This window comes from Theobroma cacao, chromosome 2 (genome assembly GCF_053813885.1).
Source record: "Theobroma cacao isolate CCN51 chromosome 2, ASM5381388v1, whole genome shotgun sequence".
Taxonomy (NCBI): Eukaryota; Viridiplantae; Streptophyta; class Magnoliopsida; order Malvales; family Malvaceae; genus Theobroma; species Theobroma cacao.
Window position 1 is genome coordinate 19,141,225 of NC_142640.1, and position 72,089 is coordinate 19,213,313.

At 32.5% G+C, this 72,089-nt stretch overlaps 1 long non-coding RNA gene across 1 annotated transcript; it reads left to right on the forward strand.

The window, feature by feature from the left end:
- Positions 1-5,123: 5,123 nt before the first annotated feature.
- On the forward strand, positions 5,124-10,696 carry LOC148764137 (uncharacterized). Its single transcript, XR_016024715.1, has 4 exons — positions 5,124-5,204; positions 6,070-6,193; positions 9,377-9,456; positions 10,322-10,696. It is a non-coding gene; the product is annotated as an uncharacterized LOC148764137 (long non-coding RNA).
- The last annotated feature ends 61,393 nt before the right edge of the window (positions 10,697-72,089 follow it).

The following is a 72,089-nucleotide window of genomic DNA, read 5'->3' on the forward strand; positions in this document are numbered from 1 at the left end:
AAGGCATAAAAAAATCAGCCCATAACCCATTCTTCTTCTTCAACATTCGGCCAAGCAAGAAACAAGAGAGAGAAAGGAGAAAATAAAACCCTAGCCAAGAAATTTAAAGGGAAAATAAGTGAAAATTCAAAAATAAAGTGAAAAAAGGTAACATTTCTTAAATTTGTCTTGTGCTTTACCTTTCCCATGCATTTTTCATCATTTTTCATGGTTGAATCATGTGATTTGAGGATGATTTGAATTCTGAAAAATGGGTTAGGAGAGAGAAAGTTATTAGATTAATTTGATTTTGAGCTATGTTAGTGTTTAGTGTTAGTTTAGCATGTTTATGAGCAAAACAACAAGAAAAATATTTATCTTCTCCATGAACTTCTTAAGGCCGAATCTAGCCAATGGTATGTGAGGATGAGGTTGACTTTATTTTAAGAGAATTGGGTGGAAAAATGATGAATTATGAGGTTGAAAATTAAATGGGAATTTTCGGTGCAATAAATTAAAATTTTTACCCACTAGGGGTAAAAGCATAATTTATAGTCCGGACTGATAAATTGGACCAAATTCACAGTCATTGAGGTATTGTGGATATAATTGGATAATTGAAATTGAAATGGATGGAATTGGAGTCGAATTGGGGATTTTAGGACTTTACACCGTGTATAGGCGAGTTAGGTCAGACACTGCAATTAAGCGATTGTTTAAACATTTCAAATCCTATCTAGTGCATACGCATGGATAAGAGCCTGAAATAATTTATGATAAATTGACACAATTTATTGAATTTTGTGTCATAGATTATGGATAGGTGGTGAGTCAATTGTTTCGGGTAAGAGACTACACCCGAGGGCGGAAGATAGGAGTATTTCTACTCCTAACACTGTGAGTAAACTTATTATCGTCTTGATTATCTAGAGTAGTTTTATACAACTGTGTGATTTTATGGAAAATGAGTTTAAATGGTAAATTGCTATGTTTTAAGAAAAATTGTAATTTCATAAAATGATTTTATAAATTTTCTGGAAAATCGAATATTGGTTTTGAAAATAGAGTAATTGGAGACTGCTAGTTTGTGTTGCAAATTTATGGTTTTGAATTGAATGGCTTATGATAATAAATGAGCATGAATGGCTAAACTGATTTTGGTGTTAAAATTATTTATACTGTGTATTCAGCCTTGAGAGGCTAGGTTGCAATAAATTGCCATGTCATGCTAGAATGAATTTTATTAATTGGTGGATTATATATTAATTATTTACTGCAGAGGGGGTTCCGTGGACCAGCCTATTAGAGGGGCATGGAAAACTCCATTATATTATTACCTCGAACGGAGAGGCGCGTAGTGTATCTCCTAGGGTAAAGCTTAGGGTTCACTTCACGCTAAACCACCACGTGAAGGGGAACTCAGCCAATGCCAAGGAACGGCTGTATTTTCTCAAACTAAAAATATATTTTAAGTGTATACAAAATTTTAACAGCCTTGGCGGACTCGGTTGGATGCCCTGCGCAAGGTATCACCGAGTATGAGTTTTGGCACGAGCCAAAGTTTTAAGAAATTCATAAGCCAAGTTGATTACTCGATTTATATGGATTGATTTTATTTGGTTGAAATGAACTGAAAGGTAATGAAATTACAGTATGATGACTTATTTTAATTGTCTCCATTTACTCGGCTTTAGATACTTTTGATGGTATCTGTTTACTCACTGGGATTATAAAATCTCACCCCTTCTTCCTATATATTTTTCAGGCTCAGGACAGTTTGTAGATAGTTGAGTAGGACGAGAACTAAGCTCGGAACTGCATTATAGAAAGTAAGAGTTCACAGTCTTACATCCTCTTGGTCAATTGGAGCCCACGTGTCATTGCAGATCAAAACTTATATTTTGGTTATCTGTATTTCTATTCATACAATTTTTACTTTACTTTCATGTGCGAAAAATTATTTACGAATATTTCTACAAAAATTTATTTTATGAGAAAATAGAATATTTTATTTATTATTTTTGAATAGTACTAGTTGTCAACAATTTGCTTTCAAATGAACGTTTTAGATACTTAATTGTTTTTAAATCATTAAATATATATTTTTTGCTTACCTACTACATTTTTAGCAAGTTTTGAGATTTTTGACAAAAAATTACGAAAATACCCCTGTGAGCCAGAAAATAATATTTTATTGTTCTTATTTGAAAATGACTTATGATTTTTTTGAAATGCGAGATTTAATAACTGTTGCTCACCGGGGAGATGCGAAAGTTGATGCTAAGCCTTGCGGGGTTTAATTCGGCATTCGGGGTGAAGAATGTCTGTCGAGGTCTCGCGGCGGTTGTCACGGGCCCAATGGGGAGTTCCGGGTCGTGACAATTTTTCCACCCAATTCTCTTAAAATAAAGTCAACCTCATCCTCACATACCATTGGCTAGATTCGGCCTAGGGAAATTCATGGAGAAGATAAAATATTTTTCTTGTTGTTTTACTCATAAACATGCTAAACTAACACTAAACACTAACATATCTCAAAATCAAATTTATCTAACAACTTTCTCTCTCTAAACCCATATGACCAGAATTGAAATCATCCTCAAATCACATGATTTAAACATGAAAAATGATGAGAAATGCATGGGAAAGGTAAAGCACAAGATAAATTTAAGAAATGTTACCTTTTTTTTCACTTGATTTTTGAATTTCCACCTATTTTCCCTTTAAATTTCTTGGCTAGGGTTTTATTTTCTCCTTTCTCTCTCTTGTTTATTGCTTGGCTGAATGTTGAAGAAGAAGAATGGGTGGGCTGATTTTTTTTATGCCTTTTTATTGTTTAATGAAATAATATTATTTTATTCATATTTTAAATATTTTATTAATTCATTTTTTTTCTAGCCATCCACTTGTCCTACTTTTTCCACCATGCATTCCCTTTGACTTCTCCAAGTCTTAAGTGAAATTTCCAGATTTTTTCAAAGTGTTGGTGGAGTAAATTTTTCAAAATTACACTTTTGCCCCCGAACTTTTCAAAAATTACATTTTTGCCCCAAAAATTGAAAATTTGCCATAATGCATAATTTTCACTCCTCGTACTCATTTCACACTCCAAATAATTAAATTTGATCAAAATCCTTTCAAAAATTAAATTTTTGATTTTTCGTGACAAAATTATCATTTTACCCTTTTACTCCAAATTATACCGAAATTAAAATTTTTCACTTCTAAACCTCAAATCTTACTCCAATAAGTCAAATGGGGCCAAAAATCTTTTCTCAAAATTTCCATTTTGTCCCCAGGTGGCAAATGACCATTTTGCCCCTAACCGGTCAATTTTTCGAATTGACTCCAAATCAGACCTCAAACTCTGAATTACCATATTAAACCATTCTAGGACTTTAAAATTCTTAATTTCATTGTGAATTCTCTATTTGATCTAGTTCGAGGCTTAAATCAACTTTGTTGTACGTCTAGGTATAATACCGACTTTTGTAAATTTTTTTCGGGACTCTCTTAGCATGCAAACATGCTATCCATCACATGTATGTCATGACAATTATTTTTATAGAGTCAGGCTTGTCATCTTCTCCCCCACTTGAATCAACCATATGATCTTTCTTCTTTACTGATTTCGACATCCGGCTAAATATTAATATTTTAAAAATTTTATCTTGTCTCCTTGGTACCTGAAATACCTTATTATGCCTCACTTGACTTTCGAATAGCCTTTTATCTCACAAATTCTGTCAAACCCTGCTTTGTAAAATAATTATAATGTCATTCACATACTCGATAGAATGTTTGTATATTTAGGAAGTTCGAGAAATCGTTAAAAGACGATATTGCCCCTAATGGTATCATTAAGTCGATTAAGCCTCGAACTAGTTCAAATAGGAATTTTAAGGTGAAATTAAGAGTTTCACAGTTCAAGGATGACTCAAAATGGTAATTAGGAGTTCGAGGATCAATTCGGAGTCAAATTGAAATTTTCACTATCTAGGGGCAAAATTGTAATTTTTCCACTCGCAGACAAAATTTGAGATTTTGAGAGAATTTAGATCACATTTGACAAATTGGAGAATGGTATGAGTATAAGGGATGAAAAATATGTCTATGGGCAATTTTTCATTTTTTGGGGTAAAAATGTAATTTTTCACTTTACGGGGGCAAAAGTGTAATTTTTAAAAATTTACTTCACCAAAACTTTGGAAAAGTCTAGAAATTTCATGGAGGACATGGATAAGTGAAGAGGATTGAGTGGTAGAAAAAGAAAGTAAAAAAAAATGGCTAGAAAAAAATAAAATAATAAAATATTCAAAAGGTAAATAAAATAATAATATTTTATTAAGCCTATTAAAAGGCTTGAAAGTTCCAGAATTCTTCATTGGGATGGTCAGCCAAAACCAGCAGGAGAGAGAGAGAAATAAGAACAAACCCTAGAGTGAGAAAATTCAAAGAAAAAGTGTGATTTTTCAAGGAATCAAGTGTTTAAAGGTATGATTTTTCAAGCTTAGCTTAAGATTTATCATTTCCATGCATTTCTTATCATTTTTCATGGTTGAATCATGTGATTTGAGGATGAATTCAATTCTGGAAAAATGGGTTAGGAGAGAGAAACTTGTTAGATTAATTTGATTTTAAGTTATGTTAGTGTTTTAAGTTAGTTTAGCATATTTAGGAATAAAACAATAAGAAAAGAATTTATTTTCCTCCATTACCATTATTGGCTGAATTTTCTAGGGGAATATTAGCTGATGATCTTGATGTTTATTTGAGGAATTATGATGAATAATGATGAATTATGAGTCTAGAAAAATAATGGAAATTTTTGGAGCAAAAATATGAATTTTTACCCATTAGGGGTATTTTCGTAATTTGCTATCAGGACTGATAATTTGCACCACACCGAGGGACATTAAGTCAATTTGGGTGCAATTGAGGTATAGAAACTGAAAAAAATTAATTTGAGATTAAATTGGACGCGTTAGTAATTTAATCGAGTAATAGGCCGAATTAGGTCAGCACCGCATTTAAGCGGTAGTCGGATAAGTTGCATGTCATATCATGCATATATACCGAGCCTGAATTGATTTTATAATGGTCAAGCATTGATGTGGTGAATTATGTATTGTACATTGTGGATAGGTGGTGAGCAAATTACACTGGTAAAAGTACCAAAATTGTGCTTGAAGACTGGGATTAGGAGTACATCGACTCCTAGAACTGTGAGTGGACAATTTATCGTCTTAAATATCTAGAGTTATTATACTTGTTTGATGATTTTATTGAGTGGTGAGTTTAAATTATAAAATATTATGTGTTCCAATTAAAATGTTTTTTAATAAAAAAGAGATTTATACTGATTTTGAAATCAAATATTGTTTTGGGAAAATTGAGTATATGGAGATTGTGTTGAAATTTATGATTTTATATGTTATTGAAATTGGGGCTTATGACACTATGGTAGCATAATGGCTAAATTTTTGGGGTTGGCATGAAATATATGAATAGTTTTGGATTGGTCTCGGTAGACTGGATTACATTTTATTCGCCATATTATGCTACTGGAATTTTTATGGGTCTGGTGGTATATTAAACGGTCACTGCAGTGGTGGGGGTTTTCGTGGGCTGCCTATGAGAGGGGCACGATAACTCAATTATATACTTACCTCCGGGGGGAGATGTTGGGTGAAGTATCTCCTGAGGTATGATTTGAGTGCACCTCATGTTCGGGCCACCACGTGAGAGTGAGACTCAGCCAACGCCAAGGAACGGCTGTGTGTCAGATGTGAAAACATGTTTATGGGTATGGGTCATTGAACAGCCTTGGCGGTCTCAATGGGATACCTTGACGAAGGTACCCGTGAGAAGGATTCTGGCAGGGGCCAAGTTTAAGAAATTCATAAGTCGGGGAAATTTTGATGAAAAGAAATTATTTGGTATAGATTGAAACGAATTTTGTGTTATGAACATTATTGAGATATAACGTTTTTATATTGTCTCCATCTACTCGGCTTTAGATGCTTTTGATGGTAATTGTTTACTCACTGGGATTATTTAATCTCACCCCTCTTCCTATCCATTTTTCAGGCTCAGGACAGTTTGTTGATAGTTGATTAAGACGAGAATTAATCTCGGAGTTGCATCATAGGAAGTAAGGGTTCATAGCCCTACATCTTCTTGGTCAGTTGGGGGCCCACGTGTCACTGAAAAAGTAATTTTATTCTTCAGTTATTTGATTTAAAGTATGTATGAATATATTTAGCTTTTACACCATGTTTTTGACGAGTTTTGGTATTTTCGAAGAAAAATGACGAAAATGCCCCTGTGAGCCAGAAAGTAATATTTTATTGTTTTGATTTGGAAATGACTTATGATTTTTTTTTGAAATGTGAAATTTAATAACTGTCACTCACTGGGGAGATGCAGAAGCTGATGCTAAGCCTTGCGGGGTTTCGATCGGCATTCGGGGTAATGAGTGCCTATCGGGACGTCGCGGCCGTTGTCATGGGCTCGATGGGAGTTCCGGGTCGTGACAATTAGATTGGTATCAGAGCATGGTTTAAAGATCAAAGATTTTGATTTTAAAGCTTTGGATTTCAAAGTTTTTGATTTTAAAGTTGTTTTAAGAAATCCACACTGACACTGCGTGTCCCCGCGTTAAGTTAAGTCAAATAGAATGCATGAGTCTGCATATAGAGACCTGTTTGTTTGCAAGGTGTATAAGAGATTAAGTGATTTTCGTTTGATTTCATATAGGTTTTGAAGTGTGTTGGATTACACTTAACATGTCTAGGGGGGACAGTGATTCTGATATTTCACAGAGTGTTAGTGAAGGACCAACAGATTTTACTGCTGAAAGTCGATGGTGTCCTGAACTTAATAATCTAGAAGGAGATCCATTTAGAGTACCTACTAATTGGGCTCCATCAGATTTGGGAACGAAAGTTAAAATAAGGGAAAGTCCTAGTGACAGTGAGACAAATGAGAGTGTTGATAGTAATGACATAAATGAAGGCATGAGAAACTTTCTCTTAAAAGGAATTGAGAAATATGCCAAAGGGAGGAAGAAAATGAGGATTTTTGGAGATACTTATAGAGGGAGATATAAAGTGTAAAGTATGTTTTTCCCAAGTTTTAATTTATTTGAGAAATTGTCATGGTAAAGATATGTGAATATTGGTAATGAAATATGCCCTAAGGGATGACGGTGGCATATCACATAGATAATATGGATATGTTGGGGTCAGTATCCCGATCATGCATATGTGATAGAAAATTTACTTTGCTAATTGTGGTATAGACTCAAAAAAGAGCCAAGCCGTTGAGAATGACTAAGGTAGTAACTCCAAAAGTGAAAGATTTGTTTTAATTAAGTAGATTCCAACGGCTACATTGAAATAAATTACCTTGTGGAGTATTAAGATCAATAATGTATTGATCAAAGTCAAATCTTAAGAAATAAAGAGGATGAGAGATTAATGAGAAGGAACATCAATGTTAAGTAACGAATTTGTGAATAAAGAATTACGACGGTGGCATAGAAAATGAGTACTATAAAGGATTACTAAGAGAATTTATAATTCTTGTGTTAACTCAGTTAAATGAAAAGTGATTAAATGAAGCAACTCTTGTGGTAAACAGCAGAATGGTGGAGTTGATGTAGAGTCTTGTTTATAGTCAGTGACTGCAGCACCGATTATAGACAGGAGGCTACATAGACTCTTTATCTTGGGAAACCACTTAGTATAATCCTAAATGACATAAAGACTTATGATCGAAAGGATTATTGCTGATCAAACTTCTAAAAGGTAACAATAGATATAAGTGAAGTATTCAAGTTGAGTTGGAAATAAATACGAGGAGAAACTCAAGATTCCATATAAAGGAGATAACAGGAGAAGTTGAGCATCGAATAAAAGATAATACCATGCCTTTTCTTTGAGTTGACAAGTGAAATTTTGAGGACAAAATTTTATTTTAAGGGGGGTAGTGTTGTCAAACCCTGCTTTGTAAAATAATTATAATGTCATTCACATACTCGATAGAATGTTTGTATATTTAGGAAGTTCGAGAAATCGTTAAAAGACGATATTGCCCCTAATGGTATCATTAAGTCGATTAAGCCTCGAACTAGTTCAAATAGGAATTTTAAGGTGAAATTAAGAGTTTCACAGTTCAAGGATGACTCAAAATGGTAATTAGGAGTTCGAGGATCAATTCGGAGTCAAATTGAAATTTTCACTATCTAGGGGCAAAATTGTAATTTTTCCACTCGCAGACAAAATTTGAGATTTTGAGAGAATTTAGATCACATTTGACAAATTGGAGAATGGTATGAGTATAAGGGATGAAAAATATGTCTATGGGCAATTTTTCATTTTTTGGGGTAAAAATGTAATTTTTCACTTTACGGGGGCAAAAGTGTAATTTTTAAAAATTTACTTCACCAAAACTTTGGAAAAGTCTAGAAATTTCATGGAGGACATGGATAAGTGAAGAGGATTGAGTGGTAGAAAAAGAAAGTAAAAAAAAATGGCTAGAAAAAAATAAAATAATAAAATATTCAAAAGGTAAATAAAATAATAATATTTTATTAAGCCTATTAAAAGGCTTGAAAGTTCCAGAATTCTTCATTGGGATGGTCAGCCAAAACCAGCAGGAGAGAGAGAGAAATAAGAACAAACCCTAGAGTGAGAAAATTCAAAGAAAAAGTGTGATTTTTCAAGGAATCAAGTGTTTAAAGGTATGATTTTTCAAGCTTAGCTTAAGATTTATCATTTCCATGCATTTCTTATCATTTTTCATGGTTGAATCATGTGATTTGAGGATGAATTCAATTCTGGAAAAATGGGTTAGGAGAGAGAAACTTGTTAGATTAATTTGATTTTAAGTTATGTTAGTGTTTTAAGTTAGTTTAGCATATTTAGGAATAAAACAATAAGAAAAGAATTTATTTTCCTCCATTACCATTATTGGCTGAATTTTCTAGGGGAATATTAGCTGATGATCTTGATGTTTATTTGAGGAATTATGATGAATAATGATGAATTATGAGTCTAGAAAAATAATGGAAATTTTTGGAGCAAAAATATGAATTTTTACCCATTAGGGGTATTTTCGTAATTTGCTATCAGGACTGATAATTTGCACCACACCGAGGGACATTAAGTCAATTTGGGTGCAATTGAGGTATAGAAACTGAAAAAAATTAATTTGAGATTAAATTGGACGCGTTAGTAATTTAATCGAGTAATAGGCCGAATTAGGTCAGCACCGCATTTAAGCGGTAGTCGGATAAGTTGCATGTCATATCATGCATATATACCGAGCCTGAATTGATTTTATAATGGTCAAGCATTGATGTGGTGAATTATGTATTGTACATTGTGGATAGGTGGTGAGCAAATTACACTGGTAAAAGTACCAAAATTGTGCTTGAAGACTGGGATTAGGAGTACATCGACTCCTAGAACTGTGAGTGGACAATTTATCGTCTTAAATATCTAGAGTTATTATACTTGTTTGATGATTTTATTGAGTGGTGAGTTTAAATTATAAAATATTATGTGTTCCAATTAAAATGTTTTTTAATAAAAAAGAGATTTATACTGATTTTGAAATCAAATATTGTTTTGGGAAAATTGAGTATATGGAGATTGTGTTGAAATTTATGATTTTATATGTTATTGAAATTGGGGCTTATGACACTATGGTAGCATAATGGCTAAATTTTTGGGGTTGGCATGAAATATATGAATAGTTTTGGATTGGTCTCGGTAGACTGGATTACATTTTATTCGCCATATTATGCTACTGGAATTTTTATGGGTCTGGTGGTATATTAAACGGTCACTGCAGTGGTGGGGGTTTTCGTGGGCTGCCTATGAGAGGGGCACGATAACTCAATTATATACTTACCTCCGGGGGGAGATGTTGGGTGAAGTATCTCCTGAGGTATGATTTGAGTGCACCTCATGTTCGGGCCACCACGTGAGAGTGAGACTCAGCCAACGCCAAGGAACGGCTGTGTGTCAGATGTGAAAACATGTTTATGGGTATGGGTCATTGAACAGCCTTGGCGGTCTCAATGGGATACCTTGACGAAGGTACCCGTGAGAAGGATTCTGGCAGGGGCCAAGTTTAAGAAATTCATAAGTCGGGGAAATTTTGATGAAAAGAAATTATTTGGTATAGATTGAAACGAATTTTGTGTTATGAACATTATTGAGATATAACGTTTTTATATTGTCTCCATCTACTCGGCTTTAGATGCTTTTGATGGTAATTGTTTACTCACTGGGATTATTTAATCTCACCCCTCTTCCTATCCATTTTTCAGGCTCAGGACAGTTTGTTGATAGTTGATTAAGACGAGAATTAATCTCGGAGTTGCATCATAGGAAGTAAGGGTTCATAGCCCTACATCTTCTTGGTCAGTTGGGGGCCCACGTGTCACTGAAAAAGTAATTTTATTCTTCAGTTATTTGATTTAAAGTATGTATGAATATATTTAGCTTTTACACCATGTTTTTGACGAGTTTTGGTATTTTCGAAGAAAAATGACGAAAATGCCCCTGTGAGCCAGAAAGTAATATTTTATTGTTTTGATTTGGAAATGACTTATGATTTTTTTTTGAAATGTGAAATTTAATAACTGTCACTCACTGGGGAGATGCAGAAGCTGATGCTAAGCCTTGCGGGGTTTCGATCGGCATTCGGGGTAATGAGTGCCTATCGGGACGTCGCGGCCGTTGTCATGGGCTCGATGGGAGTTCCGGGTCGTGACAAATTCTCCTCCGATAAAATTATTATTATTTTATTGTTATTTTCTCACTTGCGAAATATTTTATCCTAAACTACTCTTTTCGTCTCTTATCACTTTTAAACATTTTAATTGACCGCAATTTGCATTCGCTCAACTTTATTTATCACCATATCAAAGTATGGGGTATTTCAATCTCCCCCACTTAAATAGAATTCGTCCTCGAATTCCCGTCGATGTTGCGTTATCAATCTCCTTCTATGATCCTACTCCTTGTTCCTTCTATAGGGATATTCAATTTATTTCCCTCGTTCACCTTCAGTTCAATTAAATGCTTTATTTATGGCAATTATCATCCTTTGGAACTGAATCAGTAATACTTTTCACAACCATGATCTCTTATATCGAGACACTAAGCATGCCTTTATCACCATTATTAAATTTGAACCATAACTTCACCTTAATTATACTGATTTCGATCACATATCATACTTACTTATGTATACTTAATCATCGTTTTATTAATTCGCTCTGTACCAAATTTCTCAACCTTGATTCATCCATCTTATACTGGTCCATACCCTTCCTTTATTAGAGTTCCATTAAGAACTTAAACAATCCAAGGTTTACCTTCAAAGTCATTCATAACTTTAATCGTTCATTACATGTTCGTTAACACTTTAGCTCACTGACCTCTCTGGATACTATTTCAAAATCTCCGAATTACTGATAACCATTCTTCACTTTAGTTAGTAAAATTATCAATTTCATATATACATAGATACATGCATTTTCAAATCTCAACATCTCTCTTTATATATAGGAATCCATGTGTTCACATGCCTTGGACTACATTCCCCCTTTATTCATCCATGTCCTAATCCTAGTTTCAATATAATAATTCTTATAGTGCATGTCAACATTCTTATTATACTTGTATATAACTTCATATCATTCATATCATTTCCAACCATATGTTTAAGTTTCCTTATACTATATATCATTCATCACAATGTCATCTCCATTGAATTATGATCTATTATGCGTGTATGCTTTATAATCCTATTGATGCCTTAAAGATTTATCTCAACTTGATCATTGCATCTCATGCAATACCACAATTCCTAAGAGTCATCCTTTTGTCCTTAATCATCTTTCATGCCTCTATATTACCTTGTATCTTTCTTGCATTACGATATTGATTTGTCACTTAAGACTCGAACCCATTTGAATCATGTATGCCTTAAGCATTTTCGAATTCCAATTTCCATAATATATTAGGAAAGTTTCATTATCTGACTTCATTTTCAAGATCAACTTCTATCATCCTTGTTCCACTCCTTCATATGAACATAACATCATTCTTCCTTAACCAATCTATAAATTGTACTTGAAATTGTAAAACTTAAAACTAGATTCTCCTCAAGTATTTTTCAATATTAATACTAATATCACTCTCAGCTTACAGCTTCCTTTTTTTTATAATTACATAACTTAGTGCTTGCTTTAACGAGATCCAGAGCAAAACTTCTCTTAAGTATTTCCTTGGGAATATCTATCTTAAACTTATGTCTCACAGCATGTGATTCCTTAACTTGTGATTTAGCCGTTAGGCTTCTCAGCAAGTTTTAAAAATTTTACGTTTCATACTTGCTGTGTATGATTATAATCTCTTCTCAAAGATGTTTATGTATTCCTAAAACACTTACTCTTAAAGATATATAAATACGTACTCATCCATTCAATCCCTAACTCATCTTCATAGGTTTCTAGGGTGTCACACAATTAGCCTCATGTTGTTCCTAACTCTTGTCATTTTACTGTATCAAAACAGATATTACAAATTCTCGTAATGATATTCTATATAAATTGATTTTCTATACCAGTCTCGTAATTCTTCCTTCACACTTTCATTACTTGGTATCTCATCTCAATATAGTCATCTCAAGAATCTTTCAATTTTTCTTTTAATTATATGCCCATATACAAGGCAATAAAGAAGTTTTTCAATTCATTTGGGTAAACATTCTCCAGAATATTTAAGACTCCCAGATAACAAAACACAATGACCAACAACCAAAATTCAATTTGTAAGCTCATTATCGTGTCACTCCCATCTTACTCATGCATCATAGGCGTGAGGTATTCGGAGCAGTATAATGTTGAACAGTCAATGCTGAAGTACTGTAGCTATTAGAAATTTTCCCATCAAAGCTATTTGTCTGCATTCAAAGTCACCACATCAATCATTCTCAACCAGTGGATTCCCTTTTAGATATATATCATGAGTTCCATAAGTATAGATACCTTCTATTTTCTTGTCCTACACACTAAGCCAGATTAATACTTTCATCTGATGTCATCTTTTAACTTTTATCAACATTCATAAAATTCCACCTCAAAACATCCTTTTCATACAGTATAATAAATTCATGGTACATATACCACTTCACACATAAATTGCTTACTATCTACAACTTTTCTCAAATTTATTGTCATCCCTATCCAATTATCTTCTTTATCTTATACTCCAGTAATCTTATTGACTTTCGATATAATTAACTACGAAAATAGCTCAGTTTCCTCCTTACTTTATTCTCACAATCCTTACTGAATCAAAATTTTATATTCCCCATATTCCATAATTTAACTTCATTGGGTTATATTTGTGCCCAACTATTACCTCATAGTGTCATAACATCACTGAATAATCCCCTTCATGCTTAAATTACAATCATTAACTTAATCACATTATCCATTCCAAATGTCATTTATAACCTTATTGCTTCCTTCAATAACCTTCCTCAATAATTATATTACCAATTTATCTCTATCATACTAAAGATTCCCATATACCTTCAGTTACTTAAACAACCATTTTATAATACATTCTAGTCTTATACTTTAAAAGCCAAACTATTTTTACTTCTTTGTATAGATAATTATTATCTCTTTTACACAACATCTACTTAGAGTTAAGGTAGTGTAAAATCCTATGAAACTATTACATGTCCTTGGGATCATCATCTTAATCTGATCTTATCGAAAGATTCTACTCCAAGTCCTCCTAAAGATCCTCTTCCGGGTTTTCCTCCTCTTGAGATTTTTTCCTTTGCTCCTCAATCCAGGCTTGTTGTATTCTCCTATATTCTTCATCACTCATCGATGCAACATTTCTTCCACAACCGGGAGGAAAATGTCGTACACCTGACACTTTTCTAAGGGGTTTACTTGCCACTGTTACTTTCTCCTTATCCTTTTCTGGTAGTCCCCTTACATTTCTCCCACAGCCTGGTGGAAAGAGTCGGACTACTGTCACGCTCTTCTTAGAACGAATATATCCCCTTGCAATTTCTTCCCTCGTCCATTCTCTAGGGTGCTCTCCAGGTTGTTCCGAAAGGAAATCTTGTTCAATTTTCGATGTATTGGAGCTACTCTCACTTTCAAAATTCTCGCTACTCTCGAAGCTCCCCTTATTATGAACCCATTCTGATAAGTTCTTAGGAATTCTATTATCAGGAATTCGGGATGGACCACCTTCCGAATCACCTGTATCAAGGTGCCATTTGCTTCTAGCCGTAGAATCTAGAGATCTCTCGCTATCACTATGAGAGGTATTGAGACTACCACCTCTTCTAGACATGGTGTGTATGTCACCAGTGCACCTCAAAACCTATATGCAATCAAATAGTAATTGTTTAATTATTTATGCATCTCAAAAGTAGGTAGATTTCTATATGAAGATGCATACATTCTATTCAATCTAACCTAACTTAACTTATCTTAACTTATCTTAACTTAACTGGACTTGGGGCCACGCAATGTCAGTGTAGATTCCTTAAAACAACTTTAAAACCAAAAATTTTTAAATCCAAAGCTTTAAAATCAAAATATCTGATCTTTAAATCATGCTCTGATACCAATAAAATTGTCACGACCCGGAACTCCCCATCGGGTCCGTGACAACCGCCGCGAGGCCTCGACAGACATTCTTTATCCCGAATGTCGATTGAAACCTCGCAAGGCTTAGCATCAACTTCCGCATCTCCTCGGTGAGCAACAGTTATTAAATCTCGCATTTCAAAAAAATCATAAGTCCTTTTTAAATAAGAACAATAAAATATTATTTTCTGGCTCATAGGGGTATTTTCATAATTTTTCGTCAAAAATCTCAAAACTTGCTAAAAATGTAGTAGGTAAGCAGAAAATATATATTTAATGACTTAAAAACAATTAAGTATCTAAAACGTTCATTTGAAAGCAAATTGTTGACAACTAGTACTATTCAAAAATAATAAATAAAATATTCTATTTTCTCATAAAATAAATTTTTATAGAAATATTCGTAAATAATTTTTCGCACATGAAAGTAAAGTAAAAATTGTATGAATAGAAATACAGAAAACCAAAATATAAGTTTTGATCTGCAATGACACGTGGGCTCCAATTGGCCAAGAGGATGTAAGACTGTGAACTCTTACTTTCTATAATGCAGTTCCGAGCTTAGTTCTCGTCTTACTTGACTATCTACAAACTGTCCTGAGCTTGAAAAATGTATAGGAAGAAGGGGTGAGATTTTATAATCTCAGTGAGTAAACAGATACCATCTAAAGCATCTAAAGCCGAGTAAATGGAGACAATTAAAATAAGTCATCATACTGTAATTTCATTACCTTTCAGTTCATTTCAACCAAATAAAATCAATCCATATAAATCGAGTAATCAACTTGGCTTATGAATTTCTTAAAACTTTGGCTCGTGCCAAAACTCATACTCGGTGATACCTTGCGCAGGGCATCCAACCGAGTTCGCCAAGGCTGTTAAAATTTCGTATACACTTAAAATATATTTTTAGTTTGAGAAAATATAGTCGTTCCTTGACGTTGGCTGAGTTCCCCTTCACGTGGTGGTTTGGCGTGAAGTGAACCCTAAGCTATACCCCATGAGATACCCTACGCGCCTCTCCGTTCGAGGTAATAATATAATGGAGTTTACCGTGCCCCTCTAATAGGCTGGTCCACGGAACCCCTTCTGCAGTAAATAATTAATATATAATCCACCAATCAATAAAATTCATTCTAGCATGACATGGCAATTTATCGCAACCTAGCCTCTCAAGGCTGAATACACAATATAAATAATTCTAACACCAAAATCAATTTAGCCATTCATGCTCATTTATTGTCATAAGCCATTCAATTCAAAACCATAAATTTACAACACAAACTAGCAGTCTCCAATTACTCTATTTTCAAAACCAATATTCGATTTTCTAAAAAATTTATAAAATCATTTTATAAAATTACAATTTCTCTTAAAACATAGCAATTTACCATTTAAACCCATTTTCCATAAAATCACACAGTTGTATAAAACTACTCTAGATAATTAAGACGATAATAAGTTTACTCACAGTATTAGGAGTAGAAATACTCCTATCTTCCGCCCTCGGGTGCAGTCTCTTACCCGAAACAATTGACTCACCACCTATCCATAATCTATGACACAAAATTCAATCAATTGTGTCAATTTATCATAAATTATTTCAGGCTCTTATCCATGCGTATGCACTAGATAGGATTTGAAATGTTTAAACAATTGCTTAATTACGGTGTCCGACCTAACTCGCCTATACACGGTGTAAAGTCCTAAAATCCTCAATTCGACTCCAATTCCATCCATTTCAATTTCAATTATCCAATTATACCCACAATACCTCAATGACTGTGAATTTGGTCCAATTTATCAGTTCGGACTATAAATTACGTTTTTACCCCTAGTGGGTAAAAATTTCAATTTATTGCACCGAAAATTCCCATTTAATTTCCAACCTCATAATTCATCATTTTTCCACCCAATTCTCTTAAAATAAAGTCAACCTCATCCTCACATACCATTGGCTAGATTCGGCCTAGGGAAATTCATGGAGAAGATAAATATTTTTCTTGTTGTTTTACTCATAAACATGCTAAACTAACACTAAACACTAACATATCTCAAAATCAAATTTATCTAACAACTTTCTCTCTCTAAATCCATATGACCAGAATTGAAATCATCGTCAAATCACATGATTTAACCATGAAAAATGATGAGAAATGCATGGGAAAGGTAAAGCACAAGACAAATTTAAGAAATGTTACCTTTTTTTTCACTTGATTTTTGAATTTCCACCTATTTTCCCTTTAAATTTCTTGGCTAGGGTTTTATTTTCTCCTTTCTCTCTCTTGTTTCTTGCTTGGCTGAATGTTGAAGAAGAAGAATGGGTGGGCTGATTTTTTTATGCCTTTTTATTGTTTAATGAAATAATATTATTTTATTCATATTTTAAATATTTTATTAATTCATTTTTTTTCTAGCCATCCACTTGTGCTACTTTTTCCACCATGCATTCCCTTTGACTTCTCCAAGTCTTAAGTGAAATTTCTAGATTTTTCCAAAGTGTTGGTGGAGTAAATTTTTCAAAATTATACTTTTGCCCCCGAACTTTTCAAAAATTACATTTTTGCCCCAAAAATTGAAAATTTGCCATAATGCATAATTTTCACTCCTCGTACTCATTTCACACTCCAAATAATTAAATTTGATCAAAATCCTTTCAAAAATTAAATTTTTGATTTTTCGTGATAAAATTATCATTTTACCCTTTTACTCCAAATTATACCGAAATTAAAATTTTTCACTTCTAAACCTCAAATCTTACTCCAATAAGTCAAATGGGGCCAAAAATCTTTTCTCAAAATTTCCATTTTGTCCCCAAGTGACAAATGACCATTTTGCCCTTAATCGGTCAATTTTTCGGATTGACTCCAAATCAAACCTCAAACTCTGAATTACCATATTAAACCATTCTGGGACTTTAAAATTCTTAATTTCATTGTGAATTCTCTATTTGATCTAGTTCGAGGCTTAAATCAACTTTGTTGTACGTCTAGGTATAATACCGACTTTTGTAAATTTTTTTCGGGACTCTCTTAGCATGCAAACATGCTATCCATCACATGTATGTCATGACAATTATTTTTATAGAGTCAGGCTTGTCATCTTCTCCCCCACTTGAATCAACCATATGATCTTTCTTCTTTACTGATTTCGACATCCGGCTAAATATTAATATTTTAAAAATTTTATCTTGTCTCCTTGGTACCTGAAATACCTTATTATGCCTCACTTGACTTTCGAATAGCCTTTTATCTCAAAAATTCTCCTCCGATAAAATTATTATTATTTTATTGTTATTTTCTCACTTGCGAAATATTTTATCCTAAACTACTCTTTTCGTCTCTTATCACTTTTAAACATTTTAATTGACCGCAATTTGCATTCGCTCAACTTTATTTATCACCATATCAAAGTATGGGGTATTTCAATAAATCAGCCCATTATCTCTCCAAATATTCAGCCAAGCAAGGAAGAGAGGGAAAGAAAGGAAGAACAAACCCTAGATGAAGAATTTCAAGAGAAAAGTGTGGGAAATTCAAGGAAACAAGTGACAAAAGGTAAAATTTCTTGATTTTGACTTGTGATCCACCTTTTCCATGCATTTCTTCTTATTTTCGATGGTTAAATTACATGTTTTCATGATGAATTCATGGCTGGTCAAAATGGGTAAGGAGAGAGAAAGATATTGGATTGAATTGATTTTAAGATATGTTAGTGTTTTTAGTTAGTTTAGCATATTTAGAAGCAAAACAACAAGAAAAGAATCCATTTTCCCCATGAATCTTCATGGCCAAATCTTCCTTGATATGTGTGGAAGATGGATTATTATTATTTCAAGAGAAATGGCTTAGAAAATGATGAATAATGGTGAGAAAATTAAGTAGGAAAAATCACGGTGTTAGCACACTATAATGGCCAAATTTTTCCATGAAGAAATGGGAAGGTTTTGATGCTGAAATTGGTGTTATTTGAATAATGTTTGGTGAATTGAGGTATTAGAAATGAAATGGAGCAATTTGGAGCGAAATCGGACACAATTGTCATTAATCGGGTAATTGATCGAATTAGGTCAGCACCGCATTTAAGCGGTAGTCGGATAAGTAGCATATCATATCATGCATATACATCGAGCCTGAATTGATTTTATAATGGTCAAGCATTGATGTGGTGAATTATGTATTATACATTGTGGATAGGTGGTGAGTAATTACACTGGTAAAAGTACAGAGATTGTGCTTGAAGACTGGGATTAGGAGTACATCGACTACTTAAACTGTGAGTAAACTTATTATCGTCTTAATTATCTAGAGTAGTTTTATTCAATTGTGTGATTTTATAGAAAATGAGTTTAAATGGTAAATTGCTATGTTTTAGGAGAAATTGAGATTTTATAAAATGATTTTATAAATTTTATGAAAAATTGAATATTGGTTTTGAAAATAGAGTAATTGGAGACTGCCCGCTTGTGTTATAAATTGTGTTTTAAATTATATGGCTTATAGCATTATGTGAGCATGAATGGAAAAGTTGTTATTTGTATCAAAATTATGTATATAATATGTATTCAGCCTTGAGAGAGGCTAGATTGCGATAAATTGCCATGTCATGCAGTTAAAGATTTTATAAATCAAGTGGTAGATAAAATAATCCATAATCCCTGCAGTGGAGGTTCTGTGGACTAGCCTAAGAGAGGGGGCACAGAATCAGATATACCTTACCTCGATCGGAGAGCCGTGCGGAGGGTTTCTCTGGAGGTAAAGATTTGAGTGCACTTCACGTGGACCACCGCGTGAGAGTGAGACTCAGCCAACGCCAAGGCATGGTTAGAATTTCGGATGTAAAGATATTTAATAGCCTTGGTGGTCTCGGTCAGATGCCTAGGCCAAGGCATCCCCGGGAATGATTTTGGCAAGATCCAAGTTTTGTGAGATATATAAGCCATGTTGATTAATTGAGTAAACTGAATATTCATTTTATGAAACATATATTGGAAAAGAATATTTTAATTCGTCTCCATTTACTCGCCTTTAGATAGTTTAAATGGTGTCTGTTTACTCACTGGGATTTTATAATCTCACCACCCTTATTTCCTCACATTTCAGGCTTAAGGAATTCCATAGTTAGCTGACTTTGACAAGGACCTTCATTTGAACTTGAATAGGCAAAAGCTGTAGGTTTTCAGCTTTCGATGCATTTTGGTTAAATGTGGGCCCATGTGTTGCTGTAAAGGTAATTTTATGCTTTGGTTATTTGCTTTATAGTAAATATGAATATTATTAACTTTTACGCTATAAGAATTATTTACTAATAGCTTTATAAAAAAATTATTTTACAAGAAAATAGTTAATTTTATTGAATATTTTTGTTATATTTAAATGGTCAAATTTTCACTTCAAATGAACGTTTTAGATACTTAATTTGTTTTTAAATCACTAAATATATATTTTCTGCTTACCTACTACATTTTTAACAAGTTTTGAGATTTTCGACGAAAAATGACGAAAATGCCTCTGTGAGCCAGAAAACAATATGTTATGTTCTAATTTGAAAATGACTTGTAATCCTTCGAATTACGATATTTCATAACTATTGCTCACCGGAAAAGTACGAAAGCTGATACGAGAGCCTTACGAGGTTTCGATCGGCATTCGGGGTAAAGAATGTTTGCCGAGGCTTCGCGGTGGTTGTCAAGGGCCCCGATGGAGAGATTCGGATCGTGATAATTATTTTTGGTATCAGAGCATGGTTAAAAGATCAGAGATTTTGGTTTTAAAGCTTTGGATTTTAAAGTTTTTGGTTTTAGGACTATCGTTGGGTTCTAATCAAGGTTCCTACATAGTATGGAGACCTATGGTGGAAAAGTTTGAGGCTAAGTTGGATAACTAGAAGTCTAAACAGTTATCAAAGGGAGGGAGCGTTACTTTGATAAAGTCTGTACTTAATAGCCTTCATATCTATTATATGTCCCTGTTCAAATGCCAAGAAGTATCCAAATTAAACTAGGGAAAATTCATAGAAGGTTCATGTGGTCTGGCAATAATTTGAATGTTGGAATCCATTATGTAAAATGGGACAATGTGTCACTACCCAAATTTCGGGCCATGATCGGTGCACGGGCCCAATGGACGTAGTCCACTAAGCCCAAGCAAGCCTAATAGTCCGACGTGTTCATCATTCCATCATAAACTGCTAAGTCATTTTTTTAAAACTTAAAATCAAAATAGTAATAGACGTTGCCAACTCGTATTGGCATTTCTCATTTTATTATACACATACATTGTCTCCAACATGTATTTCAATAATGTACATTAGGTTCGCCTATACATCTCAAAAAGAAGACTTGACTTTCAGCGGAGGGACTTGGATGAATGTACAGCTACTGAATGCTGAGACACCTACCAAAAGATGGACATAAGTCTACAAGGACACCTCGTCCTAGTTACCGGCTACCTCGTGATCTGAAAACATGAATTTGAAAATGGTGAGTATAAACCCAGTGAGTGAACAAGGAAGGGAACAAGCATACCATAAGAAATCTTTAATGAAATCATTATGCATTTTTTTTTCAAAACAATGCAATTTATTTCTATTCTTATTGAAAACCCCTCATCAAGCCCTTAAATGATTAATCATTTGAAAATCAAGGACCCATACATAACAAACCATTTGAAAAATGAAAACATCAATATTACACAAACAAGTCAAATACGACAACGAATCTTACACTGCAGCAAGAATGCCTTTCTGCTGCAGCGACGTTGGAATTTAGTTATTAACCAAATGAGGGTTTCTCAACTGACCGAGGGTTTCTTACTAAACCTCCTCATTTTAAACTTAACTCTTTTAATCCTTAATGTTAGAAGTCCATGCTCCCATGTGATAGCAAAGAAGTGAAAGATATGGCAGCAATTGGACAAGATAAGAGACCAAAATAGAAAGTTTTTTGCTGCAGGGAGATTCAATCTCGCTGCAGCGAAATTTTTACCCAGAAACAGAATGTTTCTCGCTGCAGCGAAATTACAACCCAAAAACAGAAATTTTCTTGCTGCAGCAAGAATGCATTTCGTTGCAGCGAGAAGCTACAGTGTCATTCTCGCTGCAGCGAGAATGCATCCTCGCTGCAGTGAGTTTTCGGCCAGCCTACCCTTTCAAAACCCTAGAGTTTCTCGCTACAGCGAAATACAGGGCATCAATGCAAAATTTAGCCTTCTCCCAAGGAAAAAACCACCCTGCTTGAAATGTTCAAAACCAATATGAAACACATAACAATTTCTCAAGGTTTAACATGTCAAGTTTCACATGCATTACAACCATAAACCATTATCCATCAATTTCTCATAACACACATATTTACATATATATATATATATATATATATATATATATATATATATATATATATATATATATATATATATACACTTATATACCCATCATCATCATCACACCATCCCATCATCATCATCACCAGCTCATGCGCACTCCCTACTCGCACATGGCTGGGTCATCACCGGGTTATGCGCACTCCCTACTCGCACATAACCGGGTCATCCTCAACTTATGCACATTCTCTACTCGCACATAGTCGAGTCAATATAATTACACAACATTATACTCAAGCATATATGTATATCAACATAATGCAGCCACATAAAAATCCATAATAATCACATTTCATAACATAAACCTTTTCTCAAAAGCTTGTTCCCAAGGCATTCATTTTCATGAAAAATTGTATAAAATCATTCAACCACTTTGTCAAATCCATCATATTCCCAAAATCAGTTTTGAAGGTAGTCCACTCACCAATTGATTGTAGAACCTTTGGTTGACTCAAATTTCCCTAATGATCCAATTGGAATGATGGGGCTTCCTTAAAACCTAGGATCACATTAACATAAACAATAGATCAATTTACACACTATGAACTCTAAAAGCTATCTTTTAGCTAGTTTTCAATTGCCACTTTAAATGGCTATCTATGTTCACTATCTTAATCACTAAAAGTAATGAACATACTAAACAATAAAACAGCTCATAAATCACAATTACTAGCCATTTTCTGCAGCTAAAAATTGAGCTTAGTTAACCACTTACCCTAGGGCTCCTTTGTAGTCAAATTCTCTTCAATTGCTTCCAAATAAATGGTGTAATTCTCTCTTTCTCTCTCTAAAACGTCCAACTAGTGAGAGAAAGTGTGAAAATCAGATTTTTGAAGGGTTTTAAAGTGAGAGGATGAAAGAATTCAAAGGTTTTAGTCAAAAGGGTTCAAAGGTGTGAAAACTAGAGCTAGAGAGAGAAAATCACTCAAGCTTCAAATCAAGCTTCCATGGAGTTTTGAAGAAATGTGAGAGAGGAGAAGGGAAGATGAAGACCAGTTGCTGGAAATTCAAGAAGGTGCTGGAAATTTCAAGATATTTATAGGCCATCTTATCCTTTCTTGTAAAATTACGAAAATGCCCCTCCACCAATTAACTTACTCTCCTCCAATCTTTTATGTAATCTTTTTGCTCTTTTAACACTAGGACAATATCCATAATGGTCTAAACATGCTCGGGTTCATAAAAACATAAAATTTTAACCCGAGTAGAAAAATGACCATTTTACCCCTGTTATGAAAATTGTTGAAACTTCTAGTTTTCTTCATGTTTTCATCAGCACACATCATTTATACTGTCTTATGCCTATTTAGGCCTTAAAATATTATAAAACTTTCTTCTGGAAGCTTATTAGAGAAAATGACGAAACTACCCCTAGCCCATATTATTACATCTATACTTAGTTACAAGCCTATAGAAGTTGAGGTATCACACAATGTGTGATTTGATTGTTTGAATATGTTTTTAATATCGATGATCATGCTTTTGTACTTAAAGAAATATCTCTTAATTTTCTCAAAGATCTTTTTTTTTTTCAAAACTAAATGTGCCAACCTAAGAATCAAGGTTTCAAAAATGAATGACTTGATTCTTAAATGAAAAGAAAGCAAAATCTATTTCTTTAATCACAGGAATAATCAATTATGGAGAAGAAGGAGTTAGTTTTAAAGCAAAGGTCAATAGTGAAAAATCAATTTTGAAAAGAAGAAGAAGTTGATTCATGGAAGATAGAAGCTACAGACCTAATTCTATATATATATACATATGCTCTCAATTGCTATTATCTTTCCTATTATTACTAATATTATTTTAACCACTAACTTCCAATAAAATTAAAAGCAAACCTTTTAAATAATAAAGCCTAATTAAAATTAAACTAACAAGTTAAATGGCCCAACAAACATAAATAACAATATAAACCATCCTAATGAAATAACCTAAACAACTAAGTTAAAAAAAGTCCATACCAAGTTTACAAAGACAAGAAAAATATTTTTGAAATAATAAAGCCTAATTATTTTTGAAATGCTCTAAATGTTTTTCAAGTATAAATCAAATAAGTGTAACACAAGAAAAATATTTTCAAGAATAAAAGTGTATTGATGATAAAGAAAGACTCAACAAAGAATAAAAAATTAGACGTTAAGAATATGCATCAAACCACAAACACTTTATGAAATGTTTTTTCTTGAAATGAAGTATAGCAAAACAAGGCAATGAAAAAATGAATATATTAGATAAAAATCAAACCTTTTTCAAAATGAATTTCCTATTTGTGTTAAAATCAAGGTAAGTGATTTTTCTAAAATAGAATTTCAACGATAAATTATAAAGCATAACAGTAAATCAAGACAAAGATTTCAGAGTGGTTTGGCTTTTTCAAATGCCAACATCCACTCCTTTGGCTAACCAAGGAAATTCCAATCCACTAAAAAGGATTCTTGCTTTTAATGGGATGAAGCGGTAACCCTCACAATGACTTTTTCATGGGATCAGTAATAACCCATGGTTTGTAATGGATTCAACCACAAACCGATGGTTTTCAATGGGTTCACCACAAACCTATGGTTTCCAACAAGTTCACCACAAACCAATACTAACTTTTCAAATTTAAGTTAGAACCTTTATAAGGATAGCAATTGTCACAACCCAAATACCGGGCCATGATCGGTGCATGGGCCCAATGGGCATAGCCCACTAAGCCCAAGCAAGCCTTTTTATGCAAACCCAATCATCATTCTCAACCATCATTTCTAAAACCACATATTGAAATTCTGAACTAAAAATATTTCAATAATATTCTATAGTGACCCAAAACTCACAATTTTATTATGTCAAAATAATGTCACCCGTTTACCAAGTCATAGTGGCATTGGTAATCAAATATACATAATTGACTTATAATATGGATCCTAGCAGATTACATTACATATACGCGTTCATAGGTAACAAACCCTTGATCGTCAACGGAGTGACCGTGGGTGAAGGTACAACTACTGAGATGCCATAGTACCTACCAAAAAGGTGAGTATACATGGACAACTCAATCTAGGTCCCAACTACCTCCAAATCTGAAAACATGAAGTTTAAAAGCATGAGTATAAAACTTAGTGAGTGAACATAAGAAGGGAACAAGTAATCGATAGAAGGAATTTGGAAATCATGATGCACTTGTTTCAAAAACAATGCAATTGATTTAATGTCTTACTAAAAACCGCTCATTCCAAACTTTGATCAATAACCTCATAGTGTTGCAAAAACCCATGATCAACCCATGAAGTTAAATGGGTGAAAAATAGGTCAAAATCAAGCAAGGTAGCAAGCATGGCAACAAGTTTCTCGCTTCAGCGAGAAACAGTCTTAGTTTGCATATGTTTCAGTTTTTCTATCATATCTCCCACTACAGAAGTCCAATTGACCTGATTTTTAGACCATTAGAAAGATAAGAGGCAGGGATACAACTTTTATATTTATCACTTTTCCCATTTCTAAGAGTAAGGTGGTCAAAAGTTTTATTTAAGTGAAAGCACTACACTAGAACCCGAGAGTTTCTCGCTGTAGCAATAATCAAGCCAATGTGACCCTTAAAACCCGAGAGTTTCTCGTTGCAGTGAAAATGAATCTTGCTACAGTTAGAAACAGAGAATTTTAATTGAATTGGGTCTTGTTACATCAAAAGCCATTTTCTTGTTGAAATGACAAGCAATTTGAGAGTAATTAACAATGCCAACTTGCAACACAATCACAAATATTTTCATAACTTTCTATAACACACACATATATATACATATGCATTCATCATCATGTGTGCACTCCCTACTCGAACACTCTAACATCATCATGTGTGCACTCCCTACTTGCACACTTCAACATCCTCACACAACATTATTCATCAATGCACAACGTATATTCATATACATATATACCAACATAATATAAGAGCACATGGATTCATCCTTTTACACATTTCACATTTTCATAACATCAAAGCATTTTATCGAGGGCTTGTTCCCTGGCACACATTTTTAAACAAAGTTTGGATACAATCATTCAAATGTTTCATCCAAATACATTTACATCTCCCAAAGTAAATTTTGATATGCAAGTTCACTCACCGGTCTTGTTGATTCTTTTGCTTGACTCTAACCTCAACTAATACTCCAAATGAACATGTGAGGCCTTGTTGGAACCTACACACACACAACATCACAACCAACCCAAATTGGCATTAATATAATCTAAAAGCTCTTTCCTAATCAAGTTCCACTGGTTATTCCTAATTAGCTTCCAATTGCCATTAAATGGCTAGTTATTCACATTACCCTAATCACCCTAAGAGTGAATAAACAACCTCAATGACAAAACACTCACAAACCCCATTGTTAGCCATTATCAACAACTAAAGAAATTTAACCCTAACTTAACTCACCTTCATGGTCTTTGTAGTTGAATTCTCTTTCAAAATTCTTCAAGCTAACAAGGGAAATCACTTTCTCTCTCTACATGTCTAGCTAGTGAGAGGAAGATGAAAGTAAGAATTTTTAAGGGTTTTAAGGTGAGAGAGTGAAAGAGCACAAAAGGTTCTATGAAAAAGTGCTCAAAAGCATGAAATTAAAGCTAGAGAGAGAAAATTATGGAAGCTTTAAGGGAGGCTCCCATGGAGATAAAGAAACGTGAGAGGGGAAAGGAAAAAGAAATGGCTGGAAGCTGTTGCAAATTGCTGGAGCTTTAGATATTTATATCTAAAGTTTATCCATTTCTCACTTAAATTACCAAAATGCCCTTAACATGGTGACTTTGTCTTCCTCTCATCCTTTGTGCAACCTTTTACTCTTTTGACACTAGAGCAGGTTCCATAATAGTCTAGAAATACTCGAGTTCACGAAAACATAAAAATTTAAACCCAAGATGCAAAATGACCATTTTGCTCCTACGGTGAAAATTATCATTATTTTTATCTTCTTCATTTATTTACCATCATAAACATCATTTATTCATTCCTTAGGCCTATTTAGACCTTAATAGCATAAAAAAACCCACTCGTAAGAGCTCACCGAGAGAAATTACGAAATTAACCCTGGTCCGCATTATCGCATCTACTTCTAGTTATGTGTCTATGGAGATCGAGATTTCATAGGTTCACTTCTGAATTACCCTTTTAAACATGGTAATTAATCTCAATTGGCATTTGTAAACTTTATTAGCCACCGTATCAAAATACAGGGTACTACAGCAATAGTGCCTCTATAAAGTGGATTTTGCTAGTTTGGTACAATGAAGGAAGAATGCCTACCATTGGGTAAAAGAGAGGATGTAAAGATGGAAGTGAAAATAGAAAGAAATTTTAGCTCAAGAAGGCTTAATTTCTGTCATTTTTTTTCAAGACTCTGATCCTCAAGAGTTTAGCCTTTTTCTTTTCTTCTTGCTCACTTTAAAATGCTTCAAATTGTCTTTTTATAGTTGGAGAAGTCTTTGAGTCGTTGTAGATGATTAGAGCAAGAAACTAGCCATTTTCCTTTTGAATTTTGTGTCTAACAATCATTTGTAGTCGACTATGGAAGTCTCTAGTCGATCTTCTTTTAGGAAGCTTGTATTTTTCTCATCAGAGCTTAGAGGGCTGATTGGCATTATTTTAGGGTCTTCTATTGTCAAGCTCAGCCCTAAATTATCTACCATGTTACATTTGAGACTGATAGAGTGATTGTATATTTGAACAGCCCCGAAAGAATATTTAAAAGTGGATATTGTGCTTAGAAGTACAAGTAAGTCGATTTATACCTCAAACTAATTAAAATAGGGATTTTAAGGTGAAATTAAGAGTTTCACAGTCTAGGGATGACTCAAAATGATAATTTGGAGTTCGAGGATCAATTTGGAGTCAAACCGAAATTTTCACTATCCAAGGGTAAAATGGTCATTTGCCACCTGGGGACAAAATGAAAATTTTAAAAAAGATTTTTTTTGGCCCCATTTGACTTATTGGAGTATGATTTGAGTATTGGAGCATGATTTGAGGTTTATAAGTGAAAATTTTTAATTTCGGTATAATTTAGAGTATAGGAGCAAAATGATAATTTTGTCACATCGAGGGCAAATCTGTAAATTTTCAACCCCGACACTTGTCAAGACCAAGGGATTTTATTTATCATGAAAATGGATAAACATGAGAAATGCATGGTGGAGAATTAAAGAATTAAAAGTCAAATATTTAAAAATTGAACCAATATGAAAATGCCATGTGTCATGCTTTTATTATTTTATTGTTTCTTTATAAAAAAAGGCATAAAAATCAACCCATTTCTTTCATATGGCCGGCCAAACCAAGAGCAAAGAAGAACAAAGGGTGAAAAGAAAAACAAAAACCCTAGGTGGAGAAATTTAAGGGAAATTTGGTGAAAATTCAAGGAAATAAGTGACAAAAGGTAAAATTTCTTGATTTTGACTTATGATCTACCTTACCCATGCATTTTCCCTTAATTTTCGATGGTTAAATTACATTTTTTTCATGATGAATTCATGGTTGGTTGGAATGGGTATGGAGAAAGAATGATGTTAAATTGATTTGATTATAAGTTATGTTAGTGTTTTTAGTTAGTTAAACATGTTTAGAAACAAAACAACAAGAAAAGAATTCATTTTCCCCATGAACCTTCAATGGTCGAACCCTATGTGAAGTGCAGAAGTAATGAATTGATTTTGTGATCAAGTGAATTGGTTGAAAAATTGATGAAATGATGATTTATGGTGAGAAAATGGAATGGGAAAATTTTTAGTGATAGTGCACCACAATGGCCGAAATTTTCAAGAAGAATTGTGAGGGTTGTTAGGCTGAATTTTAGATTATTGGAATTGTATTTAGTGAATTGAAATATTAGAAATGAAATGGAGTAATTTGGAGCCAAATCGAACACAATTGTCATTTAATCGGGTAATAGGCCAAATTAGGTCAGCACTGCATTTAAGCGGTAGTCGGATAAGTTGCATATCATATCATGCATATACACCGAGCTTGAATTGATTTTATAATGGTCAAGCATTGATGTGGTGAATTATGTATTATACATTGTGGATAGGTGGTGAGTAAATTACACTGGTAAAAGTACAGAGATTGTGCTTGGAGACTAGGATTAGGAGTACATCGACTCTTAGAATTGTGAGTAAACTTATTATCGTCTTAATTATCTAGAGTAGTTTTATACAATTGTGTGATTTTATGAAAAATAGGTTTAAATGGTAAATTGCTATGTTTTAGGAGAAATTGTGATTTTATAAATTTTTTGAAAAATTGAATACTGGTTTTGAAAATAGAGTCATTGGAGACTGCCTGCTTGTGTTGTAAATTTATGGTTTTAAATTGAATGGCTTATAACAATATATGAGCATGAATGGCTAAACTGATTTTTGGTGTTAGAATTATTTGTACTGTGTATTCAGCCTTGAGAGGCTAAGTTGCCATAAATTGCTATGTCATGCAGAAAAAGATTTTATAAATCAGGTGGTAGATAAAGTAATTCATAGTCACTGTAGTAGTGGGGGTTTCGGTGGACTGCCTATGAGAGGGACACGGTAACCCAATTATATATTTACCTCCGGGGGGAGCTGTTGGATGAAGTCTCTCCTGAGGTAAGGATTGAGTGCACTTCACGTGGACCATCGCGTGAGAGTAAGACTCAGCCAACGCCAAGGCATGGCTAAAATTTCGGATGTAAAGACATTTAACAGCCTTGGCGGACTCAGTTGGGATAACCCTCCATCACGGTATCCCTGATAATTGAGTATAAGAATGATTTTTGACACGAGCTAAGCTTTTCAGAAAATCATAAACCTATTTATTTATTTGGGTGAAATGAGTTGAAAGGTAATGAAATTATAGTATGATGACTTATTTTAATTCGTCTCAATTTACTCGCCTTTAGATAGTTTAGCTGGTATCTGTTTACTCACTGGGATTTTATAATCTCACCACCCTCATTTCTTCACATTTCAGGCTCGGGAAATTTCATAGTTAGCTAACTTTGATAAGGACCTTCATTTGGATTTGAATCGGCAAAAGCTGTAGGTTTTCAGCTTTCGATACATTTTGGTTAGATGTGGGCCCACATGTCGCTGTAAAAGTAATTTTATACTTTGGTTATTTGCTTTATAATATATATGAATATAATTAACTTTTACACTATAAGAATTATTTACAGATAGCTTTATAAAAATTATTTCACAAGAAAATAGTTTATTTTACTGAATATTTTTATTATATTCAAATGGTCAAATTTTCACTTCAAATGAACGTTTTAGATATTTAATTTGTTTTTAAATCACTAAATATATATTTTCTGCTTTCCTACTACCTTTTTATTAAATTTTGAGATTTTCGACAAAAACTGACGAAAATGCCCCTATGAGCCAGAAAACAATATATTATGTTCTAATTTGGAAATGACTCGTAATCCTTCGAATTACGATATTTGATAATTATTGGTCACCGGGGAAGTGCGAAAGCTTATACAAAAGCCTTGCGAGGTTTCGATCGGCATTCGGGGTGAAGAATGTCTGTCGAGGCTTCGCGACGGTTGTCACGGGCCCGATGGGGAGTTTCGGGTCGTGATAATTATTTTTGGTATCAAAGCATGGTTAAAAGATCAGAGATTTTGGTTTTAAAGTTTTGGAATTTAAAGTTTGTAGTTTTAAAGTTGTTTTAAGAAATCCACACTGACACTGCGTGGCCTTGGATTAAGTTAAGTTAAGTCGAATAGAATACATGAGTCTGCATACAGAGACTTGTTTGTTTTCAGGATGTATAAGAGATTAAGTGGTTGTCGTTAGATTTCATATAGGTTTTGAAGTGTGTTGGATTACGCTTAACATGTCTAGGGGGGACAGTGATTCTGATATTTCACAGTGTTAGTGAGGGACCAACAGATTTCACTGTTGAAAGCCAATGGTGTCCTGAACTTAATAATCTAGAAGGAGATCCCTTTAGAGTACCTACTAATTCGGCTCCATCAAATTTGAGAGCGAAAGTTAAAATAAGAGAAAGTCCTAGTAATAGTGAGACTGATGACAGTGTTGATAGTAATGACGTAAATCAAGGCATGAGAAACTTTATCTTAAAAGGAATTAAGGAATATGCCAAAGGGAGGAAGAAAATGAAGGTAGCAGAAGAAGAATATTATAGTGCGAAAGAATCAGCATCGGTCGTTAGACATTCTCCCCCAAGCTATGGGAGCAATGTAAGTAAATGGCAAGAGAAGAAAGAGGGAAAACTTGAAACGGACTCGAAAAAGGATCAACATGATAATGATCCTAAAGATGTTTGGTGCCTTGTTGAAGCTTGTAATACTGTAATCCTAGGCAGATGTAGTATAAGAAGGATAATAATCCCCTGTATAAAAGGCTTAAGAGTTTACTTTTGTCTTGTATAATATAAACGGATGATGGAGTAGTTGTTTAAATGACAGAAGGAGTATAAAAATCTTTTAGTATGACAAAGGTAGATTAGTAATATAAGTATTGAGGATGAATAATTATCTTAGTGGCAAGATCGATTATTTTAAATAAGTACTTAAGGTTGAAATAGGAAGCCATTAATGGTTCCAACAATTATTAGATTTAATAACGATTAAACCTTGCAGTACTATGAATTGATCACCAGTTAACGGGGTTAAGTCAAGGATTATAAATTTGAGTATGGAGGGAATTAGAAGGTGATACCGTAAAATTTTAAGAAGAGAAATATAATCGGTTACGACTATGAGAATAGTGGGATACTATAAATAATGAATCATTAGGCGTGTGATGAAGTTGTGATCTATTGAACCATATGGGAAGACTGTCCTAAGGTGGGACATAGGACATGAGGATTTTTGGAGATGCTTATGGAGGGAGATATAAATTGTAAAGTATGTTTTCCCCCACAAGTTTTAATTTATTCGAGAAATTATCATGGTAAAGATATGTGAATATTGGTAGTGAAAAATGCCCTAAGGGATAACTGTGGCATATCACATAAATAATATAAATATGTTGGGGTCAGTATCCCGATCATGCATCTGTGATAGAAAATTTACTTTGCTAATTGTGGTATGGACTCAAAAAGGAGTCAAGCCATTGAGAACGACTAAGGTAGTAACTCCAAAAGTAAAAGATTTGTTTTAATTAAGTAGATTCCAAAGGCTACATTGAAATAAATTACATTGTGGAGTATTAAGATCAATAATGTATTGATCAAAGTCAAATCTTAAGAAATAAAAGATAAGAGATTAATGAGAAGGGACATCAATGTTAAGTAACGAATTTGTGAATAAATGATTACGATGGTGTCATAGAAAATGAGTACTATAAAGGATTACTATGAGGATTTATAATTCTTGTATTAACTCAGTTGAATGAAAAGTGATTAAATGAAGCAACTCTTGTGGTAAACAGCGGAATAGTGAAGTTGACGTAGAGTCTTGTTTATAGTCAGTGACTGCAGCACCGATTATAAACAGGAGGCTACGTAGACTCTTTATCTTGTAAAACTACCTAGCATAATCCTAAATGATACAATGACTCATGATTGTGAGGATTATTGCTGATCAAATTCTAAAAGGTAATAATAGATATAAGTGAAGTATTCAAGTTGAGTTGAAAATAAATACGAGGAGCAAATCAAGATTCCCTATAAAGGATATAACATGAGAAGTTAAACATCGAATAAAAAGATAATACCCCACCTTTCCTTTGAATTTGATAAGAGAAATTTTTAGGACAAAATTTTATTTTAAGGGGGGTAGTGCTGTCAAGCCCAGCCCTAAATGATCTACTATGTTACACATGAGACTGATAGAGTGATTGTATATTTGAACAGCTTCGGAAGTATATTTAAAAGTCGATATTGTGCTTAGAAGTACAAGTAAGTCGATTTATAGCTCGAACTAATTAAAATAGGGGTTTTAATGTGAAATTAAGAGTTTCACAGTCCAGGGATGACTCAAAATGGTAATTCAGAGTTCGAGGATCAATTTGGAGCCAAACAGGAATTTTCACTATCTAGGGGCAAAATGGTCATTTGCCACCTAGGGACAAAATGAAAATTTTAGAAAAGATTTTTTTTAGCCCCATTTGACTTATTGGAGTATGATTTGAGGTTTAGAAGTGAAAAATTTTAATTCCTGTATAATTTAAAGTATATGGGTGAAATGGTAATTTTGTCACCCTAGGGGCAAATCGGTAAATTTTCACGCCCGACACTTGTCAAGACCAAGGAATTTTATTCATCATGGAAATGGATAAACATGAGAAATGTGTGGTGGAGAATTAAAGAATTAAAAGTCAAATATTTAAAATTTGAACCAATAAGAAAATGCCATGTGTCATGCTTTTATTATTTTATTGTTTCTTTATAAAAAAGGCATAAAAATCAGCCCATTTTTTTCACATGGCCGGCCAAACCAAGAGCAAAGAAGAACAAAGGGAGAAAAGAAAAACAAAAACCCTAGGTGGAGAAATTCAAGGGAAAATTAGTGAAAATTCAAGGAAACAAGTGACAAAAGGTAAAATTTCTTGATTTTGACTTGTGATCTACCTTACCCATGCATTTTTCCTTAATTTTCCATGGTTAAATTACATTTTTTCATGATGAATTCATGGTTGGTTGGAATGGGTATGGAGAGAGAATGATATTAGATTGATTTGATTCTAAGTTATGTAAGTGTTTTTAGTTAGTTAAGCATGTTTAGAAACAAAACAACAAGAAAAGAATCCATTTTTTCCATGAACCTTCAATGACCAAACCCTATGTGAAGTGCAAAAGTAATGAATTGATTTTGTGATCAAGTGAATTGGTTGAAAAATTGATGAAATGATGATTTATGGTGAGAAAATGGAATGGGAAAATTTTTAGTGATAGTGCACCACAATGGCCGAAATTTTCAAGAAGAATTGTGAGGGTTGTTAGGCTGAATTTTAGATTATTGGAATTGTATTTAGTGAATTGAAATATTAGAAATGAAATGGAGTAATTTGGAGCCAAATCGGACACAATTGTCATTTAATCGGGTAATAGGCTGAATTAGGTCAGCACCGCATTTAAGCGGTAATCGGATAAGTTGCATATCATATCATGCATATACACTGAGCCTGAATTGATTTTATAATGGTCAAGCATTGATGTGGTGAATTATGTATTGTACATTGTGGATAGGTGGTGAGTAAATTACATTGGTAAAAGTACAGAGATTGTGCTTGGAGACTGGGATTAAGAGTACATCGACTCCTAGAACTGTGAGTAAACTTATTATCGTTTTAATTATCTAGAGTAGTTTTATACAATTGTGTGATTTTATGAAAAATGGATTTAAATGGTAAATTGCTATGTTTTAGGAGAAATTGTGATTTTATAAATTTTTTGGAAAATTGAATACTGGTTTTGAAAATAGAGTAATTGGAGACTGCTTGCTTGTGTTGTAAATTTATGGTTTTAAATTGAATGGCTTATGACAATATATGAGCATGAATGGCTAAACTGATTTTTGGTGTTAGAATTATTTGTACTGTGTATTCAGCCTTGAGAGGCTAGGTTGCGATAAATTGCCATGTCATGCAAAAAAAGATTTTATAAATCAGGTGGTAGATAAAATAATCCATAGTCACTACAGTGGTGGGGGTTTCGGTGGACTGCCTATGAGAGGGAGACGGTAACCCAATTATATATTTACCTCCGGGGGGAGATGTTGGATGAAGTATCTCTTGAGGTAAAGATTTGAGTGCACTTCACGTGGACCATCGCGTGAGAGTGAGACTCAGCCAACGCCAAGGCATGACTAAAATTTCGGATGTAAAGACATTTAATAACCTTGGCGAACTCGGTTGGGATAACCCTCGATCACGGTATCCCTGATAATTAAGTATGAGAATGATTTTTGGCATGAGCCAAGCTTTTCAGAAAATCATAAGCCTATTTATTTATTTGGGTGAAATGAGTTGAAAGTTAATGAAATTACAGTATGATGACTTATTTTAATTCGTCTCCATTTACTCGCCTTTAGATAATTTAGATGGTATCTGTTTACTCACTAGGATTTTATAATCTCACCACCCTCATTTCCTCACATTTCAGGCTCGGGGAATTCCATAGTTAGCTGACTTTGATAAGGACCTTCATTTGGACTTGAATCGACAAAAGTTGTAGGTTTTCAACTTTCGATACATTTTGGTTAAATGTGGGCCCACGTGTCGTTGTAAAAGTAATTTTATGCTTTGGTTATTTGCTTTATAGTATATACGAGTATAATTAACTTTTACGCTATAAGAATTATTTACCGATAGCTTTATAAAAATTATTTCACAAGAAAATAGTTTATTTTATTGAATATTTTTATTATATTCAAATGGTCAAATTTTCACTTCAAATGAACGTTTAAGATATTTAATTTGTTTTTAAATAACTAAATATATATTTTCTACTTACCTACTACCTTTTTATTAAATTTTGAGATTTTTGACAAAAAATGACGAAAATGCCCCTGTGAGCTAGAAAACAATATATTATGTTCTGATTTGGAAATGACTCGTAATCCTTTGAATTACGATATTTGATAACTATTGGTCACTGGAGAAGTGCGAAAGCTTATACAAGAGCCTTGCGAGGTTTCGATCGGCATTCGAGGTGAAGAATGTCTGTCGAGGCTTCGCGGCGGTTGTCATGGGCCCGATGGGGAGTTCTGGGTCATGACATCTATAGCTTCATCAGGGTGAACTGTGGCACTGTTCCAGGGTCAACTACAGGCTTTATAGGGTCGACTATGGTTGTCTCATTTTATGTTTCCTTGTCCATTCTTGCTTGTTCTTCCATAAGATTGACTTGTTTTGCTCTGAGATCGATTAAAGCTTTGTTCCTTCAGGATTCCTTGACATTTTAACATTTAACTTTCTCCATATCTTACTTGTGATCAAATGTTGACTGGTGACTAAGTTTCTTGACTTGAAACATGCTTAATGTAGTGTAGATTGATGATCTTTGAATGCTTTGAGATAAACTTCACCATTTGAGAACCTATCTTGCAACTTCAACATCTTAAAGGCAAATGTTAGAGGGATCATAAATAGAACTCTTTAAAGCAAATTTAATACTCATACAATTAAATCATTCAAACTTGTAGACATTTGTAAAGCTTGTAATTAGGTAAGAACAAATGTATGAGAGATAAATCGTTTCAAGGACTTGTCAATAATCACTCAAATAATATTCAAGCAAATTAGGATCATTTATTCATAGTCAAAACTATAATCATTTTAAAACTAAAAGAGATGAAAAGCAAACCTATGAAGTTCTTGTACTAACTTGAAATTTTGCTTTGACATAAACTCATCCAAATAAGTATGATGTTTTTTGTAAAAGATTTCACACATGCACAAAAATCCATTCGAGAATGAGCTTGCATTTAAATTGAAACTTAAACTTGAATGATGCCTATATTTTATCTTGAGCTAGAGATTTATAGATATACTTTTGAAGAAATTATGGAGATCATTTGGTGCTATTTATCTCTAGTTAGTTTGCTTATTTATGTTGATTTCATCACTTAAATTGCTTTTGCTTTTGTTTAGTTTTTCTTTTATATTTTTCTAGAGAACTAGCAAAATGATAAGTTTGAGGGTGTGATAACTCTATTTTATAAAGTTATTTGGTCACAACTTTGGGTGATTTTGTCTAAGTTCTTAAGATTTAATTAAAGTATTAGGAGTTTTTAGTCATTTATTTAATTTAATTTAATTATATTGGGTTTAATTGTGTTAAGTTATTTTATGATGTTTTATTTTAAGTTTCATTATTATTGAAGTTAAGTTTTATGTTTTTGTAGGTGTGCTTTTAAAAAAAGTTCTTATTTTGTGAAGGAGATGCATTTTAGGTGTAGACTTCAATTGTATATGTTGAAATTTTTTGAGTATATCTTTTACTACAGAATTTCAGTTGACATGATTCTCAAACCATTGGAAAGCTAAGAGGTATAGCTATAACTTTTATATTTACCATTTTCATTTTGAAGTTGAAATAGTGTAGTAGAGCTTGAATGAGCAATGTAAAGATTTAAGCACCACGACCACGGAAAGAGTCATCACGACTAAACCTCGATTAAGAAAGATGCTTCAAGGCACACAGGCGCTTTGGCACCATGGCCACCAAGCACCTAGGGTAGCAGGGCCCAAAATAAGAATGAGAAAAAAAATAATGAGGCTATGGTGCCCTGAAGCCCAAGAAAGGATAGCTGTGTTGCCCAATGAAGAAAGAAAAGTTTCTTGAGCTTTATGACTTCTATTTTGCCTTGGACTCAAACTCTATTTAATTCCTCTTTCAAGAGCACGATTCAAGGAGTTTTAAGCAAGGTTTTTCTAAAGAAAAAAAGGCATTGAAGCTAGTAAGAAAGCAAAGAAAGCAAAGAAGATTGCAAATTAGAAGCTTGATAAATACTAGAAAGAAAGCTTGATAAAGCAAGGAAGAAAGCTTGTTATTTTTTTACTTTCTTGTTTAGTTTTGATGGTTAAATTTCTATTTTGGATGATGTTTGCATACATTATGTTGAAATAATTTTTTAATCTAGAATCATAATTGAACCCAATGCATAGTTTGAATTTTTAATATTCTTTTTTACTTATGATTTATAGTGTTTAAGTTGCTTATTTCAATTTTGTTCTTAATGAGCCTAAATGACTGGTCACCAATTAAATTGATTTGGAAATCTAAACGGAACTAGAAGAGGGAGTTTAAAGTAAGCCATGGATAAAATAGCATATGTTCAATATCAATTGCATAAGATGATTGATTTGATTCACATGTGGGGTAAAAATACACTTACATGTCATATGTAGCCAATATTAGAGTCTAAGCTTAATGAGTCTTTCCCTATTTCAAGTTGCATAGGAATATAGTAAATTGGTTAACGAAGATATTTTTATAAGAATATCGGAAGAGACTTATAAATAAATTAAAACTCTAGATTAAAAACTCAAGCTTATCAAGTAAGTACAAAGGAATAGAAAAGATTCAGATGAAATATTGATAGGAGATTATGGTTCTAGACTTTTGGTTGATTGATTAATTAATTAAATTGCTATTTTAATTTTCAGTTCTAGTTTTAATTTTAATTTCTTTAATTTTAAGTAGTTTTAAATTCGATTGTTTGGATAAGATTAAGTTGTTTTAATTTTAGTAATTAGCAAAAAGATTTGGTCAATTCTCTGTGGGAACAAACTTTACTTTCATAATATTACTTGTTAACAATACGTGCACTTGCATGGTTTATTTGACAAATAGCCAACTGTGCATTTTGAAATTCCTTTCCCAATGCCTTCAACCCTCCTATGATCTTGGTGAATCTCTCATTTATTTCTTTTATGGGCTCTTCTTCATTCATCTTTAAATAATTCATAATCTAGAGTTAATAACCCAATTATTTACTCCTTGACTTGAAAGGTTCCTTCATAACAATTTTCTAAGGTATCCCAAATATCTTTGGCTGATGTACATATGGCTACCCTATTAAATTCACTCTCACTAAGTGCACAAAGTAAGGCTGTAACAGCTTTATGATTCAGCTGAACCAATTTCCTATCTTTATCATCCCATTTAGCCTTAGTCTTAATATGCTTTACATTATCTAAGATTTTGGTGGGTACGTGGGGACCTTCTAAAATAATATCCCTAAGATCCAAATCCATAGATTGAATGAAATTTTCAAACCTCATCCTCCAAAATGGATAGTTTTCACCGATGAAAAGTAGAGGTCTCATCATTGATTGGCCTTCTCCCACAAAGTTTGTTGGAGCCATTTTACTACTTCAAACTTCTTCTTTCAAGATCTCTCAATGGTTGTTAAACTTGCAAAACTTGAAAACCTACTCTAATACCAATTGTTATATAAAAAAGTTAGTGAAAAATATTCAAAATGTGGGTGAATTAGATTTTTAAGTTTAAGTTCTCACCTTTCCTTCAAACGCAAATGAAGTAATAAACTTTAACCACAAAATGAGAGAGAGAAAACTGAAAGAATAAATGCAATAGTTAACAAGTAAAAGGAAGAGAGAAAAAACACTTAGCCATAGTTTTTATAGAGGTTCGACCTTGACAATGGCTACGTCCTCTCCTTTGATATCACAAGGAGTTTAAATCCACTAAATCACTATTTTTCTCAAATAGGTTCAACCATAACCTTTACAATCACTTCCTTTTCAAGGGTAAAGCATAACTTATCACAATCACTGCCTTTCCACAAGTCAAAGCACAACCTTTCTACCTTTTACAATGAAGGAATAACCAAACTTGCTTTTTAGGGCTCAAGTATAACTTATCTACATTTTCAATGAGGTATAACCTTACAATAGTGGATCACAAGATGAAATGCCTTTAGCTAGGTTGATCGAAGGCTTTTAATACAAGATAATGAAGCAAAGATAAAAAAATTTACAACTTTCAGCCGATGCTCTATTTTTGGAGGATTTGTAGAGTGAGAAAGTTGTAATCTTGAGAAATGAAGCTTTTTCCTCCTCTTGGAATGAAGCACTCATTCCTCTTCTTTTCTTAGTTCTCTTTCTCATTTGGAATGAAGGTCTTCAAGGTTTATATAGCCTCTCACATAATCTAACCATTAAAGAGACGGGAGATTTCAAATTTCAAAGAGTTAAGGTCATTTTAGTCAAGCTCATCAATCTTTAAGAATTGAGCATTGCCCAAATGAGAATTTGATTCTTCATGCTTTAGCTTTAGGCTTAATGCTTTCTGTTCCTCAAGAATCGAACATTCATCCATCAAGAAGTTGATTCTTCATGCTTTAGCTTTAGGCCTAATGCTCTTTATTCCTCAGGAATCGAACATTCATCCACCAAGAAGCTCATTCTTCTCTTCTTACTTCAAGGCTCATACATTGTCTCGCAAGAATCAAGCATTCCTTCTTTTAAAAGTCCATTCTTCATGGCTTGTGAATGCTGTCTTGAAATTTCAAACTTTGGTTTTCTCACTCAAATTTCCCTTTTTTCTTCTTCAACAAGTTTTTCTCTTTTCTTTGGCTTTTTCAACATGTTTCCAACCTTTTCTTCATTTTTCCTTAGGAATAGATGATTGGTGTCACGACCCGAAACTCCCATCAAGCTCGTGACAACCGTCGCGACGTCTCGATAGGCACTCATTACCCCGAATGCCAATCGAAACCTCACAAGGCTTAGCATCAGCTTCCGCATCTCCCCGGTGAGTGACAGTTATTAAATCTCATATTTCAAGAAATTATAAGTCATTTCCAAATTAAAACAATAAAATATTACTTTCTGGCTCACAAGGGCATTTTCGTATTTTTTCTTCGAAAATACCGAAACTCGTCAAAAATATGGTGTAAAAGCTATACATACTTTAAATCAAATAACTGAAGAATAAAATTACTTTTACAGTGACACGTGGGCCCCCAACTGACTAAGAAGATGTAGGGCTACGAACCCTTACTTTATAGGATGCAACTTCGAGATTAATTCTCGTCTTAATAAACTATCAACAAACTGTCCTGAGCCTAAAAAATGGATAGGAAAAGGGGTGAGATTATGATTACATAATCCCAGTGAGTAAACAATTACCATCAAAAGCATCTAAAGCCGAGTAGATGGAGACAATATAAAAAGATTATATCTCAATAATGTTCATAACGCAAAATTTGTTTCAATCTATACCAAACAATTTATTTTCATCAAAATTTCCCGGCTTATGAATTTCTTAAACTTGGCCCCTGCCAGAATCATTCTCGCAAGTACCTTCGTCAAGGTATCCCACTGAGACCGCCAAGGCTGTTAAATGACCCTTACCGATAAACATGTTTTCGCATCTGACACAAGCCGTTCCTTGGCGTTGGCTGAGTCTCACTCTCATCTGGTGGCCCGAACGTGAGGTGCAATCAAATCATACCTCAGAAGATACTTCACCCAACATCTCCCCTCGGAGGTAAGTATATAATTGAGTTACCGTGCCCCTCTCATAGGCAGTCCACAGAAACCTCCACCACTGCAGTGACCGTTTAATATACCACCAGATCCATAAAAATTCCAATAGCATAATATGGCGAATAAAATGTAATCCAGTCTACCGAAACCAATCAAAAATTGTTCATATATTTCATGCCAACCTCAAAAATTTAGCCATCATGCTACCATAGTGTCATAAGCCACAATTTCAATAACACATAAAATCATAAATTTCAACACAGTCTCCATATACTCAATTTTCCCAAAATAATATTTGATTTCAAAACCAGTATAAATCTCATTTTTATTAAAAAACATTTTAATTAGAAAACATAATATTTTATAATTTAAATTCACCATTCAATAAAAGCATTAAACAAGTATAATTACTCTAGATATTTAAGACGATAAGTTGTCCACTCACAATATTAGGAGTAGAAATACTCTTATTTTCAATCCGCGGGTACAGTCATTTACCCGTATCCAATGGCTCACCACCTAGTCATAATCTATGACACATATTCCAATTAAATTATGTCTAATAGTCATAAGCTATTTCAGGCTCGATGTATATGCATGATATGATATGCAAAATGTATAAATTTTGCCTAAACGCGATATTAGCCTATTTCGGTCTTTTACCCGATAAATCGATATACGCCATTTAAACTCCAAATTAATTTTGTTTAGTTTCTATACCTCAATTGCACCCAAATTGACTTAATTTCCCTCAGTGTGGTGCAAATTATCAGTCCCGACAGCAAATTATGAAAATACCCCTAGTGGGTAAAAATTCGTATTTTTGCTCCGAAAATTCTCATTATTTTTCTAGGCTCATAATTCATCATTATTCATCATAATTCCTCAAATAAACATCAAGATCAGCAGCCAATATTCCCCTAGAAAATTCGGCATAATGGGTTTCAATGGGAGAAAATTATTCCTCTAGCTTATTTTTGCTATATTTCAATATAACCTAACTAAAATCACTTAATTCAATTAAAATCAACCAAAACTCAAGCTCAAAACTCATACATGGAGGTTTGGCCAGCATGGGTGTCCATACCTACTTTCTAATTTTGCATGGAAATAAGAAAAAATGCATGGGTAGTGAAAATCACAAGGAAAATCAATGAAATTTACCTTTTTAATGCTTGATTTCTTGATTTCTCTTGATTTTCCTCAAATTTTTCAGCTAGGGTTCTTATTTCTTTTCTCCCTTTTCTCTCCTGGTTTGGACAGCTTGAAGAAGATGAGAATTCTAGAAATTTTGGCCTTTTTAAAGGCTAAAATAATATAATATTATTTTATTCATTTTTTTTGTTTTATTAATTTCTTAAATTCTAGCCATCTATTTGTTTCCAAATTTTCACCATACACTTGTACCACATATCCATAGCTCAGATAAAATTCTCAGACTTATCCAAAGTCTTGGTGGAGTAATTTTTGAAATTTACACTTTTACCCCCCGTAAAAGTCAAAAATTACATTTTTGCCTCAAAAACTGAAAAATTGCCCATAGACATATTTTTTATCCCTTATACTCATATCATTCTCCAATTTGTCAAATGTGATCTAAATTCTCTCAAAATCTCTAATTTTGTTCGCAGGTGGAAAAATTACGATTTTGCCCCTACACTTCAGAAATCACCGGAATTAAACTGTTTCACTTCCAAACCCTCAAATTATACTCCAATACTCAAATCATACTCCAATAAGTTAAATGGGGCTAAAAAAATCTTTTCTAAAGATTCTCATTTTGTCCCCAAGTGGCAAATGACCATTTTGCCCCTAGATAGTGAAAATTTTGATTTGACTCCGAATTGATCCTCGAACTCCGAATTATCATTTTGAGTCATCCCTGAACTGTGAAACTCTTAATTTCACCTTAAAATTCCTATTTGAACTAGTTCGAGGCTTAATCGACTCAATGGTACCATTATGGGCAATATCGTCTTTTAACGATTTCTCGAACTTTCTAAATATGCAAACATTCTATTGAGCATGTAAATGACGTCATAATTATTTTATAGAACAGGGTTTGACAATTGGAAACTTGACAAGTCGATTCTTGTCATTCAGTGCTTCTCTCTTTGTACTTTTGCCTTAACAGGAATCGACTTTTTATTTCTTGCGTGCTCGATTCTTTTTGTCCAATAGCTTTTTGTTTTGTGAGAATCGATGATCCACTCATTGACAAGTTGATTCCTTCTTATTGAAAATAAAAAATATAGCTTTCTTTCTTTCTAGGATTCAACACTTCACTTGTAGAAGTTGATTCTTCTTTGTTGGAACTTGTTTTTAAAGTCTTCAAACAATTTTATCTTTCAAGAATAGCTTTAAAAACTTATAAGGGAAAGTTCTTTCACTTTAAAAATATTTCTTTTAAATTCATGAGCATATTTAAATCATTGAATTTTGTTATTTCAAAGCTAAAGCCAATTTCAATAGCTAACAAATACTTTTTGAATTGGCCAAAAGTTGGCATATAATTTTTATTTGCTTAAAAAGGTTTGCTTCTGTTTGAATGATGAGCATTGGATAATGCATATGAACTCTAAACGTTTATATAATGAATATACATGGTGATGTGTGCCATGGCTTTATAATCTGTATCTGATTTTTACTTGTGATTTTGAGGCTTGTTTAGGTTGGGTGAGACTTTCCCATTAGACACTTGTGCCAATCATGATCCTGAATTGGGATGTGACACAATAGCAACAAGGTTAAATTCGATTATAGGAGGAAGAGAATGAGGAGAAAAAGAGAAAAACGGAAGAAAAAAGAGAAAAAAAGGAAAATGAACTAAAAATGAAAAAGTAATTAGAAAATGATAAAAATGTAATTAAGCTTGTTTAGGCATTAGTAAATCGTTTCTCTTTTTTTTTTCTTTTTTATCAATTTTTTATTTTCCCTTCCCTTTTGATTTTCTAGATAAACAAAAGCCATTTTCCCATTTATGTTTTCCTTTCGTTTTCTTTTCTAGATCCAAGTAATTATTTTTCAAAAAATATATCTTCTTTCATTTGGCTTATTATCTTTATATTTTTCTCATTTTAGTTTTTAACTTTTGTTTTCTTTTGTTTTTCCCAAATAGAAAAATGATAAATAAACTTATTATTCAATCGTCTTCATTTCTCTTTTCTCATCTTTTTACTATTTACTTTTGCATTTATCTTGAAAACTATTTATAAAACCAATTATAATTTGGGCAATTTCTAAAGTAGCATTTGGTATGAGGGAAGTAGGAGCACATTCACTACAATGTGCCTAATTAAATTACATTACAGTGTTTATTTTGCAACAAACCACTGCAATGTAAGATTGTAATGCAATCACATTACAACCAATGGATGTAATGTGATTGCAGCCCAAAACCAATACAATCAAATTGCATTGTACTTTGTAATGTTGTTAAGAAAATTTTTGCCCTTCAACTTTGTTACTTTATTTTTTGGAAAAGTACATAATTTTATTGCAATGCGCCAAAATTAAATAAAACTCTGGACTTAAAGATACAAGAAAGAGTAAAAAACATAATTAATCCCTATAAAGATAGGCTTAAAATTAGGGATTTCCAAGCCTAAAATAAGGCCTTTTCAATGAAAAAAAACTTTATTAAAATAAGCCTAGAAAAACTTTATTACTTTGTTAAAAATATTTTGTAATGTTATAATTTTTTTTATATAGTTTTCGAGAATGTCTTTTTATTATTCTTATAGTCATAGTGACTATCAATAAAATTTATTTTATCTTTAAAAGAAAAAAATTAAAATAAAATATATAATATAGAAAATTAGGTTAAGAAGTGAATAAAATATATAAGATTATAATAAAATAAAATATGACATTAAAATATATTTAAAAGATGATATTATATAAAAATTAACAATATTAAACTTGCATTTTAATATATAGGGATAATTTTAAAAATTAATATTACATTCCCAACAAAGTTTTTGTAAACCAAACATTACAATGTTATATTAACTGTATTTTAATCATTACTTTGATTATATACCTAACACTACAATGTTATCTTTGTTGAAATCACATTGATTGCAATCACATTACTTGCAATTACATTGCTTGTAATCACACTACATTGTAAAGTACAAAACGCCATCTAAATTATATCATTTGTTAAAACTTTTTACGTAATTAATTACAATTTTTAATCATTTAAATATTAAATAAAATACATTATGATTAATGTGATCTTTTAATAACTATTTAAGATTTAATTTGTATTATCATTGTTTAAGAATATTATTGTATCAACATTAATGCACATATTTAAATTAAACAATAAAATATAAATATCTTAAAATTAGAATTAATGAAATCTATTTTTAAATTTGTTGAAAAAATTACATCCACAACAAACTAAATGTTTAGTAGTACCACTAGCAAAGGTCATATTTAGGCTAGTCAAGTCATTTTGAGTCATAGGAAACTTGTGTTATTTTCGAATTTGAATCATTTCAGGTCTGATCATTTTGGGTTCTAGTCATTCATATTTAAGTAATGTCAAGTTTAAGTTGTTCAATTTTAAAATAAGATCAATTTAAGTTCAAGTTGTTTTAAGTTGTCAAGGTTTGAGTTATTTTAAATTTAAATCAATTGAGATTTAGATTAGGCGAATTCGGATTGTTGATTTTTCCCAATCAAATCATTCATATTTAAATAAAATCTAACTATTGGTTTATTCCTTCACCCTTTTACAAGGGCTTAGCTACATAGAATGGGGTCTCTCTCTCTCTCTCTATTATATATATATATATATAGTGGTATAATTTTCTAACACCAACTACACTCAAGTTAAATAAAATCTAAAAAGAAAAGGTCAAACAAGTAAATTTTGATCTATTTTTTGAACTTAAATGAATAATGTGTTTAAAAAATCTTTTTATTCGTACAATAAATGTGGTCATATATTAATAAGCATACTGAATTGAAATGTGAAGTATGACATAAATTCGAATGTAATTGTTTATATACATAATTGACATCACACATTTTCTTATGGCAAAGTTTAATTTTTAATTTTACTTATTGAAAAATATTATTTACCTTTGTATGCAAAATTTAATTATAGTAATTTTTTATTGAAATTAAGATAATAAACTCAATTTTTCATATATTTAAAAATTTTAGATTTAATATAAAAAATTTTGGAATGATAAAATATAATATAAAAATATCGTTTTTAAATAATGCAAGTTGTTATAGCAGCCCACCAATGAAACGTTTGTAGGTATACGAGTGACCTTGTGGGAGTATGCAACAGTCCAAGTGTGGGTTACGGCTATCGGGAGTGAATCACAATGATGTTAGGTGAGAGAGATGTTTTGGAACCTACTCCCTCCAACAACAGTCCAAATCTCTGACTTCCAGCTTTACTGCATGCCTTCCATTCCTAATTTCCATATGGACATATTTGACCCTCTACCTTTCTTCTTTTTCATTTGACAATTTTTATAGGTATGTGACCACATTATTACAAATAAAAACCTTACTATTTAATACAATACGACTGCATCAAATTCATTATGCTTAAAATTAGATCTAAGAACTAATCCAAAAGTGAGATGTGTAAATAAGAGAAGATAATTTTTGTTATAATATAACCTAAAATTACATGTATAAAAAATTAAAAAGAGGTCAAAATCAATGGTTTAAATCTCTTTCTTTGTCTAATTTTTTTTCCCTTCTTTAGCATTTGGGTTCAAATGAGCCACCAAATAAAGTAAGAAACCATATTTAATTTCACTATTATTAACCTAATGAAATATGGGTTCGTTTGCTTTGTGATGCTTTCATTTAGATGCTAGCAATTAACTTAAATTTAAATATATAATTTATTTTTGGAAAATGAAATGTGTGATTTTCTTTTATATAGAATAATTATGCTCCAATTAAGGTGGCATTTCAGCCTTTTGTTCATGTTCTTATCAGATCTTCCTTTAAACAAGTTTCTTTTTCCTTTTGGTAACCCTTTAGGAAGCAAAAATGTTAAATACAAATAGCAAGGTAATAAAGTAACATTCAAACTGAGCTTAAAATACATTTTATGAGGGTGTGGAATTGGCATTCTTCTATACAATGCCTTCATTTATAAAGTATATTTCTTACTGTCTTTAACATTGCAGCAACTTATTTGTTTGGAAAAAGAGAGCGTGTATGCCATATGGTGGCAGCAGGGATGGACCCTCATTTAGCTTTAAGGGTCGTTGACCCTCCAAAATTTTTAAAATTTTTTTATATTATATAAAAATTTTAATATTTTTTTAATAATTTTCACAAAATAATTTTTATTTAATAATTAATATAAATAAAGAATAACAAAAAATATTCTACATGCCTCACTCAATTTTAAACTTTTTATTTCTTATCAATTTATATTATTATTTTTATTTATATCTTTTCACACTATTTGCTCATATATTCTAAGTTTTTATAAATTTTCTTCTTCAAATTTGTACGAACCATCAAATATATTCCTTTTTTTTGTTATGTCTGTAGACACTAAAATTGTAATAAAATTAGAAACAAAAAAAATGAATTAAAAAATAAAAATAAAAAATAAAAAATAAAAAAAAGAAAGAGAAAGGGGAAAGGGGCATGATTGGTAAAGTGCGGACGCACCCTGCCAGACGAGAAAAATCCGTGACTAGCAGGGTAGTGGAGGCACTACACTCGGCCAAAAGTCGAGTGTATAAAGCACTGTAGTAACCGAGGGATCGGGAGCCACAACTTGGAGCAAAAAAAAATAAAAAACAACCTGCAAAAATTCCTAAGTTTTCTAACAGTCAAAAAACCACAACCAAAATCAAAAAAGAGAGACCACAAAAATAAAAAGGGGTAGAGAGCCTTGGGGTTTTCTTTATCCCGTCGATTTTAGGGGAAAGGTTTGGGGTTTTCGAGTTACTGGTGGGCATAGAAGAGGGCTGTTTAGGGGAGATCTGAACGGTCGTCTATCTTAAGAAAAGAGAGAGAGTCGACCGACCGACGATTAAGAAAGATCTGGAGATCAGACCGAGCGGCTTTAAGAGGGGAAAGAGAGAGAGAGATGACCGACGGTTTGGAGGGATCTGGAGCTTTGGGTGGTTAGCGGTAGGAGGAAGAGAACTGTTTGGGAGAGAGCCGACCGTTAACCGACGACGCCGGTGCAAGGAAGAGAAGGAGTTGCTAGCGCAGGAAAGAGAGGAGAGAGAGTGGTCAGCGGCTTGGGTAGAGAGAAGGGAGAGAGATCCGGCGGGTAGAGAGAGAAAGCAAGAGGGGAAAATGAAAAGGGAGAAAAGAAAAGAAGTTTAAATAGCTAGGGCTGAAGCACTAAACGGCGTCGTTTTGGGCAGCAGGAGGCTGTTGGGTAGGAGACTAACACGGTGCATTTCGGAGAGCAAGATCCGCGGGCTTCTTGTCACGACCCGGAACCTCCCTCAGGCCCATGACAATCGCCGCGACGTCCCGATTGACACTCATTATCCGAAATGCCAACCGGAACCCCACAAGGCTTACATATCAGTTTTTTTCCTTTCTTGTGAGCAATCATTGTTAAATATCGAGTTTTTAGAGAATATATACTATTTTAGATAAAAAACAATCAAAATAAAATTTTCGCCACACAGGGGTATTTTGGTCATTTTTTTCTCAAAAATTTCGAAACTGGCTAAAACATAATATACAAGTACAAAACACATAATTCATATTCAAAATGAGTTTAAAAGTCTAAAATCTTCATTTAAAACGAAATTACAGTTATTTGAATATAATAAGAAAATAAAAGAAATATTAAGAAAAATATTCTATTTTCTTATAAAACAATATTTATAGAGTTATACGTGAATAATTTTTATAGTGTAAAAGCTAAATAAATTTATGCATACTGAAATACAGTAAGCCAAAATATTTAATTTAATTTACAATAACAAGAGGGCCCCCGAATAAATAAAAGTAAAGAGGACTGTGAACCTACGGTTTGGAAAATGTAGATCCAATGGTAGTTCTCGATGAGATCAGCTATCTACAGTCTATACTGAACCTGAAATGGGTGGAAATGAGGGTGGTGAGATTATAAAATCCCAATGAGTAAACAGACATTATCATAAATATCTAAAGGTGAGTAAAATGGAGGCAAGTTTAAATAACAAATTTCAACCCATTTCATAATGTTTCCAATTTATTTCTTAAACCATAAAATATTTGTAATTAACCAAAACAGTTGTTAAGGCTTATGTCTTTTATTAAAACAAGGCTCAAGCCAAAACTAATCCTCGGGGATACCTTGGCCGAGGCATCTAACTGAGTCCGCCAAGGGTGTTAAAATATTCACATGTGAAACACATTTTTATTTTTAAAACCAGCCGTTCCTTGGCGTTGGCCGAGTTACACATTCACGTGGGGGTTCGACGTGAAGTGAGCTCTAATACTACACCGGGAGTTACCCTCCTCGCCTCTACAACTGAAATAACTATATAACTGGGTTTACCGTGCCCCTTTAATAGGCAGTCCACGGTAACCCGTCACTGTAGTGACTAACCCACCAATTTTAATAAAATTTCGACAGTATAACGTGGTTTTTATTTATTTATCCAGTCTGCATAGTAAAAACAACTTACATAAATTTCCCAATGCACTCACAAAATATAGCCACATATACTCATTTCTCATAAGTCATTCCTAGGAAAATATATATTTTTCAAGTCAATTTGCAGCCTCCAATTACTCAATTTCATAATCAATACAATATATTTTTATTTGTCACATTTATTCCTAAAACATAAAAAATCCCGTTTGAATCTCGTTCTCATTTCATAAAATACATAAAGGGTATTTAAAAATAAACTCTAGATAATTTACAATAATAATAAGTTTACTCACTGTTTGTACAAACTAAAAGCTTTCTAAGCGCCCCGATCACTACTCGTCAGGTACGACTTCTTTGCCTTTTCTGGAAGGCTCTCCTCCTAGACACATTACAAAAATTTACACAATTCATTACATTGATGCTAAATCACTATATAATTAACTTAAATCCTATACTAATGCATGGTATGAAATGCAATAGCCTAAAATGGCTTAAACACGGTATTAATCTATTTTTTGGCACTTTGCCCCATAAATTGCTAACGCGCTCCATTTTACCTCTAAATCATCCCATTCTCTCTCCAACATTTCTAACCATTAAATATCAGCCAATAACCTTCTAAAAACAAAAAAATCAGCTCACTCCCTTCCTTGGAAAATTCGGCCAAAAATGGGACATTAACTCGGTTAATTTTCTACTTTGTTTTTCTATCACGTTTAATCGTTTTTCATCATTTTCTCTTCATTTTCCTTAGAATAAAATCAATTCATCATCATTGTACAGCATTGAGCATCCAGCCAAGAGTGGGTATTGTGAAAATTTAATGATTTCTTGCCTAATTTAATTTCTAAACACATTTAATTAACTAAAACTATCAATTTAACTAAAAATCAAAACCTAAAAATTTCAATTTCTCTCCCCTAGAATTTCATCCAGCCCTTGATATCACTTTTTGATCTCTCTCCTCAAGCATGCTAAATGGAAATAAAGGCATAGGAAAGGTAGAAATCAAGCTAAAATCGAAAAATCTTACCGTTAGACGCGTAAACGGTCGAAAACTGTGAATTTCCCTTTGAATTTTCTTGTTTCTCTTTGGTTTTTCTTTTTTTCTTCCTTTCCTCTGTATTTCCTCTCTTGTTCTTCCTTATGGCCGGCCAGCACTTAAAATGGGGTTTAAATGGGCTGACTTTTCATTAAAATAATATTATTTCATTAAAAAATGCCACGTGTCACTTTCTCATTGGCCCATTTTTAAAATTTCATCCATTTGTTTCCAAATTTTCACCATACACTTGTCTCACATATCCATAGCTTAGATAAAATTCTCAGACTTATCCAAAGTCTCGGTGGAGTAATTTTTTAAATTTACACTTTTGCCCCTGTAAAAGTGAAAAATTACATTTTTGCCCAAAAAACTGAAAAATTGCCCATAGACATATTTTTCATCCCTTATACTCATACCATTCTCCAATTTGTCAAATTTGATCTAAATTCTCTTGAAATCTCAAATTTTGTCCGTAGATGGCAAAATTACGATTTTACCCCTACACTCCAGAAATCACCAGAATTAAACTTTTTCACTTCCTATCATTAAATTATACTCCAAATAGTTAATCTTGGTCAAAAATTTCACTCCATGATCAAATTATTATCTTAGGTGGCAAAATGACGATTTTGCCCTTGAATATCAAAATTTTCAATTTTACCCCAAATGAACCCTTAAACTCCGAGCAATCATTTTTAGTCATTCCTGGACTATAAAATATTAAATTTCATCCTACAATTCCTATTTGAACTAGTTCGAGGTTAAATCAATTTAATCTTAGTGCATGTATGTCATGACATGTGTTTATAGGGTCAGGTTTTACACTTCTAGTAGTGGGTTGGCCATTTGGGCCACTTTTAGCCCACCAAGGTAAATCCCTAACACTTTTGTGGATTTGTTTTGTGGCCCATTTTGTATGATTTCCATTTTAAAGAATATTAGGTAGAATTAATCCTAAATTATTATAGTATAAAATTTTAATCTTTTTTATGATATTTTAAGACTTAGGAGATTAATGCAAATGGAAGAATATAGAAACAATGAAGTATAAAAAAAAAATTATAAAAAATATTTTTAGAGAATGTTTAGTTATACAAATAATTGAAGCTTAGGAAAATATTTACTAATAATAAATAAAATAATAAAAATAAAAATAAATAAAATAAAATAAATAATAAATAAAAAAATACCATGATATTAACCACAAGTATAATCTATCGATGATGGGATGATCGGTCAGAACGGGAGAAGTCACAATCCCGAGTTCATGTTCCCTAGGTTCGAAATCCGAATCAAGGCTCCACCAGTACGATGGGAAAGCCTCGATTTCAAGATCCCAAAATTCTTAATAAATAAAGAATTTGATTATACAAAGTTATTCAATAAAAATAATAAATAAATAACAATAGCTAAAAAAAAGGATAAAAATAATAAATAAAAATAATTCAAATATATAATAAAATAATAAACTTATAAAAATGTAATATAAATAACAATTAAATAATAATAAATGATAAAAAAATAGATAATAATAAAAAATCTAAAACAACAACTAATTTAAAACTAAGCATTAAATATCAAGTGGCACAAGCTATGAATTAATAAATATTATAAAAAAATATGAAGACAAAGGTAAGAAAGAAAAAAGAATTAAATATAAATATATAAAATAAGATTTTAGGCTTTAGGTTTGGATAAAAGATTGTTTACAAAAAAATATAATAATAATAAAAATATAAAAATATAAAAAATATATACAAAAATATAAAAATATAAAATAAAATATAAAAAAATATAAAATTTTTGTCACTAAAGTAACATGGAATCATAAACAATTTATCTAATCATAAAAAGAAAATAGAAGAGTAACTTAAAATAAAAAAATGTAAAGTATAAAAAATAATAATTAGTAATAAAAATAAACAATTGCATTATCATAGTATGTACATATATATCGCATCATGCATATCATTGCATATAAATATTTCTGTTTTCGAATTTAAACCCCGATGATGGGATCTTCCGAGGATCTTGCGAATGCGGGTATTTCTCAAAAAGCTTCCTAGGTGAAAGGATGTCCTCGGATCCCACCAGTATGATGGGAGGTCTTGAGAAGCATCTTTAATAAAAGGCTTTTGCCCGAATTAGGCTCATTGTGCACGAAAATGCTATTTTAAAAGAAAACGTAAGATGACTCCGATGATGGGATGTATTCGTCGAATTTGTGAATGCGAGTTTCTCGGATAATTCCCTAAGTAAGAGAACACCCCGGATCCCACCAGTATGATGGGCGGATTCGGGAAAACGTCCTCGATAAAAGGTCATTCGTCCGACATTTTTATCTCACGCCATGCATCTCATCTTTCTTCACATTTCCATTCCATTTAAGGTTAAATAGGAGATAAAATAAGAGAATAATGACTAAGGAAAAATAGTGAACTTAAAAAATTTAAAGCCTAATAGGATAATCTAAAAATGGTACCGTTCATGGAACGGGCGTTCCGGGGGTGCTAATCCTTCCCCGAGCATAACCGTACTCCCGAGCCTAGATCTAGAAAACCGTAGACCAGTTTAAGGTTCTTTTCGGTGGGCTTAAAAGTAATTTAAGGCTTTATCGATTAGAATCGAGTCAATAGGTGGCCAATCGCACCTAATAAAAAAGATTGGTGACGACTCCTAATTTTTTCTAGCCTTTAGAGTTTTCACTCGCGTCTGACGGTCAGGTTCTCAGACCCGCACATTACGATAATGTCATATATGGGTTCTATCTTCTACTTATTATGTTCGTCTTTTTCTATTATGTGGATTTTATTTTTCATTATTTTAATCTATAAAAAATAATTAATTATTATGTAATTTTCAAAAATAAGTTGTAGTGTTGCACTGTTACTTAAAATTTCATCAATGTATCATTTTTTAATTAATCCTGATTATCTTGAGTATATATTTCTTATATGTTTTACGTTTTATACTTAGTTGAAAGGAAATTATCTTGAATATATAGTTTTTAAATAATCCTAATTATAGAAGAGAAATTTATTAATCTTGTATATCGAATTTAACTATTTATATTTTATGCATTTTAGTTTTATATTTAGTATTGTAAGTTTAAATAGAAATAAAATAAGAATATTGGATGTTGAATGCATTAATTTTTTTTTCAAGTTTGATTAAAGTATGAGTAGGTTGAAAACAATTAACAAATTCTTTAAAAGAAAATATGTAAATCATCTAAATGATTCTTTTACACTTGAGCCATCAAGCCTCAATGTTTCAACTTATGAACAAGAACAATATGAATCAAAATGTCCAAAACTCAATCCTAAAAAAATGAATGTTTTTCATCACATAATTTTTAATTGATAAATTTGAATTCAGGAAATACAGTCGAGTGGAACTTTCTCAAAAGGTTAACTTTTCTTAATTTGCATGTTATATAAAATTATTTTTGATTATTAATATTTTGTTTATTTGTTAAGTTCAATATATTAATTTTTAAAATTGTTAATGTTTATTTGTCTATCTTTGACCCTCTAACAAAAGTAGGTTAACTCCACCCGAGTGGCAGGGATGTTGGATGCTGTTACTTTGCTTGTTAGCCTTGGAATGCTGGCTTTGACAAAAATTAATGTATGATTTAGGTTTTGAATATATTTTAATGCTTGGTGATTTTGTTGTTAGGTAGCTTCACGTACCTACCAACCTGGATGCTACAATGCTGAATTGTTGCTCATATATTTTCAAAGTCAAAAGAAAAGAGCAATTCCTTGAACAAGAGATCACCAACCCCGGCCCCAAGCTTTGAGGTTTGGATAGGCTACCTACACTCTTTAAATCCTTTAAGCTTTTCGAGGCAGAATTAGTTTTCAGGTTAGTAGTAAAGGGAGCGTAGGACAACTCTTCAATTTTGATGAATTTGTGGTATAACCCAATACATTCTTAAACTAATTCGAAAATTTTTCATGTACCATGTGTTTAGGATGGGAATTTTAATTTACATTTTTCTTATAGTGAATTCATTTGTGGTGAAAATAAAAAAGATAAAAAAATATCGAATTAACAAAAGAAGTGTACAGAAAATGTCAACTTTTAATGTATTATATACGCACATTAGAATCCGCTTGGATGAGATAAATTTATAATTGTTTTATTTAATTGCCTTACGATCCGTTAAAGGAGATCTTGCAATAACTTTTCATCTCCTCTTAATGATAAGAAGTTACTTTTCGAGACTTTAGTAGCAACTGATCGTTTTCGATTCTTAGACGGAACAAAATATGATTTTAATGTTGAGGTTAATAAGATATTAATAGAAGGTGTTATGTTGACTCTCTTATTTTCATTAAAATAATAAATAAAAACTGGTGGATGGTAGGATAACTTTTATTTTTGAATTAAAAGGCATACTAATTTATTATTTTAATGAAATGTAGGATTATTGTGATATATTTTGTAGCAATTTCGGTTTCCCCAAGTTATTGAATAAGATTGTGTTAGAATTGTATGATTCAACTTGTGGGCTTAGGCTTGCTCCACTTGCAAGAATATAAATTCAAAAGGAATCTTTGTTTGTGGTTAATTGAAAAGTGGACTTAAGCAAGGTTTGAATTTGTACAATCATGAGATTCCATTGACAGATGAGCCAGTCTCAATCATCCTTGGTGTGTCCGTTGAGGGAGCCCCTTGTTACATTTTCAAAAGATGAGGTTAAAATCTCAAGTGTGTGCAACCTATTTCATATTTCTGATAATGGTTGCATGGAATTAATGACGTAGAAAAGGAAATGCCCTTGTTACCTTGGAATTTGGAAGAGTTCAAAGAAAATAATTTTTTTTCTATGCATTAAGCTCTTTTACTTAGGGAGAGGGGAAGGGTGGCATTTGATTATTTTTTTCCTTTTTTCAATAATATGTGAAGGATTTCAAACATGTTCAGAGAAGAAAACAAATCCATATAATGCAGCGGAATATAAATATACAAGATCGAAATCACCATTGGATCACTTATGTTGCCCTATTGATCGGTTAAAAGTAAATATAAACAAATATATGTTTAGCCATATGCCTCGAGAATTGATTTCTAAAAATCATGTGTCAAAACCCCTTCACTTGATTGCACACCAACCCATTGTCGCAAACCAAAACTGTCCATGTGTCCAACCTCCAATGGTAATCCACATAGATGTCAATTGAAAACTTACACTAAGTTGTGATTATGTGGTGCTGTGATGCTATGCTAGTAATCAAGATTTTCTAAAAAATCTTAGCTCTCAAAGATTATTTGTTTTTGACTTGAAAAGAAGATAAGAAAAATTTTTTCTTAAGAAAATGGCACCTAAGGCTTGGGTTTTTCTCTTTTATTTTTTCTGTCGTCTTTTCTATCTTATTTCTTATCAAGTACGGCACACATATAAAAGGTATTTATAGTTAAATTGAAATGTTGATCCAACTTTTAGTTTATTTCATTTTAATCCTTTCACTTAATTAAACAATTTAATTAAGTTCATATTGAAAATTCTTAATTTCCAATTAAATATCAATTCTATTTTGATTTCACATTGTCATTTTATTGTGTGACCCATTAGCTATCCAACATGTTGGTAATAAATATAAATCAATTCAATTAAGAATTTATATTTATGACCACCCAAATGTCAAGAGAGTTAATATGGTTTGACTACCTTTCAATGTACAATATCTCAGTGTAATTCAATCATTTCATCATATATCCCGGATAAATAAAAAGCCTAGCTTAGTGTCTGCTTTCTAACTTAATCATATTAGTCTTGTAGCTTCCACATTGACCTATCAAGATTGCCTTAACCAAAGACTTTCAGTAAATATAAGCCAGAAGCAAGTCAGATAGGATGATGAATCCTCTCTAAACTACTCATTCATTTTCACATGCTTCATGCTATACCCAAAAGCACCCTATTTAAGCATTTGGTTGCCTTCAAACCCTTAGGGATGAAATCAAAGTATGACAATTCACATATAAGATGACTAGGTATCACAAGTCTAAGAATTACTTCACTATTGACACATAAGAGTATTTTCATAAATACTTCAGTGAAAATACCAAATGAAACTCTCAAAGCAGGTCATGTTTAGTGAACTTATTCTTTAACAAGCATCCACATACTATTCCCAAGTATCTCATATACTTTAACCTAAGAGATTGATTGTTTACTTCCATAGTAAGGAGGTTTAACATGTACTAGTCTTTTAGCAATGTTAATGCCCATATTCTTGACAATACAATGACCAGAAACATATTTAGGAATAAGACTTTGATAAATAAGAATCTCATAATTATAACTTTTGTAATGTCTTTGCAAGGCCACTATGTTCTAAGAACTTTATCTATGTAAGTCTCTTATAACACTTTATAAATACACTCATGAATAAAGAAATATCTCACACACTATATACAATATTCATAAATGTATTTAACATAAAATATGACTAATTAATATAATATTTTACAAACACAAAATCTATTTATTTGTAGAGCTTACACTAACAATATGTTGGCACGTGTTTGAAATCAAGGTGGTAAATAAGGTGATAAGTGTCATAAACAAGATAAGATGTGTTGTAAGATAAGTAATAATTGGTCATAAATAAAGTAACAAGTGTCGTGATATAGGCAAGAAGCATAAAATAGGCAAGAAATATAGTAAGACGGGTAAAATTTTCATAAGGTACAAAAAAAGTGTCACAAATTAGGTATGAAGTGTTGTGACATAGATAAGAAGTATGGTAAAGATATAATTCACTCAATTATATAAATTGTTAATGTTGAAAAATAATATTTATTAAATTTTAACATAAACGTGGAAGAATGAGGATAAAATACTTAATATCTGACTTAAAGTGGATAAAAAGTGTTGTAATCAACTTAAACTAAATTATAATGATTTGAAATGTAATAAAAAGTGAGAATAAGCATTACTTGATTATAGTTTAACGTAAATAAGTAAGATGCACTACAAAGTTGGAATTAGTCTTCCTAATATCTTAAGATAAATGTGTAAGAATAAAGATAAAAAGTCATATCATTTATCGTAAAATGAAAAATTTTAATATTTTTTAATTTTTGGTAAACGTTTCATGTAATAATTTGAATCTCTTAAACTAACTACAAAATAAAAATTCACGTAATTAAATAAAATATTAATATTAAAAAGATAGCTTTTTTCTGAATTTTATTATAAAAGTGTAAAAATAAGAATAAAAATATATAACATTTGTCGTAAAATGAGTAAAAAGTATCGTAACATAAGTGAGAAGTATGGTTAGATAGGTAAGAAATGCTATTCTATTGGTTACAAGTGTCGTAAAGATAAATAAGAAGTATTGCAAAGTAAGTATTATAAGATTAAGATAGGTACCATTATAAGATTAAGATAGGTACCATTTGAATCCCTTATTTCCCTCAGTAAGCAAGAAGAGATGCAATCATTTGTACTGGGGCTTCCACCTGCCATTTTTCTTCTGCGTGAAATTTCCCACGCTATGATGGCATGGATAATCAGTGTTGCCACTGTCTCTTTGGGCATTGCTTGTCATCAACACAATTCGTTGTTGGAATGCTTATGCCAGAAATTGCATGTTGAAGCAAAAAAGATGGATAACAAGTGTCATAAAAGGGGAGAAGTGTCATAATCAAGATAGCAACTATCGTAAATAAGATAAAAGAGAAGTGTCGTAAATAAGGTAACAAGTATCATAAACAAAGCAATAAGTGTTACAAACAAGGTAAAATGTATCAGAATATAGGTAGAAGTGTTATAAAATAGGTAAAAAGTGTTGTAAATTAGATAAAAACAAGTGTTTGTAAAAGATGTGGTAAAAATATAATTTCATTGAATTAAATAAAATGTTAATGTTTTAAAAATAATAAATTTTTAATTTTAGCATAAATATGTGAAAATAAAGATAAAAATATACGTAAAATGATGAAAAGTGTTGTAATCAACGTAAAATAAATTATAATTATTTTAAATATAATGGAAGGTAAAAATTAGTTAAACATGATTATAGTTTAACCTATATATATAAGATGTATCTTAAATCGAAATTAATCTTCTTAAAATTTTAATGTAAATTTCTAAAATTAAAGATAAAAAGTTATCTAATTAGATTTTTTTTTGAAAAGTACACATTTTATTGCTTAATGTTAAAACTTTAATCAGGTTTGGACTTTATAAATACAAAATATATTAGAAAACAAGAAAAAAATTAACCCAAAAACTCTTTATATCCCCGGACGTGGGGATGCCTAGAAACGTAGGTTTACATGTCTACCAAAACTGGCCAGGCTTGTGCATCATTTATATCCACTTCCCCTTCACTCTTCATTACCAAGGCGTGGATATTGTGGAATCTCTCTTGCCAAAATTAAATCCCATTATCCATAATATTTCCAATACTACGTTTGTGTAGAGCCTAACCACCTTTAAACTAGCTTACTCAAGAAATTGTCTAACCATTCAAACTCCACAGTTCTCTAGCCATGTTTCAAACGTTTATTTTAAAGAGTCCCCTTCGACCTCTACAAAAAAATTATTCCTTGGGAAATATCCTAATTCAATCATTCCCCAATTCCCCGTTCCAGTTCAAATTCCAGACTTATGCAATCACATACTCATCAGTTTTAAGCAAACACTTGTAAGTTAAAAAATTTCAACATGTATATTTTTATAAAATAAAATTAAAGTAATTTTTGTCCATCAAACCAACTATCAAGAATTTTTATACAAAAATATATAAATTTACGTTATTAAAATAAAATATTAATGTTAAAATATAACAATTTTAAAACTATTAACGTAAATATTTGAGAATAAAGATAAAAATACATATAAAATAACGAAAAATCAATATAAAATAATTTTTGCTGATTTTAAAAATTAAAAATAGCATTTTCAAAAATCTTAATATAAACTTAGGAGAATAAGAATAAAAAAATATGTAATATCTAACGTAAATTAAATAAAAGCTGTTGTAATCAGCTTAAGATAATTTATTGTAATTATATATATTAAAAATTAACATTTTCAAAAATGTTAAAATAAACATGTGACAATAAGGATAAAACTACGTAACATCTAACATAAAATAGGTACAAAGTGTTATGATCAATTTAAGATGAATTATGATAATTATAAATGATAAAAATAACTTTTTAAAAATATTTACATTAAATGTGTGAGAATAAAAATAAAAAATGTAATAATTATTATAATAAGTAAAAATATGTCGTAATCAATTTAAAATAAATTATGATAATTATAAATATATTCGAAGATAAGAATAAACATAACTTGATTATTGTTTAACGCTACCAAGTAAGATATCAACTTCAAATTCAAATTAACCTTTGTAAAATATTAACTTAATGTTAAAAAATGATAAAAAAAAACTGAACTCACTTCTCATAAATAACTAAAACTTAATATGAAGTTTGAATTAAAAAAATTCTAACATTCATAATGTTGACTCAATTAGTTTTTGATGATAATAAAACGTTTTCATTCATTTGTGTCTAATATTTCTACTTGAGTGTTCAGCACAAAAATTTGTATGCCAAGAATAAATAAATCATTCAAAGGCACATATCAAAAATTATATGAATAAGGGAGCTACAATTGATCAACAAAATAGAAGCCTTTTAGTTGAATAATGAAGGGTATTAGTCAGTTAAAATTCAATTTAGAAGTTGGCGGGTTCAAGAGGTTTGAGAAACAGAAAAGACTTAGTCGACCAAGAAGTAGGTTAGTAGACTAAGAGCCTATTGCCAAAAATCTGGACTTCAAGACAGAAACAACTTAATCGACTAAGAAGGAAGTTAGTCGACTAAGTGCTCACTGCCAAAAATTGGGATCAGAAGACAGAAACAACTTAGTCGACTAAGAGCGTAGTTAGTCAACTAAGAGCATTCTGTCAGAAAATTTAAATTGTGCACTAGAAGACAGATTAACGGCCAAATCTGCCACCAAACTGTTTCCAACAGTCAAAAACTACCTAACACCTATCAGAGTTGATTTTTCAAGTATTTAAGAGGCTCCCAACGGCTAGAAAATGAAATGAAGGCTTCCAAGTCTAAAAAGAGCTCAAAAATTGCAAAAACCTTTAGCATACTTTTTGCACTTCAATCTTATCTTTGTATTTGAGATAAGCTCTTCACTTTGTACCACTTAGGTCAAGTCAGTGATCATAGGTACACATTTATTTCTCTTCTTCTTGTATACTTAGAGTGTGTGAAACACTCTAAGGGATTTATTCAAGCTTGGATTCCTTGATTAAGTGTATAGGTTCTAACTTAGCTTAGAAAAGTTAGTTGTTGGGTTTTGGTTGATCTCTGTAAAAATCATTGTGAAAGGTTTTGGATGAGCCTGGTAAAAGCCATTATAAAAGCTTGGTGAAAGCTTGTGAATTTCACTGTTCATAGTGGATGTGTTTGAAAAATCATTGGTTGAACAATCAAGGTAGTGGATGTAGGTCCTTGATCGAACCACTCTAAATTCTGGCGTGATTGTTTGCTCTGTTTTTAATTTTTCATTCATCTTCAAATCTTTCTTTTATCTTGCATTTGTCTCCAATTAGAAGTCAATTTTAGTAAGAGCCAAAAAGTACTATTCACCCCCCTCTAGCATATATACTTGGAACCAACAAGTGGTATCAAAGTAAGTTCCCTGTTCTTAAGGTCTAACATACTTTGGAAAGATCCAAATGGCTCTTAAAAAATCAGTAGTTGCTGAGGGACAGTCCATAAATAAACCACCTCTGTTTGGTGGCTCAAATTACCCATATTAGAGTACTAGCATGTCAATATACATTAGAGCAATAGATTATGAAATGTGGGATGTCATAACTAATGGTCCCTTTATTCCTTCAACCTTAAATGTAGTAACAAATGAGATGATTCCTAAGCCAAAGTCTGAATGAATCGAAGCTGAAACCAAAAGAGTCTAAACAAATTTTAAGGTAATCAATACACTGCATTGTGCTTTAACTCCCATTGAATTCAATAAAGTGTCAAGCTGTACCACAACTAAACAAATGTGGGATAAACTTAGGATTATTCATGAAGGGACTTCACAAGTCAAGGAGTCCAAGATAGCCCTCTTAACCCACAATTATGAGATGTTTAAGATGGAACTTGATGAAGATATCACCAGCATGCTAGATAGATTCACAAACATCACAAACAAACTCAATCAACTAGGCAAACTAATTCCCAAACATGAGATTGTTAAAAGACTTCTTAGAAGCCTACCTAAAAATTGAAAGTTAAAGGTGACTACCATCCATGAAACCAAGGACTTAAATGTTATAACTCTGGATGAAATTTGTGGTTATTTGCTTACTCACGAGCTAAAACTCAAGGAAGAGGAAGAAGAAGACAAGAGAGAAGCAAAGGAAAAGAAGAAAAGTATTGCCTTAAAAGCAAGCATCCTTGAAGAAGAATTGGACAGTTTATCTTGTGATGATGATGAGGAACTAACTATGGTTGCAAGAAGCTTCAAAAAACTTATAGGCCAAAGAAACCGGAGATTGGCTAGAAAAGAGCAAGGTTCTTTATGGAAAACCAAAAATAAAAACGAGTCCAACAAGAAAGAAGAGCTTATATGCTTTGAATGCAAGAAGCCAGGACACTTCAGGTCAGAATGCCCTTTGCTGAGGGAAGAAACACCAAAGAAAAACAGAAAATCAAAGAAAGCAATGGTGGCTTCAACCTGGTCAGATAGTGATACCTCAAGTTTTGATGATGATGAAGAAAAGGTGGAAGAAAAAGCTAATCTGCGTCTGATGGCAAGGGATGATGAATCCAAGGTATCTTCATCCCCTTGTGATATTTTAATTGATGAATTACAAGAGGAGTATGAATGTCTTTATGATGAATTTGAGAAACTTGCATCAAGATATAAAACCTTGAAAAGAAAAACTGCATCTCTTGAGACTGATTTGCAAAAGATAAAATATGACTTCGATTCTGTTTTTGAGCAAAGAAATTTTTCGCAAATTGAATTAGAGCATTCAAAAACAGATTTTGAAACTCTAAAATTGGAATTGGAAAACATAACAGAAGCCTTGCAAAAAGCAGTTGAAGAAAATGCTAATCTTAAAAGTTTGAGGAAAGAAACATCAAGAAGGAACACATACTTTAAGAAAAATTCTAATAATGCTTCATCTAGATGTTATAATTGTGGAAAATTTGGACATGTATCTTATGACTATTATAGAAACAGAAGCATGCAGAAAACAAGAAAATTTTGAGTTCCAAAAGGATCCTATATTGTAGCTAACCTTCAAGGACCCATCAAACTATGGGTATCTATTAAGAAAAACTGAAAATCTGTTTTGCAAGTTGAGCTGAATCTAACAGACACATGTTCAAGAGCTCAACTAAAAGAGAAGGAACCATGGTTTATGGACAGTGGCCACTCAAGGAACATGACTGGAAATGAAATGCTATTTGCTCAGCTAGACAAGAAAAATGGAGGTACCGTTTCCTTTGGTGATGATTCAAAAAGTAGAATTTGTGGTATTGGAACCATTGGTAAGAACTCTCAAGCTTGAATTAGTGATGTGTTGCTGGTTAAATGTTTGAAACACAATTTATTGAGTATAAGCCAATTATGTGATAAAGGATTTAAGGTATGCTTTGACTCAAATAAATGTGAAGTGATAGATATAAGTACTAACTAAGTTTCATTTATAGGAAAAAGAATTAAGAATATGTATGTTATATTTCTTGAAGATCTTGAGGTGAATTGTGAAACATGTCTTATAGCAAATGTTGAAAATGATGGTCGATTATGGCATAAGAGAATTGGTCATGTGAGCATGCATACCATTTCAAAATTGATAAGAAAAAATCTAGTTATAGGATTGCTTGAGCTTAATTTGAATATGATCAAATTTGTGATGCATGCCAACTAGGAAAACAAGTTAGAACATCTTTCAAAAGTAAGAAGAATGTGTCAACCTCTAGACCACTAGAATTGCTGCACATTGATTTATTTGGGCCAATTAGCACAACTAGTCTAGGAGGAAAATCATATGGCTTTGTGATAGTTGATGACTACTCTAGGTATACTTGGGTTTACTACCTTGCTCATAAGAATGATGCACTACTAGTATTTATAAATCATTGTAGGAAAGTTGAAGATGAAAAAGAACTTACCATAGTTAGTATTAGGAGTGATCATGGTGGTGAGTTTGAAGGAGATGAGTTTGAAAACTTTTGCAATGAAAAGGGGTTGGATCATAATTTTTATGCATCTAGAACACCCCAGCAAAATGGAGTTATAGAAAGGAAAAACCGAACCTTAAAAAAGATGGCTCGAACTATGCTTTGTGAAAACAATCTACCAAAATATTTTTGGGCAGAAGCTGTCAACATAATAACATATATCCTTAATAGAGTCTCAATTAGAGCCATAATATCAAAGACTGCATATGAACTTTACAAGGGTAGGAAACCAAATATCTCTCACCTTAGGAGTTTTGGTTGTAAGTGTTTTGTATTGAACAACTGAAAAATTCTCTAGGAAAGTTTGATGCAAAGAGTGATGAGGCAATAGTTTTAGGATATGCATTAAACTCAAAGGCCTATAGAGTTTTTTAACAAAAAGACTTCAACTGTTGAAGAATCAATCCATGTAGTTTTTGATGAATCTAATGCCTTACAAAAGGAAACTCCTGCTGATGAAGATGATGCAGATGACTTTGAAAGACAAATGGAAGAAATGAGCTTAGATGACAAGAAAAACGGTGAAGAAATTTCCCTAGGAAGAGAAACAGAACCTCCACCCATAAAAACCTTGCAAAGTACCGAAAGTCAACATAATGACCTTCCAAGAAGCTAGAGATATGTAAAAGACCATCCACAAGAGCTGATCATAGGAGATATTACACAAGGTGTCAAAACTAGGAGAGGAGTTAGAAAGACATGTGAGTTTTCAGCTTTCATATCTCAAATTGAGCCTAAGAGCTTTGAAGAAGCAGAAAAAGTGGAAAGCTGGATAATGGCCATGCAAGAGGAACTTGATCAATTCAAAAGAAGCTGTGTGTGGTCATTAGTCTCTAGACCTATAAATCACCCTATTGTTGGGACAAAATGGGTATTTAGAAATAAGGTAGATGATAGAGAAAATGTTATTTGAAGCAAAGCTAGGTCAGTGGCTCAAGAGTATAACCAAAAGGAAGGAATTGACTATAATGAATCCTTTGCACCTATTGCTAGGATAAAAGGTATAAAATTGTTGCTTGCATTTGCTTGTTTCATGAACTTTAAATTATTCCAAATGGATGTAAAAAGTGCATTTTTAAATGGTTTCATTCAAGAGGAAGTTTTTGTTGAACAACCTCCTGGATTTGAAGACTTTGAAAAACCAGATCATGTTTTCAAACTTCATAAAGCCTTGTATGGATTGAAACAAGCTCCTAGAGCTTGGTATGAAATGCTTTCAAAATTCCTAGTTGAAAAAGGTTATGTTAGAGGGAGCATTGATACAACATTGTTTATTAAAAGATACTTAAATGATTTAATTGTTGTTCAAATCTATGTGGATGATATTGTTTTCGGTGGAACTAATGAGGCTTTATGCAAGAACTTTGCTGAAGAGATGTAGGGTGAATTTGAGATGAGCATGATGGGAGAGCTGAAATTCTTTCTTGGGCTCCAAATCAAAGTGAGGAAGGAATTTTCATCAACCAAGAAAGATACATTCAAGACATGCTTAAAAAGTTTGACATGTTGAAGCTGAAATCAATTAGCACACCAATGAGTCCATCCACCAAACTTGATGTTGATGAAAAGGGAAAGGATGTTAATCAAAAGCTCTATAGAGGTATGATCGGATCACTAATTTATTTAATAGCCAGCAGGCTTGATATCCAATTCAGTGTATGTTTGTGTGCTCGTTTTCAATCTTAATCCAAGGATTCACACTTGATTGTTGTTAAAAGAATTTTTAGATACCTTTTAGATACACAAACTTTAGCGATATGGTATCTTAGAGAATCATCCTTTAATCTAGTTGGATATTCAGATGCAGATTTTGTTGGAAGCAAAACTGATAGAAAGAGCACTAGTGGAACCTGCTAGTTTCTAGGTAGTATGCTTGTGTCATGGTCAAGTAAAAAACAGAATTCAGTTGCTCTCTCTATAGCTAAAGCCGAATATATTTCTCTAGGTAGTTGTTGTGCTCAAATCTTGTGGATTAAACAACAACTAAAAGACTTTGGAGTAACAATGGATAACATACCAATATATTGTGATAATACAAGTGCAATCAACATTTCAAAAAATCCTGTACAACATTCTAGGACTAAGCATATCGAGATTAGGCATCACTTTGTTAGAGATCATGTAGTGAAAGGTGATATTAAGATTGAGTTTGTTAATACTCTACAATAAGTAGCTGACATATTCATGAAGCCTCTAAATGAGGAAAGATTTTGTGAGATTAGGAGAAATTTAGGAATGCTTAGTGTGAAGCGGTTTAGGAAAAATTTTAAAATTTTCTCAAAAGACAGTAGACACTTAGTTGACTAAGAGAGTCACTTAATCAACTAAGAGCATTCTGTCTCATTAAATAATAAGACTCAATCAGTTAAAGAAATGAGGAATTAAATAATGAAAAGAAACTGCCTACCGAGTGATGGAACAGAAAAGAAAAACTGCCTCACCAAAAATAAAATTTAAGAAGAAAAATTTTAAATTTTAAAAAAGGAGGTTACTGAATGTATTTAAAAAGGTGGAGATAGACGATTTTGATAGAATTCAACCTCTCTTAACACATTCTCACTTCATTTTCTCTCATTTAAAACCGACCTTGTTGAAACAAAAATTCTTCATTCTCAAACCCACAAAACCCTAAGCCATAAATCTCTCAAACCAAATGGCAAAATCATCACAAACTAAAGAAATTCTGGAAAAGAAAATGGGTAAACGACCAGTGGAGGAAAATGGACAAGTTGAATCTCAAAAGAAGATAAAGAAGAGTATGTCCACCTTTGAGATCGAAAAATCTGGGAAAAAGCAGACCATGAAGGAATACAAAACAAAGAAGAAGAAAGAGAAGGGTAAATCCTCCAAGAAAGGTAATATTCCGTCCTCCAAATTTAGGAATAAAGCCCATGAAGATAGATTCAAGAAAATAAAAAATGCTCCAATTACATGTGAAAAATTCATAGACTGGAACAGCTTTGATGAAGCCCTTGAAATTCATATTATTTTATTAGATTATTTTGAAGAAATGAAACTGAAGGATTTTAGCACTTTTAAAAATTGAACCTATAGTGCTAGTTTGGTGAAAGAATTTTATGCAAGCATAGCATTAGATAAGGATGAACTTGAGGATTCTGATGATTATATTGATGATGGTCTGAATATCTTTTTAAATGGAAAGGAATTTGTTGTGACTACTGTCGATTTAAGAAATCTGCTTAAAATTGAAAGTGAAGATGGTGACTATGAGATGCCTGAAAACTATGATCCCACATCTTTGTGGGAGATAATTGTAGGGAGGAAAGAAAAGTATTCATCAAAGAGTAATGCTAGTCTGATTAAAAGTCCACAGATTAGAATTTTGCATTACTTTATTGCTACGAATATTCATGGAAGAAGTGGCAGTTTTAGCTACATTAGTCTTTAGGACTTATGGCTAATGGAGCATGCCTTCAATGGTGCTCCACTTAATCTAGGCAGATTCATGATTGAGAGAATGAGAGGAGTCTGTCAACTAGAAAAAATAAATTTGCCGTATGGGAATATCATTACATCATTGGTACAAAAAAAAAAAGAATTTGGAGCTCTAGGTGTGAATTGGATAAAGTGAAGAGCAGGGACCAAGCTATTTACCTTGGGAGTCTGCCTAAGATAAGATATAAGCTTGATGGAGAAAAAATTGTTAAAACCCCCAAGGTCACTCCAAGAGGAGAGTCTTCTCTCCCTGCTCAGTCAGAGGTAGCCTTCTCACAGTTCTCAAATGAAATGGTTTTTAATCTGCTCATGTGAATTGATGGAAAGCTTACTGACTAGACTGTGAGGATGCAGAAATTGAAGAAAAATTGGCAGAACTGGAAAATGTGTTGAAGGAAAAAGGAAAAATGCCTCATGAACCTGCAACTGCAGACACCTCTGCCACTCCAAGCCCTACACCAGCAGGACAGGATGTTGAAGGTTCTGCCTTCCAGGCCGAGGGTCATGAACCTGAAGTTGATCAACCAAGGAAATCCCCCTCACCTGAGCCATAATAGAAAGTTGAATCAAAACAAGGTACTAAGGTGATTGGCTCACTAGATGAAAATCCTCCATCTCATCATGAACCTTAACAAGAGCAGCCTTCTCCTCCTAATTCTGAGGAAGTATCAATCATGGACATTTTTCATCAAATGGCTCAAGAAGAATAGGTAGAGAAATAAGCAGCTAAAGCACAACCACATAAATCTACATCCCTTGAACTAGCTCATACTATAGAGGGGCAATCTAGTAAAGAAAAAGAAAAAGCTGTTGCAGCTCCACAAGACAAATGTAAACCACCTGGCAAAGGCAGGAAAATAATGGCCACAAAGACAAAGTTCCTCAAAAGAAGAAAATCCTCCAAAATAACTAAAAAAGCTAGACCATCAACCATCTCTTCTCCTTAAGACCCCTTTGAAACTCTTGATAAATCATCCCCTGAACCCTCACCACAGAAATAACCTCCAGAACCATCTCCTGAACCCCTTAATGTTTTCTATTGCACGGATGAATCTACCCCTTCACCCTCCTCAGAAAACTTAGTGAACACACCTCTGTTTGATGATGACAAAAAGAGGGAGAATTATAAAAAACTTACCGAGAGATAGAGGGTAGAAATGATCTAAGGGCAGTTTAGGAACAAAACAATGACTATTGTTTCTGCTGTTTTTGTTCTGTTGATAGTTAAACATCTGAATTTAACTTTATTGCTTATGTTATTGTGTTGAAAATGGGATGCTGTTAAGTTACTTATATTATTTTGTTGTTAATGGTTAAACTTCAAATCTGTTCTTGATGTTTATGGTATTTTGACTGCCCGCTGTTAAATGATTTGGTATTGATATTGGGCTGTTATTCTGATAATTAATTTTTGTTATGATATTGTGAATGGAACTTGGTTGAGAATGTATATGGATGCTGAATATACTATTTCTATTGGATGATTATGACTTAAATGAAATCTAGTAACAATATGCTGATGACAGATAGTTAGTTGAAATATTGATGATATTCTGTCAACTAGCCACCTATTGTTGATCACTCTATATGTCTGCATAAATATATATTTTGTTAAAAGTTTGAATTCATACATGTCCTTTTCTGTATGACATGAACAAAAACCTACTGAAATGAATAATAAAATATGCACACACTAAAAGGGAGCACACACTTAGGGGGAGGAAAACCTCCTTTTTCTGCAGAACAAATAAAAACTAATAGACACTATGTGGCTAATCAAGGAAGGTTTTGTCATCATAAAAAAGGGAGAGATTGTTGACTCCATTAGTTTTTGATGATAATAAAACATTCCCATTCATTTGTATCTAATATTTCTACTTGAGTGTGCAGGACAAAAATTTGTATGACAAGAATAAATAAATCATTCAAAGGCACATATAAAAAATTATATGAATAAGGGAGCTATAATTGATCAACAAAACAGAAGCCTCTTAGTTGAATAATGAAGGGTATTAGTCAGCTAAAATTCAAATTAGAAGTTGGCGGGTTCAAGAGGTTTGACAAATAGAGAAGACTTAGTCGACCAAAAGTAGGTTAGTCGATGAGAGCCTACTGCCAAAAATCTGGACTTCAAGACAAAAACAACTTAATTGACTAAGAAGGAAGTTAATCAACTAAGTGCTCACTGCCACAAATTGGGATCAGAAGATAGAAACGACTTAGTCGACTAAAAGCATAGTTAGTCAACTAAGAGCATTCTGCCAGAAAATTTGAATTGTGCATGAGAAGACAGATTAACGCCCGGATCTGCCACCAAACTATTTCCAATAGTCAAAAACTACTTAACACCTATCAGAGTGATTTTTCAAGTATTTAAGAGGCTCCCAACGGCTAGAAAGTGAAATTAAGTCTTCCAAGTCTAAAAAGAGCTTAAAAATTGCAAAAACCTTCAGCATACTTTCTGCACTTCAATCCTATCTTTGTATTTGAAATAAGCACTTCACTTTGTGCCACTTAGATCAAGTCAGTAATCATAGGTACACATTTATATCTCTTCTCCTTGTATACTTAGAGTGTGCAAGGCACTCTAAGGAATTTATTCAAGCTTGGATTGCTTAATTGAGTGTATAGGTTTTAACTTAGTTTAGAAAAGTTAGTTGTTGGGTTTTGGTTGATCCCGGTAAAAATCATTGTGAAAGGTTTCGGCTGAGGCTGGTAAAAGCCATTGTAAAAGCTTGGTGAAAGCTTGTGAATTTCACCATTCATAGTGGATGTGTTTGAAAAATCCTTGGTTGAACAATCAAGGTAGTGGATGTAGGTCCTTGACCGAACCACTCTAAATTTTGGTGTGATTGTCTGCTCTGTTTTTAATTTTTCATTCATCTTTAAATCTTTCTTTTATCTTGCATTTGTCTCCAATTAGAAGTCAATTTTAGTAAGAGCCAAAAAGTGCTATTCACCCCCCTCTAGCACATTTACTTGGGACCAACACATAAAAGATAAAAATTGTAAAATATATAATATATAATATAAATTAGGTAATTAGAAGTGCCATAATTGCGTACAAATTTTAGTTCTATATCTATTATGTTGAATGAAAAGGTATGATATTATTGATGATGAATTATTTTGCACTTAAACAAATAAATTTAATAGTATTTGAAGAAAATTATACTTTTAAAACTCAACAAATAATAGTTTTGTAAATCATAATGAAAATAACTTAGATAATAATAATAAATATTTAATTTATTTTTAAAACATTCAAATATATATTCATATGTGATAGGTAACTTTTATTAAGAAATTTTTTTATATAAAGGAAATAGATTAATTCAAATCAATTACATCATCCGTGGCCATATTAGACCAAACATATCTCTAGATAAATAAGTAGAAATAGTAGATGGGGGCTATCAAACACATGTGAGCCTAAATGTAAATCATCATAATGTGTGGCTATCCAATTGACCCACTGATTGGTTTCACGATGAACGTGAGTCACAAAGCAACCCCAACCTTTATTTACAGTTCTTTAATTCATTGCAATAAACTAGCATAAGTGTCTAATACAGAAATTACCCTTGAGACTTTCTGTGTCATTAAGAGAGAGTCAGTTTCTACTAATATTCTCTGATACCCTCGGTTTGTACATAACTCTAACCCCTGATAAAGTGGCTAGAGTTCAACTGATAGCGAGTAAGATATCCTAATTTATATGTAAACCCAAACAACCAATGACCATTCTCATCTTGAACAAGACCACCTACTCTTGCCAAACTTGGCTGTACTCTAGCACTACCATCAACATTTAGTTCAATGAAAAAGTGTTATGGCTTAGACCAGGAAACAAGTATCTCTTGTTTACTTTGATGACTTTGTTTCCGCGGTACATCCCACGCCTTCTTAGCCTTAGTCCTAATTTGTTGACAATAATTATTTGGCCAAGAAAATAAGTCATCAAAAAACTGTAGATTCCTCAAATACCATCATAACCACATCACATGAGCAAAGAAAATATTCCAAGGTATGCATTCAAACGTAGCAGTGCATGAAACATTAGACACAACCAACTGTTTTAATTCTTGCCAGAAGAAATCTGATGTAAACAAATTTGGCTTAAGATGGATCCACAAGGTCTTTGCATGGTTGCAATCACGTAATGCATGCACAATATTTTCTTCATGAAAACCGTATCTCCAGCAAATACTCGATTTGTTCATATTGCTGTTTGAGAGCCATGTACCTATTGGCAAAGAATTACGAAGTAGTCTCCTTATGAATGTCCGTACCTTTCTTGTACGTGGTAGTCTCCAAATCTGTTTCAAACAAGTAATATCTGAAGCATGATTAGTTTCTTGTTGTTTAATGTAATAAGCTTAATGAACCGTGAACATGCCATTACTAGTAGGTGTCCATATCCTGATATCTTCCTCAATATTAGTCGAGTCTATGACTACAGATGCAATTCTCAGAACAATGTGCGATGGCAAAACCTAATTGAGAGAATTAATGTCCCATTGCCCTTTTTCATCACAATAACTAGCCACTGGAAGTCTAGCTTCCATCTCAAAATATCCCTTCCTAAATAGTTACACAAGGGTCCACAATCAAGCTAAGAATCCTTCCAAAATCTTGTAGAGTGACCATCACGGATGCTCCTTCCCAATCCTTTTTCTAATATTGATATCTCTT